The sequence below is a fragment of the Elephas maximus genome, chromosome 2, assembly GCF_024166365.1.
Source record: "Elephas maximus indicus isolate mEleMax1 chromosome 2, mEleMax1 primary haplotype, whole genome shotgun sequence".
NCBI lineage: Eukaryota > Metazoa > Chordata > Mammalia > Proboscidea > Elephantidae > Elephas > Elephas maximus.
Window position 1 is genome coordinate 60192120 of NC_064820.1, and position 72089 is coordinate 60264208.

At 40.7% G+C, this 72089-nt stretch overlaps 1 long non-coding RNA gene across 1 annotated transcript; it reads left to right on the forward strand.

Annotated features, from left to right (window-relative positions):
• The first annotated feature begins 43258 nt into the window (after positions 1 to 43258).
• Positions 43259 to 53303, forward strand: LOC126064697 (uncharacterized). The gene is made up of 3 exons (XR_007514601.1): positions 43259 to 43276; positions 51944 to 52046; positions 53246 to 53303. It is a non-coding gene; the product is annotated as an uncharacterized LOC126064697 (long non-coding RNA).
• Positions 53304 to 72089: the final 18786 nt, after the last annotated feature.

The following is a 72089-nucleotide window of genomic DNA, read 5'->3' on the forward strand; positions in this document are numbered from 1 at the left end:
GTGATGCAGGGACTTCTTAGCTCTAAGTAAAGTTGTCAGTGCTGTCACTGTCAGGAGATCCTGGGAGAGTACTGAGCTGTGAAGGTGGCAGGGTATGTTTTTCTGTTTAACTTTACATTGCTTATTTTTAAGTGCTAATATCTGCATTTAGGAAACTACTGTGAAGCAAGGAAATTCTTGAAAATCTTTCCTATTTATGTCGTATTTTCCTAATTTCCTATCATGAATATTAAAATGCCAGTTAAGCTATTGTTGTTGTTGCTAGGTGCCATTGTTGACTCGGTTCTGACTCATGAAGACCCTGTGTACCACAGAATGAAACACTGCCCGGTCCTGTGCCATCCTCGAACCCATTGCTGCAGCCACGGTGTCAGTCCATCTTGTTGAGGGTCTTCCTCTTTTCTGCTAACCCTGTACTTTACCAAGCATGATGTCCTTCTCCAGGGACTGATCCCTCCTGATGACATGTCCAAAGTATGTAAGATACAGTCTCGCAACCCTTACTTCTAAAGATCATTCTGGTTGTACTTCATCCAAGACAGATTTGTTCATTCTTTTCGCAGTCTACGGTATATTCAATAGTCTTCGCCAACACCACAACTCAAAGGCGTCAATTCTTCTTCGGTCATCCTTATTCATTACCCAGTTTTCACATGCATATGATATGATTGAAAATATCATGACTTGGATCAGGCGCACCTTAGTCTTCAAGGTGATATCTTTGCTTTTCAACACTTTAAAGAGGTCCTTCACAGCAGATTTACCCAGTGCAATGTGTGTTTTGATTTCTTGACTGCTGCTTCCATGGCTGTTTGTGGAACCAAGCAAAATGAAATCCTTGACAACTTCAATCTTTTCACCGTTTATCATGATGTTGCTCATTGGTCCAGCTGTGAGGCTGTTTGTTTTCTTTATGTTGAGGCGCAATCCATACTGAAGGCTGTGGTCTTTGATCTTCATTAATATGTGCTTCAAGTCCTCTTCACTTTCGGCAAGCAAGGTTGAGTCATCTGCATAACGTAGGTTGTTAATGAGTCTTCCTCCAATCCTGATGCCCTGTTCTTCTTCATATAGTCCAGCTTCTCAGATTATTTGCTCAGCATACAGAATGAATAGGTATGATGAAAGGATACAACCCTCACGCACACCTTTCCTGACTTTAAACCACTTAGTATCCCCTTGTTCTGTCCCAACAACTGCCTCTTGATCTACGTGCAGTTTCCTCATGAGCATGATTAAGTGTTCTGGAATTCCCATTCTCCACAATGTTATCCATAATTTGTTATGATCCACACAGTCGAATGCCTTTGCATAGTCAATAAAACACAGGTAAACATCCTTCTGGTATTCTCTGCTTTCAGCCAGGATCCATCTGACATCAGCAATGATATCCCTGGTTCCACGTCCTCTTCTGAATCTGGCCTGAATTTCTGGCAGTTCCCTGTCAATATACTCCTGCAGCCGCTTTTGAATGCTCTTCAGTAAAATTTTACTTGCGTTTGATATTAATGATGTCGTTCGAGGTTTTCCACATTCGGTTGGATCACCTTTCTTGGGAATAGGCATAAAATACAGTTGGCCAGGAAGCTGTCTTCCATATTTCTTGGCATAGGCGAGTGAGCACCTCCAGCGCTGCATCTGTTTGTTGAAACATCTCAATTGATATTCCATCAATTCCTGGAGGCTTGTATTTTGCCAGTGCTTCAGTGCACCATCGGTTCCTGATCATAAGCCACCTCTTGAAATGGTTGAACATTGACTAATTCTTTTTGGTACAATGACTGTGTATTCCTTCCATCTTCTTTTGATGCTTCCTGCATCGTTTAATATATTCCCCATAGAATCTTTCGCTATTGCAACTTGAGGCTTGAATTTTTTCCTCAGTTCTTTCAGCTTGAGAAACGCCAAGCGTGTCTTCCTTTTTGGTTTTCTACCTCCAGGTCTTTGCACATGTCGTTATAATACTTTGTCTTCTCAAGCCGCCCTTTGAAATCTTCTGTTCAGTTCTGTTCCAGTTTAAGCTAGATTAGTAAAAACATGAATTTGCAATTCCTGCTAGTGAATTCCAGACTTTCCTGCTTCTTTCTGTAGGAGATATTAAAAAAAAAAATCCAAACTTTGACAATAGAGAAAAAAAATTACTCTATGTCAGCCTATGCTTGCCTAAGAGTCAGCTAGCACTCTAGGGGGAGATAAAATTGTCTTACAATTATCCATAAATTTGCACAGAAACTTTGTAAAATTAGATGTTATCTTGTAGAAAATTGATACCTTGCAAATGATTTCTATCCAGGAAAAGATAACCCCAATGGTTACAGTTTTATTACCCTGTAGGACATCAGCCAGTTTGGCGTCTCAATTTCCAATTTTATTCCAGAATTTTCCTTCCTACTGGCTATATAATACCAGTTCTCATGATTTTCTTTGGGCCAGCTTTGGTATTCTCATTTGGTTCTCTCATTGATGTGTTAACTAAATCTTTGACATGTGCTCACTATATATTTGTGTGGGAGTTAAGTTTTTAACTTTTTGAAAATTATATCTGGACAAATCTTAGAAGTCTGACGTGGTATCATAGGTTTAATTTACTCATTAACAAACACATTGATTATGAAGTATCTCTGGTAATATTAAGGACCTGAAAATCTTGTAATCTATAATTTTATATAGTGTATTTTATATATTTCTATGCACAGGAACATTGGGAAGAGATAACCAAGAGGAACTGGTGTTTTGTGAAACCATTCAGTAAGTCCTGAATAGGGTTAGCAACAGAACCAAATAATTTTCTAATTTGCAAGAAATGTACTTCCACTATTCTGCAGAACTGGTCTTCTCTGTACCCATACGATTGTGAAATTCTCACAAGGTTTCAAGTCAGTAAGCATTCAAATAGAAAGAGGAACTTTTTTAAAAAATGCATCCCTAGGGAGAGATACTTCTCTTCCCTCCCTCCCCGAAGGGACTCATAATTCATTTTAGCTACTTTGTGTTTTTGTGGCATCATCTTTTTTTTTTTTCTTTAATAACAGTGGAAAATTGAGAGTTTACGGGAGAGACATCAAATATGGAAGGAAATGCCATTTTCTGTTGGTGTGGCCTGAGTAACTACTCTCCAATGTTTATGGTATGCAAGATTTTATTAGCCACCAACATTTTGGGGAAATCTTGAAACATCAGATTTTTTTTTTTAATTAACTTTTATTGAGCTTCAAATGAACGTTTACAAATCAAGTCAGTCTGTCACATATAAGTTTACATACATCTTACTCCGTACTCCCACTTGCTCTCCCCCTAATGAGTCAGCCCTTCCAGTCTCTCCTTTTGTGACAATTTTGCCAGCTTCCCACTCTCTCTATCCTCCCATCCCCCCTCCAGACATGAGATGCCAACACAATTTCAAGTGTCCACCTGATATAATTAGCTCACTCTTCATCAGCATCTCTCTCCCACCCACTGTCCAGTTCCTTTCATGTCTGATGAGTTGTCTTCGGGGATGGTTCCTGTCCTGTGCCAACAGAAGGTCTGGGGAGCATGGCCACCGGGATTCCTCTAGTCTCAGTCAGACCATTAAGTATGGTCTTTTTATGAGAATTTGGGGTCTGCATCCCACTGATCTCCTGCTCCCTCAGGGGTTCTCTGTTGTGCTCCCTGTCAGGGCAGTCATCGGTTGTGGCCGGGCACCAACTAGTTCTTCTGGTCTCAGGATGATGTAGGTCTCTAGTTCATGTGGCCCTTTCTGTCTCTTGGGTTCTTAGTTGTCATGTGACCTTGGTGTTCTTCATTCTCCTTTGCTCCAGGTGGGTTGAGACCAATTGATGCATCTTAGATGGCCGCTTGTTAGCATTTAAGACCCCAAACGCCACATTTCAAAGTGGAATGCAGAATGTTTTCATAATAGAATTATTTTGCCAATTGACTCAGAAGTCCCCTTAAACCATGGTCCCCAAACCCCCGCCCTTGCTCCGCTGACCTTTGAAGCATTCATTTTATCCTGGAAACTTCTTTGCTTTTGGTCCAGTCCAGTTGAGCTGACCTTCCATGTATTGAGTGTTGTCTTTCCCTTCACCTAAAGCAGTTCTTATCTACTAATTAATCAATAAAAAACCCTCTCCCTCCCTCCCTTCCTCCCCCCCTCGTAACCACAAAAGTATGTGTTCTTCTCAGTTTTTACTATTTCTCAAGATCTTATAATAGTGGTCTTATACAATATTTGTCCTTTTGCCTCTGACTAATTTCGCTCAGCATAATGCCGTCCAGGTTCCTCCATGTTATGAATTGTTTCATAGATTCGTCACTGTTCTTTATCGATGCGTAGTATTCCATTGTGTGAATATACCACAGTTTATTTACCCATTCATCCGTTGATGGACACCTTGGTTGCTTCCAGCTTTTCGCTATTGTAAACAGAGCTGCAATAAACATGGGTATGTGGATTTTTTTTTTTTTTTAATTAAAATTAACCTGACATAAGTCAGTGGACCAACCCCAATTACTTTAAGAGATCTATGACAGGATTGACTTGAGCCAGGCTTAGAATTTCTTTTTCCTATTTCCAGTTCATTCATTTCTTCTAGAATATGGTACATCTCTTGTGGTGTGAAATTACTATATAAAACAAATTTGAATCTGTCACATAGACACTGGGGAAAAAAGTTACTAAGTTCTTACTGTGAACAAGGCATCAGATATAAAGGTATAAGATGGTCCCTACCCTAAAAGAACTTAAAATTCAGTTGGAGAGGCAATGATCAAGAGCTTAATGATATTCTTTTATAGACGGACTTAAAGATACACGTTTTGATGTGGTTAGAACTTAGTTGCTGTTTTAGCAGGTCTTGATCATCTTTAAGCTGTAGATAGATAAAGAACTACAGTATGCTTCTCTTACCTAGGGTAAGACATGGCGTGGTAGTGCCTATGGTGTTATTGTTGGTTGCCATTGAGTCAGCTCTGACTCATGTTGACCCCATGTACAACAGAACTAAATGTTGGACAGCCCTGTGCCATCTTCACGATCATTGGCATGGTTGAGTCCATTCTTGCATCCACTGTATATTTTGAGTGACTTCCAGTCTAGGGAGCTCATCTTCCAGCATTATATTGGATGTTTTCATTGGCTAATTTTTGGAAGTAGTTCACCAGGCCTTTCTTCTCAGTCTGGCTTAGTCCGGGAGCTCTGCTAAAACCTGTTCACTATGGGTGACCCTGCTGGTACTTGAAATGTCAGTGGCATAGCTTCCAGTACCATATAAACATGCAAGGCACCACAGTACAACAAAATGACAAACAACTGGTGGAATAGTATATACATACGTGTGGGTGTTCTAGGGTGGGATTGATTTTTCATAGATACCATTTGGAAGACAAACTGAAAAACAGTCAAAGGAAATAGGCTGAAATCAACCAATTATCCCACTTGTTCATTCATTTAGCAACCATATTTCAGAAACTAACTGATGTTGTGAAGGAGGCAGAACACCTAGCAGAGTGCCTGATACATGGTAGGTATTTAATAAACATTAAGTGAATTGAGTCAAAGATGTATGAGAAGGCGATCCAACAGAGAGCTTACATTATAGGAGGGAATCTACATCACACAGTTACTCAAATAGTTATAATAAAAATACAAAGGAGAAAATGGGTTCCCTAAAAGAGAAACAGATGAAAATCTTGAAGGGTATAGGGAAAGCAGAGGTTACTTCCACCTGGTGCACCAGGCTACATGTTGGGTCAAGGTGGTATGTCAGTTAGACATAGAAGGATAGATGGGTTGTTGACTTATGGGAAGAACTTTGTAGGTAGAAGAAGATCATGACCTAAGGCTCAGAAGTAGAACAATATGGGACCTGAATGGGGAAGTTCAGTTTGGGGCTTAAAAGAAGAAGTGAAATCAAGTTTGAAAAGATATACTAGGTTCAAATAGTGATGGCCCCTGACACCATGTAAAGATTTTGGACCCAGAGCTATAGACAAAGAAACAATACTGAAGGTTGTTTCCCACCTTTGAATGGTAGGCTGCTGATCCCAGGTGAGAAAAAGTTTTATTCTATGTCAAATTCTTTTAGAAGTATCGCTTAAAAGATATTATTAGTGTGTTTGATTATATTGGTTTATTTTGGAATAATCATGGCTTAGAATCCTGTGTCTTCTTTGTTCACTAGAAATCGCCTTGAGGCTACAAGATTCCCTGCCACTGGGGACATACCCCTCATTCTTCCAAGAAAGTCGCTGCCTCAAGGTTATAAAGGATAGGGAGGTCAACCATCATTCCCAGTCTCTAAAGATGAGAAACTTTACCTCTTACAGGTCTCCTTGCAATAGGTTCTCTGACCAAAAGCTGTTCTTCAGGAATAAGGGTCAATTGCCTTTCGCCTCAGTGCTAGCTGACCATTGACCTTTACCATTGGTACTGTTGGAGATTCTTGAGTGTTCAACAGTAGCCATACTTCTTTCATCTTGCATGGCTCTGATTTATTCTCCTGTTATTAAAGTTTACCCTCTCCCAAGCTATAGTGATGAAACATTGATTACCAATATATCCAATATATATTGAATTGTAGCCACAGCAACATCAATATTAAATAATTACTCTTTGTTATACACTCACTATTTCCTAGGTTACTGAAACTGTGTTACCTCTCCTAAGACTAGGAAACAGGAACTGTAATCATCCCCATTTTCCAAGGACAAAAGTGAGGCTTTGAGATTGAAGAGACTTGCCTAAGGTAATAAAGGGCGGAGCAGTAATTGGGCCACCCTATTCTGATGTCAGAGTCTAGGCAGGTTTCACAGAGAAGTAGATTGCACAGCTAGAACATTGGTCCAGCTTCTTATCTGGCTAAGTTGCCATCTATTTCTCAGGAAGATCTTTTTAGGCCGTTGTTTGCATTGTTTCAAAACCAGAGAGCTAAGGAGTTTCTGAGGCCTAGGACCTAGAGATCTCAATTCAAGACCAGAATTTGCCTTGGCTGTAGCTGTCAATTCACTTTTCCTTATTATCCACAAGCTTCTAAAAAAAGCTTCTAGAGCCTTTTAAATCTTATGATAGAAATCCTTTTTTCAGATCATTTAACTTTTTCAGATCTTTAGTTTTGTTGCTTCTTTGTTCTTGCTTACCTACCTTTGTATAATTAGAAATGTTTTCTTGGACTTAATTCTTATCCCTCCTGGGATTTCATTGTTTTAATGGCAATTTCGGAATTCTCCATATTTCTGTTGTCTCTAGGATTCAGGAGATTGATGCCCAGAGCTGACTACAACTATTCTAGTGGAGGCTCTAGCAACTATGCCCAAAGAAGGATCTCTGTCTCTACAAATGAATGGCTCAGAGCTGGCAATCACAAGCTAAATCCAACCTTCCTTGAGGCTCCACTTAGCTTCATCATATCTGGGTCTCTTTGTCATTCCACCTTTCTTCCATTGTCAAAGGACTAAGATGATATTCCTTTAGATTTACTTATTAAACTAAGTATCTCTGTGCCTGCAGAGTGCCTATTTAGCCATACATAACTAGAGAAAGCACATTAAATTAGCCACCTAAGACTTCACAAAAAAAAAAAAAAAATAGACTGGAGGGAAGGGAAGGACAAAAAAATTAGAGATATTTTTTCTAAAAGCAGGTCAAATGGAAAAATTATCTTTTACTTGTCCTAGAGGGTTAGCAGGCTCCCACTGTGTATGATAAGTTTTCTGCTTGTACATATTTGGAGCAATCAGAAAGGATTTAGCAGTTCTCATGAGTTTATGGTCCCTCAAAAGCAGGAAAGCCTTTGTCATACATATATACACTCAACAAAATTCAACCCTTTTATATGCCATATCCTGCTTTCCTACATGTTATCCCATCTCAGTTTGTTAGTCAAATCATTTCTTCATTAATTCATTCAACAAAAATTGTTGAGCGTAGATGATGTGCCAGAAATTTTGTACTTGATACATAACACATTTGGAGCAATCAGAATGGCACTACCCTGGCAATCACGCTGGCCATCCCTCCACTGGGTAGAACTTCATAGTATCTCAGGAGTCTGAAATCTCTTTTAGATGTTGTTGTTATTACTGGGTGCTGTCAAGTTGATTTCAACTCATATTAATCCCATTTGACAGAGTAGAACTGTCCCCATCAGGTTTTCTTGGCTGTGATCTTTACAGAAGTGGATCACCAGGTTTTTCTCCCATGGAGCTGCTGGGTGGACTCCAACTGCCAACCTTTTGGTTAGCAGACGAATGCGTAACTCTTGCGCCACCAGGGCTCGTTTCTCTTTTAGATAGTATTGAGGAAAGAAAGACCAAAAGATATGTTGATTAATGAAGAGATTTTTAAATATGTTTCCTGGTTGTTTTGTGTTCATTATAGTGTTTACGATGCCTCAATATTTGTCTAGTACTTTTATAAGTTACAAAAAACTTCCATAAATACTCTATAGTTAAAGGTCTACTTCTAGGGTTTGGTAGTTTATGTAGGTCTTCCTACTATGAACTCCCTGAGTGTAGAAACTGGGTTTTATTAATGTTTTTATCTCTAGAATCTGGTCCAGGGCCAGGTACAGAATGAGATCTCAGTAAATGATTTTTAAGTGAATATTTCATGAATTGTCTTCATACTATATGTTTGTAAGTTATTTTTCCTATTGGTTTGTAATTGGAGGCTATTTCTACTACATCCTTTCCATATGCCCAGTATTGTTTTTATTAGACAAGGCACTGGGCTGAATCTCACACAAGAAAAATGTCAGACTGGGCTTAGAGCCTGAACAGGGATGATGCTATGCTATCTAGCCACATCATTACTCCTTGAAATTATCACCAAGGAGGTTTCATGTCCTCCTTTACAAAATGAGAAGTTTGACAAAGACACAAAGTTGCTAGGTGGTACAAATTAGAGAACTAAAAGAGCTTCATCTTGGTGATGGTAGTTTCATAATGACAATGATTTAGGTTTCAGAAATAGTAAAACATTAAACAAAAACAGTGAGATGGCATCTGAAGCAAGTAATTCATCAACATACCGTCTTCAGCTTGCCCCTTTCATGGAAGACTTAGGAATTGGCTTCCTCTTATATTATGTATGCCAACTGCACAGGCTGCTGGTTAAAAACACTAATGCATTTGATGAGCAGAATATAAGAAATAACAGGAATAATTTTCTGACATTTTGGTCTCTAGAAGAAAGCAAGACATCAAGCCTATAGGTACCCATATTAGAAATAAGGGATAGATGGATTTCAAGAATATAAAAGTCTTAGTGCTGGTCCTGTGGTAAGACTAACCAACCAACCCATTGCCACTGAGTCGATTCCAACTCATAGTGACCCTATAGGACAGAGTAGAACTGCCCCATAAGGTTTCCAAGGAGCACCTGGTGGATTCGAACTGCCGACCTTTTGGTTAGCTGCCGAGCTCTTAACCATTATGCCACCTGGGTTTCTATTTCTTGCTATTTCCATCGTTGCCCTACAGAAATATTTACTAACCTGAATTTCGATTGCCCTATTTACCTTTGCACACAACCTTAGAAGGTAACTCAAACTTTTATTTTGAAAAGGTGTTTTGTCAATGAAATTAATATTGACAAAAAAATGTTAGAAGAAAAGTTTAGGTACTCTGAAATCCGGGTATTTTCTTGTGTGATCTTAGAAAAGTTGCCTAACCTCTCTAAATCTGTTTTCTAACCTTAATAGAAATATTTTAAATTAGACTATTTATCTCTTCATATGGATGCTGCAGGAATAGAGCAAATTAATAGAGAAAAAATTCTTGGAAAAATTAAGAGACCTATTCAAATGTATACTGTTTTATTTAAAGATTTTATTTTTTCCTTTCTTGACCCCAACTCAGCTTTCTAAGTAGAAAAGGGGGGCAATAAGAAAGATCTGAAAAAGTCAGTCACAAATGTCAGCTCCTGATCTAAGAGAAATCTGCATTAGCTAAGGCAGCAAGTTAAATACACACACACACACACACACACACACACAAAACACCGCTCATCCCTTGCTTCCTATTCCCTTTTCTGCTTGCTTTTGGTGGACATCTGTGTTGATGGGGTAACCTTAAGTGTTTGCTGCAGTATTGTGAAAATATTGTGTTCTTTTACCCTGCCAACATGAGTCGCAGAAGGAGGAAGTGCAGATGAGCCAGAAGAGTAAGTTGCATCAATAAATGTGAATTGAGCTGCTCAGAAACTTGGTGGAGCCCAGTAATTCCTGAAGCTTTCATTATTCTTTTTTTTTGGGGGGGTGGTTTGAAGAATTTTTAATATGATATTGACAGCGAATACATAACTAGGTGCAAAAGAAACCAATTCACCTTCAGTGAAACAACTCAAAATCACATGGCTTTTGATATTTTCCTCTATTTGCAACATTTTTCCTAGTCTTAAATATAAACTCTCATGTTTACTAGAAAAGTTTTTTTTTTTTAATTGTACTTTAGCTGAAGGTTTACAGAACAAACTAGCTTATCATTAAACGGTACACATATTGTTTTATGACATTGGGTAACAACCCCATGATATGTCAACACTCTCCCTTCTCGATCTTGGGTTCTCTATTATCAGCTTTCCCATCCCCTCCTGCCTTCTAGTCCTTGCCCTTGGGCTGGTGTGCCCCTTTAGTCTCATTTTGTTTTATAGGCCTCTCTAATCTTTGGATGAAGGGTGAACCTCAGGCGTCACTTTATTATTGAGCTAAAAGGGTGCCCAGTGAGTCATACTCTCAGGGTTTCTCCAGTCTCTGTCATACCAGTAAATCTGGTCTTTTTTTGTGAGTTAGAGTTTTTTCTAAAATTTTCTCCAGCTCTGTCCAGGGCCCTCTGTTGTGATCCCTGTCAGAGCAGTCAGTGGTGGTAGCTGGGCACCATCTAGTTGTACTGGACTCAGTCTGGTGGAGGCCATGGTAGCTGTGGTCCATTAGTCCTTTGGATTAATCTTTCTCTTGTGTCTTTAGTTTTCTTCACTCTCTCTTGCTCATGAAGGGGTGAGACCAGTGGAGTATCTTAGATGGCTGCTCACAAGCTTTTAAGACCCAAGATGCTACTCACCAAAGTAGAATATAGAACATTTTCTTTATAAACTATGTTATGGCAATTGAGCTAGATGTTCTCCGAGACCATGATTCCCACAGCCCTCGGCCCAGTAATTCAGTCTCTCTGGGAGTTTGGATGTGTCTAATGAAGCTTTCATTATTCTTTACACACACACACACACACACACACACACACACACACACACGTTGACCCCCAACTATGTGTCAGACATCTTCCTAATCATTGAGGTTACACTATTGAATGAGAAAGACATGCTCCCTGCTTTCAGTGAGCTTACTTTCTAGTGGCATAAATATGGATCTCTTCCAGTCAATTGGCCAGGAAGCTGTCTTCCATATTTCTTGGCATAGATGAGTGAGCACCTCCAGCGCTGCATCTCTTTGTTGAAACATCTCAATTGATATTCCATCAATTGTTTTTCGCCAGTGCCTTCAGAGCAGCTTGGACTTCTTCCTTCAGTACCATCGGTTCCTGATCATATGCCACCTCTTGAAATGGTTGAATATCGACTAATTCTTTTTGGTATAATGAGACTCTGTGTATTCCTTCCATCTTCTTTTGATGCTTCCTGCATTGTTTAATATTTTCCCCATGGAATCCTTCACTTTTGTAACTTGAGGCTTGAATTTTTTCTTCAGTTCTTTCAGCTTGAGAAACGCCGAGCGTGTTCTTCCCTTTTGGTTTTCCATCTCCAGCTCTTTGCACATGTCATTATAATACTTTACTTTGTCTTCTTGAGAGGCCCTTTGAAATCTTCAGTTCTTTTACATCATCAATTCTTCCTTTTGCTTTAGCTGCTTGACGCTCAAGAGCAAGTTTCAGAGTTGCCTCTGACATCCATCTTGGCCTTTTCTTTGTTTCCTGTCTTGTCAGTGACCTCTTGCTTTCTTCATGGATGATGTCCTTGATGTCATTCCACAACTCGTTTGGTCTTCGGTCATTAGTCTTCAATGCATCAAATCTATCCTTGAGATGGTCTCTAAATTCAGGTGGGATATACTCAAGGTCATATTTTGGCTCTCGTGGACTTGCTCTGATTTTCTTCAGTTTCGGCTTGAACTTCCATATGAGCAATTGATGGTCTGTTCCACAGTCAGCCCCTGGCCTTGTTCTGACTGATGAAATTGAGCTTTTCCATCATCTCTTTCCACAGATGTACTGAATTTGATTTCTGTGTGTTCCATCTGGTGAGGTCCATGTGTATAGTTGCTGTTTATGTTGTTGAAAGAAGGTATTTGCAATGAAGAACTCATTGGTCTTGCAAAATTCTATCATCTGATCTCCGGCATTGTTTCTCATATTTTCCAACTACTGCCTATTCCCAGGAAAGGTGATCCAACCGAATGTGGAAATTATAGAACAATATCATTAATATCACATGCAAGCAAAATTTTGCTGAAGCTTTCAAAAATGGCTGCAGCAGTATATCCACAGGGAACTGCCAGAAATTCAGGCTGGTTTCAGAAGAGGACGTGGAACCAGGGATATCATTGCTGAGGTCAGATGGATCCTGGCTGAAAGCAGAGAATACCAGAAGGATGTTTACCTGTGTTTTATTGACTATGCAAAGGCATTCGACTGTGTGGATCATAACAAACTATAGATAACACTGCGAAGAATGGGAATTCCAGAACACTTTAAAAAAAAATTTTTTTTTTTTTTTTAACTGTGCTCATAAGGAACCATTATGTAGATCAAGAGGCAGTTGTTCGGACAGAACAAGGGGACACTGATTGGTTTAAAGTCAGGACAGGTGTGTGTCAGGGTTGTATTCTTTCACCATACCTATTTAATCTGTATGCTGAACAAATAATACGAGAAGCTGGACTGTATGAAGAAGAATGGGGCATCAGGATTGGAGGAAGAGTCATTAACAACCTGAGTTATGCAGATGACACAACCTTGCTTGCTGAAAGTGAAGAGGACTTGAAGCACTTACTAATGAAGATCAAAGACCACAGCCTTCAGTATGGATTGCGCCTCAACATAAAGAAAACAAAAATCCTCACAACTGGACCAATGAGCAACATCATGATAAACGGAGAAAAGACTGAAGTCGTCAAGGATTTCATTGTACTTGGATCCGCAATCAACAGCCATGGAAGCAGCAGTCAAGAAATCAAAAGACGCATTGCATTGGGTAAATCTGCTGCAAAGGACCTCTTCAAAGTGTTGAAGAGCAAAGATGTCACCCTGAAGACTAAGGTGCGCCTGACACAAGCCATGGTATTTTCAAGCACATCATATGCATGTGAACACTGGACAATGAATAAGGAAGACCGAAGAAGAGTTGACGCCTTTGAATTGTGGTGTTCGCAAAGAATATTGAATATACCATGGACTGCCAAAAGAATGAACAAATCTGTCTTGGAGGAAGTGTGGCCAGAACGCTCCTTAGAGGCAAGGATGGCGAGACTGCATCTTACATACTTTGGACATGTTGTCAGGAGGGATCAGTCCCTGGAGAAGGACATCATGCTGAGCAGAGTACAGGGCAATGGAAAAGAGGTAGGCCTTTAACAAGGCAGATTGACTCAGTGGCTGCAACAGTAAGCTCAAGCATAACAACGATTGTAAGGGTGACACAGGACCAGGCAGTGTTTCGTTCTGTTGCACATGGGGTCGCTATGAGTTGGAATCAACTCGACGGCACCTAACAACAACAACAACTTTCTAGTGAGTGAAGAAAGACAATAGCCAAGTTAACAAATAATTAAGATAAATTCAAATAATGATATATGCTATGAAAAGAATAAAAAAAGTCACTAGAGAGTAACCCAGAGATGAATATGGGGGTTGGTGTTGACAACTTTAGAGACAATAGTTAGACAACGTGTCTTTGAGAAGTTGACATTTGAGCTAGAAGCTGAATAACCAGAGGTATCAGGCATGGAAAAACCTGGAGAAAGAAGTTTCCAGGGAGAGGGAACCGCAACACAAAATTCCTGAGGTAAAAATGAACTTGAAGGATATGAGGAACTGAAAGATTATTGGGATGAATTACATGAGGATGATCTGCAGGAAAATGGAGTTGGAAAGGTAGACAAAAGCCAGATCATATGCAGATTTTTATTCGGAATTTGAGATTTATTTTATGGAGAATAGGAAACTTGTGGAAGGTTTTGAGCTTCTTTTACGTGTGAGTCAATACCTTTTATCAACTTTAAACAATTCCCCACCATTTTCTTTACAAATGCCTCATTCTCTCTCCTTCTGGGACTCCAATTACATGTATATTAGATCATTTGATATTGTCTCATATATCTAAAACATTCTATTCAATGTTTTTTGTTCTTTCATTCTTTTTTCCCTTCGTCCTTCAGTTTGGATAATTTCTGACTAGAAAAAGTGATAGATAAGGAAGGACTAAAAAAGTCAGTCATGAAAATCAGCTCCAGACCTCAAGTTCTTCAGCACTGTCTTCAAGTTCACCGATCCTTTCTTCTTCTGTGTTTAGTCTACTGTTAACTTCATTGAATAACTTTTTTTGTTTCTGATGTTATAGTTTTTAGTTCTATAATTTGTATGATTCTTTTATAAAGTCTTCATTTCTATGCTGAAGTTCCCCTTCTGGCATAATGCAATTTCCTAATAAATGTTTGTTCAATGAATGGGTTGACTTTTACTGCTCTGTCAAGGTGTTTTTGAAATATAGGAAAAATATTAAAATTTGGAAATTTCAGTTTATCACAAATTAGCTGCATTTCATTAAGACTCAATAACTCACTGTACAACCATGTGACAACCACCCACATTTGCATGTTTTACAATTTAACCTTACTTTGGGTATAGTAAATGTTACAAAGCATTTTTATACCCAGTCAGTTCCCTGTGGAAGCTTACAGAGAAATAGATCCACAGGCATATCAGTATTAAAGTCATTTACTGAATGGTGCAGAACAACGTTGTTGCTGTTTGCCACGAGTTTCCAAGGTTGTAATCTTTACAGAAGCAGATTGACACATATTTCTCCCACTGGGTGGCTGGTATGTTTGAACCACCAACCTTTTGATTGGCAGCCGAGAGCCTAACCACCAGGCCATCAGGGCTCCTTAGTGCAGAACAATAGCAACCATGACAAATGCCTCCCTTTGGTAAGTGTCTTGAATAAAACCAGAACATATTTGGGTTCAGTTTTATCCCTGGAAGGAAAAGACAAATCATTCCACTGGTAATAAACGGAATATGCCCCTTGGAGCCAATCATACGTGACTTAAATTCCTCTTCTCTAGAGAATCACTCTGACAAGCCTCTCCATGGATGAGAGGGAGATACGGTTTTTCCCTGGAGAAAAAAGCTCCAGAAGTCTGTCCTGCAAAGAACTGACACTAGGGTCATAAGAAATCAAGAAGTTAATAGTTAAAATTCAAAAGAAAAGCAAAAGTGGAAAAGGGAAGTCTCCAATGGTCCATTAAATGTTTCTGGGACAGACAAAATAATAAGGAAAGGCTGTGGAGTTGTGTAACATGAAAAAACATTAATGCACACTTCCCAGAAAGCACTAGACTCTCACAAAAATGTAAACAGATTGATGCCTCTGGCAAGGGCATACTGTATGTCTAGTTTCAAACATCATTATACTTTTTTATTATGTATTTCTTATTATTGTGATCAAATGCAATGCTACTTGCTGCCTGTGAGTGTATCCCAATTTTAGGCAAAAGTCTAGATTTTCTTAGGGTGAGAGATGCATACTGACATATATTATAACCACTCTCATGAGTACAGACACACACACATATGCACACATGTATGCATGCCCCCCCAACACAGAGGTACTGTTTTTTCTCAGCAGAAAAAAAAAAAAAAAAAAAGACTGTTCCGTATTCATCTGCAGTTAGTTCCTACTCACTTTAAAACCCAAAAAGCCAAACCCGTTGCCGTCGAATCGATTCTGACTCATAGAGACCCTATAGGACAGAGTAGAACTGCCCCATAGAGTTTGCTCACTTTAAGGAGAGAGGGAAATCTGAATTTGTCCTGTGGCGAGGGCTGCCCAGTGATTAATTAGATCCGTGCATGGCCTAGGATATGCTGACCTTTTCTGTCCCCACTAAGCCTAAGGCCTCTGTTTCTGAACGCCTCTCTCTCTGCAAACTGTAACAGGAGCTTTCATTTCAAAGTGCCTTACAAACTTTATTTCTTTTTGCGCTTGAGGATAGGCCTTTATTAGACTCTCCACTTTGCCGACTGGAGTGAAATGCCCTGTGGGAATTAGTGCCCAAACTGGAATTACAACTTTGGTACCTTTGGACTAAGTCCCACACAAGGCTGCCAAAGACAAGTCTATTCCTCATTGTTCTGTTACTACCCGCCCCCTTCCCCTTTCTGTGTCTGCAGTTAACCCACCCCAGCGTTCACTTTATCAATCTGTACATTTTGGTTTTGCCTTCTATAAGCTTTTATGTAGGTTATTTTTGATGTTGCTAAGTGTATTTATTCTATTTATGAAGTTGACAAAGTTCCACTTTTGATCAAAGTTGAGGAACTACTCTGTGCCAGGATTTATACACTGAGGACTTGCAAAGTTAGACAGCTGGGTAATGCTAAGTGTTAGGAGGTCGTGAGAATTAAAAAAATCTTTGTGCACTGCTGATGAGAAAACAGACAGGGTTAGCCATTTTGGAAAACAATGTGACACAATTTGTCAAATAACATATATATGTAATCTTTGACCAGAAATTTTGCTCCTATGTATAGTTAGTGTTAGTTATGTGTCATTGAATCAATTTCAACTCATAGTGACCCTATATACAACAGAACAAAACACTGCCCAGTCCTGCTTCATCCTCACAGTCATTGCTATGTTTGAGCCCATTGTTGCAGCCACTGTGCCAATCCATCTCATCAAGGTCTTCCTCTTTTTCACTGACCCTCTACTTTACCAAACATGATGCCTTCTCCAGAGACTGATCCCTCCTGGTAACATGTTCAAAGTATGTGAGACGAAATCTTGCCATCCTCGCTTCTAAGGAACATTCTGGGTGTTCTTCTTCCAAGACAGATTTGTTTGTCCTTCTGGCAGTCCATGGTATATTCAATATTCTTCACCAACACCATAATTCAAAGGCATCATTTCTTCTTCAGTCTTCCTAATTCGTTGTCCAGCTTTCACATGCATATGAAGCGATTGAGAATACCATGACTTGGGTCAGGCACACCTGACATCTTTGCTTTTCAACACTTTTAAGCAGCTCTTTTGCAGTAGATTTACCCAGTGCAAAGTGTTGTTTGATTTCTTCCATGAACATTGATTGTGGATCCAAGTCAAATGAAATCCTTAACAACTTCAATATTTTCTCTGTTTATCATGATGTTGCTTATCGATCCAGTTGTGAGGATTTTTGTTTTCTTTATGTTGAGGTGTAATCCATGCTGAAGGCTGTGGCCTTTTATCTTCATCAGTAAGTGCTTCAAGTCCTCTTTACTTTCAGCAAGCAAGTTTGTGTCACTGCATGTCACAGGTTGTTAATGAGTCTTCTTCCAATCCTGACACCACATTCTTCTTCATATAGTCCAGTTTCTCGGACTATTTGCTCTGCATACAAACTGAAAAAGTATGGTGAAAGGATACAACTGTGGTGCACATCTTTTCTGATTTTAAGCCTCGCAGCATCCCCTTGTTCTGTTGGAATGACTGTCTCTTGGTCTATGTACAGGTTCTGCATGTATACGATTAAGTGTTCTGGAATTCCCGTTCTTCACAATGTTATCCATAATTTGTTATGACCCACACAATTGAGTGCCTTTTCATAGTCAATAAACTTTTCTTCTGTATATATATCCTTTAGAAATTCTCGTACAGGGGTATGTACAAGGACAGTTTTTTTTTTTTTTTTTTTTTTTAATGGTAGTGTTGAGTTGGATGCAATAGTTTTTTTCTTCATTAGAGAACTCTTCCAGGTCATTCTTTTATTAATTCATTAAAAAAATATTTACTGAGTGCCCATGATATGCTAGGCTCTTAGCAAAACCACCAGTTAACTTGCAGTGTTCACTATTGGAGCTCCACTCATATTCTCTCAGTCTTTACTACTGTAGTGCTTGCTGCCGGACTTTCAACTGTCAGAATTTGAATCTTCTTCATCCAAAGCTTTCTCTGATGGCTGGGGCCCAGATAAAGCTGGGGGGAGTACTGAAGAATTAATACTCATCGCCTCCAGCAGCTTGCATCAGTGACTGCTCCAGCTCCTTCTCCCTTCAGATGGAACAACTCTGAGGTGTGTTCCCTACACTGGCTCCCAGAATTCCCCCATGAGGATAAGCTTCTGTTGCCCACAGTGGTAACTTGCTTGACAACACTTTATCGGTTGCCTTCACTTCACTGTCTCCCTTCCCTACTACTCTAACAACACTTCCTAGGATCACCTTGTAATAATGACTTCAAACATGGAGGCACTAACCTCAGAAGAAGAATGGCTGGATCAACATGCTTTCCCAGTAAGCAAAAAGTCAGGATGTAAACAATTTTTTCCTGGCATGAATGTGTCAGGATGTAAACAATTTGTCCTTAGGAAGAATGTGTATAATTGAACTGGCTGGTGCTACTCACCTAGGGGGTAAAAGTCACTCCCCCCTTGCCAAATGGCTGACCTTTACATTTCAAAGGACTCCAAAGCAAGCAGCTGAATCTATCCCCCTACCTTTCCTTTGTTCTCTATGCATAAAAACCTCTAATTAGGCAGACAGTGGAGTACTTTGTATTTTTACTTAGTGCTGTCCAGCTCGAGTTGTATTATTCCTCAGTAAAACTCCTTTCTTTCATGCTTAACGGAGTACAAGATTTTCTTCTTTGGCATGCTTGAATCCTGCTCTCAGGGACTGCCTCTGAGGCAGCACAAAGTAAGCATAGCTGTCTTAGGATATTATTATTATTTTATTGTGGTGAAATGTATAACACAAAACATTTGCCATTTCAACATTTTTTACTTGTATGATTCAGTGACATGAATTACATTCCCTATATTGTGCGGTCATCACCACTATCTATTTCCAAACTTTTTCATCACCCTTAATGGAAACTCAGCACCTCTTAAGCAATAGCTTCCCCTTTCCTTCTCCCACTCACTCTGGTAACCACTAATAAACTTTGCTTATTTTGAATATTTGCACAAAAGTGGATCATAAAATATTTGTCCTTTCCTGTTTGACTTATTTCACTCATCATAATGTTTTCAAGGTTCATTCATGTCATAACATGTATCAGAACTTCATTCCTCTTTATGGCTGAATAATATTCCATTGTTTGTATATACCATATTCTGTTTATCATTCAGCTACTCAGGTTGTTTCCATCTATTGGCTATTGCGAATAATACTGCAATGAACATTGGTGTACAAGTATCTGTTTGAATTCCCGCTTTCAAGTCTCCTAGGTATATACCCAGAAGTAGAATTGTTGGTTCATATGGTGAGTCTATGTGTAACTTTTTGAGTTACTGCTTAACTGTTTTCCACAACAGCTGTACCATTTTACAATCCCACCAGCAATGGATGAGGTGGGATTTTTCCACATCCTTGTCAACACTTGTTAGTTTCCATTTTTCTGATAATAGCTCTCCTAGTGAGGGTAATATGGTATCTCATTGTGGTTTTGATTTGCATTTCCCTTGTGACTAATGATGTTGAGCATCTTTTCATGTGCTCATTGGACACTTGTATATCTTCTATGGTGAAATGTCTATTCATGTCCTTTGCCCATTTTTTAATTGGGTTGTTTGTGTTTTTGTTGTTGAGACTGGGAATTCTTTATATATTCTGAGGGTGTTATTTTTTATTTATCTGATATTACCACCATCCAGACTCAGAAAGACTGTAAAAAGAGGGAGTTCATGCTCTCAAGAAGCTTCCAATCTAGGAAGACTTTTTCCCAGAAGGAGAGAAAAGTTGAGTACTTTCAACACTTACCGCAAAGTCATTACCATATTAGTTGGCCAATATGAAATTGATGGTATTTGATCATTTTGACTTATGAAAATGATAATTCCATATGGTTCAACCTAGTACATGGCAGTTTTCATTTTTTTAAGCTTTCATTTAATGAGGTAGCAAATACTTACCAACTGACAGCATGACCTACATATTTGGAGGTACGCAAAAAAACTCACTGCCGTCGAGTCCGACTCATAGCGACCGTATAGGATAGGATAGCACTGCCCCATAGAGTTTCCAAGGAGTGCCTGGCAGATTTGAACTGCCAACCTTTTGGTTAGCAGCTGTAGGACTTAACCACTATGCCACCAGGGTATTTGGAGGTGGTTTGCCCATATACACATTTCAGTCAGCAAGGTGGAGGAAGAGAGAACAACGTTCATGCCCCTCCTGTTAAGCACGCGCTTCAGAGTAGGACATATGGTTTCTCTTCTCACCCATTAACCAGAACTTAGTCTCTTGGCCACATTTAGCTACAAGGGGGCCTGAAAATGTCATCTTTATTTCAGATAGCCATAATCCAGCTATAATAAAGGGCACTTTTACTACAGAAGAAGGGGTAAACAGTATTAGGGGGTGTCTAGCAATCACTGCCTCCCAAATAAGAATTTTTTTAAAATCATTACTCATAAAGAAGCAAACAACCAGAGAGGAAAAGGGAGGATCAATAGAACCTGATGTCAAAAATTTCTTCCTTTTTTTTTTTTTCCTGCAGTCCTTAGAATTAAAGGAAATTTTAATATCCTTGTTTCATTATTCTATTCTATCTGTGTTGGACCTCAGATACAGAGGATTGATTCAATCATCAGCCTCATTTCATCATGTGTTATCATCATCATGCACACCATAACCTGCTCTTATTTTATTTTTAAATGTATTCTAGGTAGTCCTCAATAACTGCTCCCGTTTCCATCTCCACCCTAGGTAACATCATGAATGCATTTGATATCTGTGAAATTGTTTGGTTCCTTGTAAATTATCTGATTTTTTTACATGTATGTATTTTTACTTTACATACATTAGACTGTGGTGAGAAAAACTGTTCTTTTTCTTATTTTTTCACCCATCATTATGTTTTTAAGATTTATACAATTTATATGTATATTGTATATACAGTAAAACCTGTGAAAGCCAGAACTTGAATGAGGCGAAAACCTGTCAGAGAAGGAAAACTCAAATATTTTCCACTAATAGTGTTAGAGTGGCCTGGAAAATGTGTGATTTGAGTGAAGACTCTGTGTGCCATAAGTGGCAAGAAAATGGGAAACAAGTAAACCAGGGTTCCCAACAAGTATTTTGAGCCCAAGGGTGATGCCTGTACCCAGCCTTCATGCAGACATGGATTTTTCTCTCTGCTCTTCTATATTTCTTGTTGTTTTTTGTCTATGGATGCACTTTTATTTTGCATATTTGCTCACTCAAACTTGTTTCAAAAAAAGACTTAAGGCGTCTTACAAAAATAGAATTAGTAAAAATAAAATAGTTAAAACCTGCAAAAGCCAGAATCTGTGTAAGGTAGGAACTTGTCAGAGAAGGAAAACTCAAATATTTTCCACTGAAACAAGAGACAGAGAAGTGGTAAGACTGCACCCCATCAATGGTAGAAAACTTGCAAGACCTGGAAAAACAAGGCAGTCCTGTTAAGTTCTGGCATTCACAGCTTTCAATGCAGCACCAAAATAGGTGAGAAAAGCCAATGACAAAATATAAATTGTGCCTTATTTCATCTGGAGCCCAAGTTAGTTTATACCAGTCTCAAGTCACCCTGATCTTTCTTCCATTGGTAGTTTCTCCCTTCCATGGTTTCACAAGGCCTTTCAACTCTTTGGTTTTCTCATTGTGTTACTTAGGAGAGGAAATGAAAATCTCTTTTGAGGCTGTTGGAAAAAGGAGACCTGAGTGTGCAGGGATTTACTAGATCCTATGATATGATTTACCCAATACAAATTGAATTTGGTTGAAAGAGTGGAGCCTGGGACCCACAGGACCAAGCTCTTGTCCCTGCTCTGCTGCTGGCTGGCTGTGTGACCTTGACTTGCACACAAATCTCTCTTGCCTTTGTTGTCCTCAGATGCCAGGGGAGGTGTTGCCCCTGATGGTCTGGAGAATCCATCCAGAGCCAACATTCTCTGTGGGGTTTGTTGTTGTTGTTCTGTTTTTTTGTTTTCCTCCTCTGAAGGCATCAACCACTGGTTCTCTCTGGAGACATTTTACAACTAAACTAATATGAGCACCGGGCCAGCTGTTAGTCCTGTAATTGAGAGGGGCACTCCCAGAGGACTAATTAGCCTCCTCCCCTGGCTCCTCATAATGACTCCACAACATTCACAGCACTTTTTTATGCCAGGAATTCCTATCCTGAGGAAGACCTCACACATGTGAGAAGAAATAGCAAATGCATTCCTAAAAATTCCTTTTTTCTAGCAAATATGCAAACAAGTTAGTAACAATCAAAGAAACCAAATGGTTGTCATCCAGCTGTCTTCTGATCTTCCAGTCTTCTGTGTTGCCTCTTTTTGCAATAACCGAATGGACTAACTCAGGCCCCTGTTCTGTACTGATTCCAGAAATTCAGGTACATCCCAGTTATATATGAGATCCACTGGGGTAGAGATTCTGATTGTCACTTCACACTTACTACTCCAGCTCCTGGCCCTGGCTCCTCAGCCACCCCAGCAATTTCATCTCCCATCCTCCATGTTGCTCTAGCTTCAAGCAAGGCGATGGCAACTGTTGTGGCTAATCACAGAGCTTTCCCAGTGACTTGGGCATGCCAGAGAGGAATTACTGCCCAGCATGCAGGAAATAATTCAAAATTGGTTTTCAGGCCTAGAACTACTCTGAGCATCCACTGGCCAAACACCATCACATTGCATCCCTTTTCTTAGTCCAAGCCTGCTGGACCCATTCTCAGAGACGAGCCCCTTTTCCCATTACTCCAGGTCTTCTCTTTCCCTATGTGTTGCCTCCAAGGCTCTGCAGGATCTGGCCCCTGCTCTCCACTGCATCCTCATCCCTTGCTTCTCTTCTCCTCAATCCTGGCCCTGCAGCCACCCAGGCCTTTTGTAGTTCCTGGAGAAATTCTCAGGAAGCCCTTGTGGTACAGCAGTTAAAGCAATGGACTGCTAACCAAAAGTTTGGTGGTTCAAAACTGCCAATGGCTCTGTAGGAGAAAGATGTGGCAGTCTGCTTCCATAGAGATTTACAGCCTTGGAAACTCTATGGAGTTGCTATGAGCTGGAATCAACTCAATGGCAGTGGGTTTGGGTTTTTGGTGGAGAAACTCTCTGCTTTCTCCCACCACAGGCGTTTTGCACATGCTGTTCAATCTGCCTGCAATGCCCTCCTTCCCCCTCTCCCCTTCCATCTCCTGCTTATCTTCTGTACTGCCTTTAGATCTCATCATGTATCACTTCCTCAAGGAAGCCTTCCTGGCCCTCCATGTCTAGGTCAGTTTTTTCTGTCATGTAATTTTACAAAACCATATTCCTTTCCTTCTACACATTTAGCAACACACAGAACTAGCAAAAAGTATGATTTCCTGGTTGCTACCACAGGTCTTGAGTCAAACTCTAAACCAGATCTTGAGATCAGGATTCCTGTGCTTTTTTCCCCACCCAAGCAAACCAGGAAATACAAACATTTCCCAATTTTCTACCATATGATACATTTCTTTGTCATAACCCAGTATTTCAAAATGATCACATTTTAATCAACTAGTGTTAGGTTGTTAGGTGCCGTCGAGTCAGTTCCGACTCATACTGACCCTATGCACAACAGAGCGAAACACTGCCCGGTCCTGCGCCATCCGTACATTCATTGTTATGCTTGAGCTCATTGTTGCAGCCATTGTGTCAATCCACCTCATTGAGGGTCTTCCTCTTTTCCACTGACTCTGTACTTTGCCAACCATGATGTCCTTCTCCAGAGACTGATCCCTCCTGGCAACATGTCCAAAGTATGTAAGAAGCACCCTCGCCATCCTTGCCTCTAAGGAGCATTCTGGCCGCACTTCTTCCAAGACAGATTTGTTCATTCTTTGGCAGTCCATGGTATATTCAATATTCTTCACCAACCCCACAATTCAAAGGCATCAACTCTTCTTCGGTCTTCCTTATTCATTGTCCAGCTTTCGCATGCATATGATGTGATTGAAAATACCATGGCTTGGGTCATGTGCACCTTAGTCTTCAGGGTGACATCTTTGCTCTTCAACACTTTGCAGCAGATTTGCCCAATGCAATGAGTCTTTTGATTTCTTGACTGCCGCTTCCATGGCTGTTGATTGTGGATCCAAGTAAAATGAAATCCTTGACAACTTCAATCTTTTCTGTTTTTCATGATGTTGCTCATTGGTCCAGTTGTGAGGATTTTTGTTTTCTTTATGTTGAGGCACAATCCATACTGAAGGCTGTGGTCTTTGATCTTCATTAGTAAATGCTTCAAGTCCTCTTCACTTTCAGCAAGCAAGGTTGTGTCATCTGCATAACTCAGGTTGTTAATGACTCTTCCTCCAATCCTGATGCCCCATTCTTCTTCATACAGTCCAGCTTCTCGTATTATTTGTTCAGCGTACAGATTAAATAGGTATGGTGAAAGAATACAACCCTGACGCACACCTTTCCTGACTTTAAACCAATCAGTATCCCCTTGTTCTGTCTGAACAACTGCCTCTTGGTCTATGTACAGGTTCCTCATGAGCACAATTAAGTGTTCTGGAATTCCCATTCTTCACAATGTTATCCATAATTTGTTATAATCCACACAGTCGAATGCCTTTGCATAGTCAATAAAACACAGGGAAACATCCTTCTGGTATTCTCTGCTTTCACCCAGGATCCATCTGACCTCAGCAATGATATCCCTGGTTCCACGTCCTCTTCTGAAACCAGCCTGAATTTCTGGCAGTACCCTGTGGATATACTGCTGCAGCCATTTTTGAATGACCTTCAGCAAAATTTTGCTTGGTGTGATATTAATGATATTGTTCTATAATTTCCACATTCGGTTGGATCACCTTTCTTGGGAATAGGCATATATATGGATCTCTTCCAGTCAGTTGGCCAGGAAGCTGTCTTCCATAATTCTTGGCATAGACAAGTGAGCACCTCCAGTGCCGCATCTCTTTGTTGAAACATCTCAATTGATATTCCATCAATTCCCAGAGCCTTGTTTTCCGCCAGTGCCTTCAGAGCAGCTTGGACTTCTTCCTTCAGTACCATTGGTTCCTGATCATATGCCACCTCTTGAAATGGTTGAATATCGACTAATTCTTTTTGGTATAATGAGACTCTGTGTATTCCTTCCATCTTCTTTTGATGCTTCCTGCATTGTTTAATATTTTCCCCATGGAATCCTTAACTTTTGCAACTTGAGGCTTGAATTTTTTCTTCAGTTCTTTCAGCTTGAGAAACGCCGAGTGTGTTCTTCCCTTTTGGTTTTTCATCTCCAGCTCTTTGCACATGTCATCATAATACTTTACTTTGTCTTCCCGAGACGCCCTTTGAAATCTTCTGTTCAGTTCTTTGACTTCATCAATTCTTCCTTTTGCTTTAGCTGCTTGACGCTCAAGAGCAAGTTTCAGAGTCTCCTCTGACATCCATCTTGGCCTTTTCTTTGTTTCCTGTCTTTTCAGTGACCTCTTGCTTTCTTCATGGATGATGTCCTTGATGTCATTCCACAACTCGTCTGGTCTTCGGTCACTAGTGTTCAATGCATCAAGTCTATTCTTGAGATGGTCTCTAAATTCAGGTGAGATATACTCAAGGTCATATTTTGGCTCTCGTGGACTTGCTCTGATTTTCTTCAGTTTCAGCTTGAACTTGCATATGAGCAATTGATGTCTCTTCCACAGTCGGCCCCTGGCTTTGTTCTGATTGATGATATTGACCTTTTCCATCGTCTCTTTCCACAGATGTAGTCAATATGATTTCTGTGTGTTCCATCTGGTGAAGTCCATGTGTATAGTCACTGTTTATGTTGGTGAAAGAAGGTATTTGCAATGAAGAAGTCGTTGGTCTTACAAAATTCTACCATTCGATCTCTGGCATTGTTTCTATCACCAAGGCCATATTTTCCAACTACTGGTCCTTCTTTGTTTCCAACTTTTGCATTCCAATCGCCAGTAATTATCAATGCATCTTAATTGCATGTTTAATCAATTTCAGACTGCAGCAACTGATAAAAATCTTCTGTTTCTTCATCTTTGGCCCTAGTTGTTGGTGTGTAAATTTGAATAATAGTTGTATTAACTGGTCTTCCCAGTAGGCATATGGATATTATCCTGTCACTGACAGCGTTGTACTTCAGGATAGATCTTGAAACATTCTTTTTGATGATGAATGCAACACCATTCCTCTTTGAGTTGTCATTCCCAGCATAGTAGACTATATGATTGTCCAATCCAAAATGGCCAATACCAGTCCATTTCAGCTCACTAATGCCTAGGATATCGATGTTTATGCATTCCATTTCATTTTTGACAATTTCCAATTTCCCTAGATTCATACTTCGTACATTCCAGATTCTGATTATTAATGGATTTTTGCAGTTGTTTCTTCTCATTTTCCGTCGTGCCACATCAGCAAATGAAGGTCCCGAAAGATTTACTCCATCCACATCATTAAGGTTGACTCTACTTTGAGGAGGCAATAATGTGGACACTGTCCTTTGAGGAAGAGAAAATAACTTTATTGCAATATGAAGAGCAAGGAGCCTGGAGGAAGTTCCTCAGATCCCACTTTCTGAGCTATGGGAAAGCAGGGCTTATATGTGATTTGGGCAGCAAGATGGCAGCCACGCAGGCATACTGGGGAGGGAAAATTCTAGAAGGAATACATAGGGAAGACATTGCCAGAATTATGGTGGCTAGGAAACAGGAGGTGGCATGGCTCTTGTCGGACCTCTTGTTTCAGAATGGGGTCCAGGTGATGATTTTCTTTCTGATTTGTTCCACCTCTTGCTGTATCTTCTTTTGAGGTTAACAAATGGTCACAGCTGGCCCTTCTGTGTATGCAGGGTGGACCAGCTCTGGCTTGGGCTGGTTTAAGGCAGTCTTTTCTGACTAATGAAAATTTACTGGCATTCGTAGGGTCTAGTTACACATATGTCCATTCATTTATAGACAATTGATTGTTGACAAGGAGTCAAAGTTCGTACAATGGGGAAAACAAAATTACGCATAAAAAAAGTTGTTTGTTACATATATTTTATCACAATACAAGAATAAATAAATAATATTACTTTGTGATACAGTAGTTCAATTTTCCTTGTAAATTCTGGAAATATATTGATTAAAAATAATAATGTAGTCTTGCATCTCCTAAAGTCTCCCCCTTTTCTATTAGCTATCTACCTTCAGAAGTAGACAACTTGGATATTTAGCTGTAGGTAGAAAGCCTGAGGAGTCCTTGGGCGGTACAAATGGTTAACAAGCTTGGCTGTTAACTGAAAGGTTAGGTTCAAGTCTACCCAGAGGGTACCTTGAAAGAAAGGCCTGGTGATCTACTTCCAAAAAAAATCAGTCATTGGAAACCTTATGGAGTATAGTTTTACTCTGATACACATGTGGTCACCGTAAGTCAGAGTTGACTCCAAGATAATTTTTTTTTTTAAGCCTCAGAAGACTTGTGCTATGACTGAAATTGAATCTGGACTGACACTCTTGGTTATTTACTTGAGAAGCAATCCACCGCTATCCCATCTGCTCAGGTGTTAGACGCAATGAGATTGGTTAGGGAGGGGCTCTTCCTCCAGGCAAGGGAGGTCTCATGATTGTGGAGGATAATCAGGGTGATCCCATTCCCCTGCACCATTGATTGGTGTAGAACAGACCATGTGATTCACTTTTGACTAATCACGCATAAGAGGAAGTCAGCTGGAGGTTTCTGGGAGAGATTTCCTTTCTGATGAAGGATAGAAAAGAGGAGGGACCACCCTGACCTTTGATTTCTGCCTGGAATGCAGTTACTGAGAGGTGGTGCTTGAAGCTGTGGCAGCCATATTGTGACCACAAGAGTCTATAATTCGGCACAGTGAAATGATAGAGCTTGGGTCTTCAGTGTCCTCACTGGACCTCTAAACAGACCTTGCTTCTGGACTTAACATGTGTGTTATGGGGGGAGGGTGGTGGGGTGGGAAGGGTGTTTTGTTTAAGCCATTTTTAATATGGGATTCTGTAATTCGCACTCAAGGGCAAACTGATACAGAACAAATGCCAGTCCCTTTTGCTTATACAGATTCCCAGCAAATACAGCATGTGTTCTAAACTGAACAACAAAGTCTAGCTATGCTGGTGTATTAAAAAAAAAAAAAAAAGTAGCCATCGAGTCATTTCTAACTCATAGCGACTCTATAGGACAGAGTAGAACTGCTCCATAGGGTTTCCAAGGAGCAGCTAGTGGATTCAAATGGCCAACCTTTTGGTTAGCAGCCAAGCTCTTAACCACTGTGCTACCAGGGCTCTGGTATATAAAGTCACCTCAATTAAATTCACTAAATGTTTACTGTCACCTACTATGTGCCAGACTCTGAGTTAGGTACTAGGAACAGAAGCATAAAAAAGCAACAGTCAGTACTTTCAAAAAACTTAACCCATTAAAACTCATTGCTGTCAATTCAATTCAAAATATAAAGCAGAGGCATGGCAATTTCAGGGAATGTTGCGTTTTCTTGGGGGAAATAGGGCTGCTTTGCCTCAAACTGCTAGACTTAGTGTCCTAGGGTTGGGAAGCATGCTGAAGAACTATCTCACCCAGAAATAATAAAAATTACACATGGGAATATTCTATAAAAAAGGCTGGTTTCAAGAATAGGCAGATCATAGGGCACCTAAACCAGTTGCCATGGAGTTGACCTTAACTCATGGCAACCCCAACTCATGGCAACCCCAACTCATGGTGATCCCATGTGTATCAGAACAGAACTGTACTCCATAGGGTTTTCAGTGGCTGATTTCTCAGAAGTAGATCACCAGACCCTTTTTCCAAGATGTCTTTTGGTAGAGTCAAACCTCCAACCTTTTGGTTAGCAGCCAAATGCATCTTTGAGGTTCATTCCTTTTGCTTAAGGATTTGTCCCTTGCTATTGCAGGAGCCCCTGAGGAGCAACTGATAATGTTCTATCCAACACATAAGAGGAGGCTTAGAGCTATCATGAGGGCTCCTGGAACCTGAAGAAATCTGGGTAGAGAAGGAGGGAGAGGAAGCGTGGCACAGAAAACGAGTTTGGGAACACTGGGGTAATTCAAAGGCTAGCTTAGGGTCAGCTCTGAGCCAGCTGAAGTAAGCCATAAAAGGACAGGTGATCAGTGATTTTTTCCAACCATTCCATCTTTGGCTTGGTTTTTCTTTCAAAGAAAGTTTATGGAAAATTGAGATTCAATCCCAAAGCGTGTGGAAATCTTCAGATAAAGTTCCAATCGGCCACTTCTGTGCAGAAATCAAGTGGGAGGGTCAGGAGAAAGAGACCCTGCCTTGCTATTCATAGCTCTTCCAAATAAACCCCCCAGGGAAACAATGGGAAGGAAGAAGCCCTTTTCATTCCAGCCCATGAAACTAGAAATGCATACTTATGCAAACAAATGTAAACAAAAAGTAGCCAGAGATGGGAACAAGTGCAGACTGTTGGGGGACAGTGAAGAGGCCTGCATGAGAGAATCTCAAGGCTAGCACTGGGTAGCAGTGGGAATAACGTGGCATGGGTAAGTACAGCCTATAAAAAATGCTTCTGATTAATTTGCTTGTAAAAATTATGAGTCTTCTCAAGTAGAAACCTGTCAAGTATTTATGAACCAAAATGTCATGACTGTTGTCTATATGGGTATTTGTTTCTTACTTATTATGACTGTCTAAGAATATTGAATATACTATGAATTGCCAGAAGAACAAGGCTTTTTGAAAGAAGTATAGCCAGAGTGCTTCTTGGAAGCAAGGATGACGAGGAGGGACTGGAGAAGGACATTATGCTTGGTAAAGTAGGGGTCACAAAAAAGAGGAAGACCCCGATAAGGTAGATTGACACAGTGGCTACAACAATGGGCTCCTGCACAAGAACGATTGTGAGAATGGCTCTGGACGGAGCAGTGTTTCATTCTGTTCTGCACAGGATTGCTTTGAGTTGGAACGAACTCCAAGGCACCTAAAAACAACAGGGTTATCAATGATTTCGTTCTTATACTCCATTGTACCTCTTCACCAGGTAAATAGATAAATATTCTCACACTTCCTCTTCCTCCTCTGCGAGAAAACAGAGGCAGAAAGGGATGGAACATTCTGGGAGGAGCAAAGGAAATGCCCTTTCACGGAGTACTATGGCCACTCCCTCCTAGCTCATCCCTGGCTCTAATTAGGGAAGCACTACCTTCTATAGATCTGCCATTTAAAGGAACATAAACAACACTGCCCCGGCCCTCAAACGCCATTAATGCATTTTTTTTAAAGCTGAAAAGCACATGAAATTATCCACATTTCATAAACAAATACTTAGAAAAATGTGCCGAGAACCAGAACTTTCAACAACAAACTCCTCTCCAACCCAGTGCTTAGATGCTTTTCTGAGTGTTCTTGGACTCCAGCCTCTGCATGGGAATGCTTGTGAAGTGCATTTTCCTTCAATACAGTTAGAGGTCCACTCTGCCTGAAAGTGTTCATGTGCTTAAGTGCCTCAGTGGCCAGAGGCAGGGAATGGGGAGCCAGGAAAGAGGGGAAAACTGGCTCTTAAAAAAGAGCAATAAACTTTTTTTTTTTTTTTATGTATCAGTCACGGAGCCCTGGTGGTGCAGTGATTAAGCACTTGGCTGCTAACCAAAATGTCAGCAGTTCGAATCCACCAGCTGTTCCTGAGAAACTCTATAGGGCAGTTCTACTCTGTCCTGTAGGGTCACTATGAGTCGGAATCGACTCAATAAATTATGTATCAGTCACAGAGAATATTTTGCAATTAAGCTAAACAAATTTTACCACTTGGAGTGCTTGGTCTGCAGGCATTTGATTTTGTTTCTACCCAGGGCTTCTTTATGGCCTACGGATTTCCTAGGTGTCTTGCTGTATCGGGTTTTAAGTCAATGGACCTTCTTTAGTAGGTTGTAACTGATTTGGGGCATTGCAGGGGGATCTGGGGCGGTGGTGGTAATGAAGGACTGAGAAAGGATAGGAACCTACCCTTTTCCAGAAAGACTTCTTTCAGACACAGGATACTTTCCATTCCTGGACATTGGACAATAGAGGACACAGCACAAGACAAGGAGTCAGAACAATGAGTTCTGAAGCTTCCTTTTCCAGTAACTAGTTTAGCAACTGTTATGGTTTCAATTGTCCCCTAAAAGGATAGGTTGAAGTCCTAATCTGTCAATGTGACCTTGTTTGGAAATAGAGCCTCCCTCATTTGCCAGGGAGTATGGTTTGTCCTCATCGCATCCGAGTGGTGTCTTAGAGGACAGGCACAGAAAGTTAGACAGAGGAAGAACAGCCATGTGATGACTGAGACAGGCACAGGTGCAAGCCAAGGAGCCCCAAGGATTTCCAGGAGCCACCATAAGTTAGGAAAGAAGCATGGAACCGTTTGTCTTTCAGAGCCTTCAGAAGGAATCAACATGGCCGCTATCTTGATGTGGACTTACAGTCTCCAGAACTGAGTCTGTGAGACATTACATTTCTGTTCTTAAAGCCACCCATTCTGTGTTATTTTGGTACAGGAGCCCTAGGAAACTAAGAAAGCGACCTTGAGAAAGTCATTTTACCTCTCTGGGCCTTGTTTCCTCTTTTGTAAAATTCTTTAGACCAAAGGATGCTAAGCTTCCTTCCAGTTCTAACATGTTTCAATTCTGTGGCCTCAAGCCCAGTCCTGGAGCTACTGGTGAGAAGGGGAAGGTCATTTTCATTGGGAGTGTGCTCATAGGACTCATGGAGGCATTTCAGATGGGGAGGCGTTATCAGGTAGCTGAAGTTAATAGTGCCATGAAGGATTTGTAAAGTATTACTAGCTGGTGAAGGCTTAAAAGGGCATATTACTCCCTTCCCATTAGAATACTGTGATGGTTAAGGTTGTGTGTCAACTTGGCTGGGCCATGATTCTCAGTGTTTTGGCAGTCATATAATGTTGTAATCACTTCCCTGTTGAGATTTGATATGTGATCACCTCCATGATGGAATCTGCTGTGAGCAGCCAATCAGTTGAAAGGGAGTTTCCTTGGGCATGTGGCCTGCATCCAAATATAAGCAGACATTCTGGTAAGGCTCTAGGGCTTTTGCTCATTCTGGATCCTCCAGCTGGCTCCTGTTCTTCTGACCACTGGTTCTTGGGACGTGAGCTAGCAGCTTACAGGTGGTCTTGCCTGCCAATCTTAGGATTCGTCAATCTTCATAGCCTGTGAGCAAGAACCCTGCTCTCTGAACTGCTGACATTAGGTTCGCCAGCCCCTGCAGCTACGTGAATCAGGAGAGGCCTCTAACCTGAACCACAGACTTGGGAGATTCCAGCCTCTACAACTACATAAGCCATTTCCTTGATATAAATCTCTCTCTCTATATATATATTTATATGCTTTACTGGTTTTGCTTCTCTAGAAAACCCAGCCTAAGACAAATATCTACCAGCTGCACTTTGCGTGCTAAGGACTACCTGTGCACATGCAGTGCCCAAAGCAGCCTCCTGGATGAACCAGTCACCAAAGGGCATCTCATACAATGCTGAGGCTTCTTTAGTATCAAGAAAAGGTGCTTCTGTTTCCCACCAGCCTGAAGAGCTGACAACTGCTTTTTTTTTCCAAAGGCTCATGAACATCTTCTACCTCTCACTCCTCAGGCCTGCAATTAATATAATAATAAGGCTTCTTTTTCTTAATTATCTCCCTTTGTCCTCTCTGAAATCCAGGGAAACACGAAAAACCAGGGCCTGAAAGGCCAGCTGTCATTTTGCTGTCACTCCAAGGCCTTACTTCCATTTAATTTAGAGTAGAATAGAGCCGTCATTTTCATCAGTCACCAGCCTGAATGAAAGAGGAGTCCATGTCCCCCTCCCCTCAAATCGCTAAAGGAGCTTGAGGGTAGATGAATTAAATCATAAGCCCTGTGCAAGCTCTTCAGTTTCACTCATTATTCCGTTATTTAACCTTTTTAACCTTCTAACCTGATCAAATGAAGCCTAGGGCCAGGTTCACGCTGTTTAGAGTAGACAAGGCAGTTGCCCTTTCCCTGGATTGTGCATGCCCCTAGTTTGAAAAGTAGCCAGGCATCTCCAGCTAGTGGTACAAAGACAAATTGAACTTCAGTCAAAGGAATACATGCAGACAGGTTGGGGAGTAGCAGAAGAAAGAGTTTTCCTTTGTCCATTTCTCAAAATCATTAGGACATGTTTTTATTTTCTATATGCCTTTGATGATTGGCCCTTAAAGTAGGCAAATATATGGCAGTCTGCAGGACCATAGTCGGTAGATGCTAGGCATACCTTTTTTGAGGTGTAGCAACAAAACCCCAAACCAAAAAAAAACCAATGCCATTGAATTGAGTCTGAATCATGGCGACCCCATGTGTGTATAGTAGAAATACACTCCATAGGGTTTTCAAGGCTGTGATCTTTTGGAAGCAGACTGTCAGGCCTATCTTCCAAGGCACCTCTGGGGGGGTTCAAACCACCAACATTTAGATTAGTAGTCGAGCACAAACCATTTGTGCCACCCAAGGACCTTTTCAAGAAAACCCACTGGTCCCTAAAATACTTCTCAGTGTCTCTGACATTGTCCAGTTAGATCAAGCCCTTCCCTTTCAGTCTGTTCCTTCTTAAAACACATTTATGCTTAGAACAGTGTTGAACAAACTTTTCCACCTAAGGGTCAATTCAGGAAAAATAGAATACTTGGGAGTCGACTTAAGAAATAGCCTTAAGAAAATCAAGAAATGCAATAGGTGCAACTGTATTTAAGCATTTTAGGGTTTCTTCTTTAGCTACAATGTCAAGAACACATGATTAGCCTGCACTGAAGAATCAATTTTCAATATTGTAGTTTTGAATAAATTTGATTGCTGAGGAAGGCATTTTTGGAGCTGGTTTATTTTGCCTTTCCTTGACTGACCTCGTAAGCTACTCTATTTCTCTTTTTGTGTCTCTTAATTGTATTGTATTTACTTGTTAGGTGCAAATGACCTATGTAGCAACAACACTCCAAAGAAGTTCTCATGTCCACCTATTTTGAAATACATAACTTTGATTAGTCTCTTTTCTTGTTTGCAGTCATGGCAGGTATTTAAAAGTTATTCTAAAAAACAGCCCTCCTCATACACATCAATATATATCTTTTTCCTGTTTCTCAGATTAAGTCAATTGGTACTCACAAGACAAACCCACCGACAGGTTCTCTCTGATTTGCCAGGGACCAGGCCAACAGAGTTCTGAAGCAGCTGATCACCCCAAGTCCAAGGTAAAGTAAGCTAAGGCCTGCCATCTCTGGGCCTGTGTTCTCCTCTGTGAGTTGAGGGCAACATCATGGGGGCAAACAGTAGGCTTGTCTCCAGGCCCACAGGTGACTCATCACAGCCCTCAGGAGAGTACACCATATAAGCCTTCTCTGACATTTGTTTATCCATTCATTCATTGAGTCAAAATTCCACAAATATTTGTTGAGCAACTACAAATACTACACTGCCACCTACATGGAGTTTGTAATAGAGTTGCAGATTGGCAGTTCCAAGCCAGAACCCCAGGGTTAAAAACTGATGTTCCTGCTGCCTTCTGCAATCACCAAGAATGAGATGACTTCCTAAGAGTGGGTTTTTTAAGAAGGAAGGGAAGGAAGGGAAAGAGCAAGGGGCCTCTGGGTCCCCGAGGGAGGAAAGAGGGGAGCACCTAGAGAGAAGGTAACAGCATCGAGTGGGTATGCTGGGGGTCCTGAAGTGGTTCACATAAATTTATTTGGAGATTCCTAGTTATGGAAAAGGAAGACAGAAGAAGAATTGATATGATCAAACTGTGGAATTGGTGAAGAATGCTGAATATACTGTGGACTGCCAAAAGGATAGACAAATCAATCTGAGAAGAAGTTTATCCAGAATGTTCCTTAGAATTGAAGCTGGTGAAGCTTCGGCTCACTTACTTTGGACATATCATCAGGAAAGACCAATCACTAGAAAATGACATCATGTTTGGTAGAGGATCAACAAAAATGAGGTAAGTCCTCCGCGAGATGAGTTGACAGAATAGCTGCACCAGTGGTCTCAAACACACCAATGATCATGAAGATAGCACCTTTCATTCTATTATACATAAGGTTGCCATGAGTTGGAGCTGATTCAGTGGCAACAATAACAACAACAATAACAAATTATGGATAATCCCTGAACCTTGGAAAAAGAAGGCTCCTTCTTTGTGCTTTGTTCACTAAGAAGTCTGTACTCTCCTTATAGAAGCAAATAAGAAAATGGCAGGGATTTCACATCTGACAAGGCTCTGAGCACTTGGGAGAGGTCTGCACACAAAGAAGAAGAATCAGGAAGCAGAGAAAGAACTTCACATTTTCCAAGGTTCCTCAAGATAAATAAATATCACATGTGGCTCAGTGAAATCTGACTTAGTGAGACAAAGACAGAACTTCAGGTACAGAAGCCAATATTCTAAATAATTCTGTGACTCTCTCTTTGGCCCATTCTCACCTCTGCTCTTTCCAACTGCCCTTGAGTTAATCGGAGGCCTTCACTGTCTCTCTCATTTTCAAAACCCTGTTGTTGCTACTTAGCGCTCTCCCACACCCACCACACAGTGATCCATCAAAGGACGCAAGATTATTTCCTCTTTCCATTGTACCATCATCAAGACTTTTTTTTTTTTTTTTTTTAATTTAACTTCCCTATGTCCCTGGAAACCCTGGTGGCATAGTAGTTAAGAGATACGGCTGCTAACCAAAAGGTTGGTGGTTCGATTCTACCAGGCGCTCCTTGGAAACTCTATAGGGGCAGTTCTACTCTGTCCTATAGGGTCGCTATGAGTTGGAATCAACTCATTGGCAGTGGGTTTGGTTTTTTTTAGGTATGACCCTAGCTGGCTGCCATCCCTCCAGGCATCCCACATAGGCATGACAGTATCCAGAGGAAAAACAATCACTTCTTCCCGAAAAATTCCTTTTAGGAAAGAGGGAAACATTTCCCTGAAGCCCATCAGGAGACTTCCCCTATGTCTCTTTGATCTAAACTGTGTTACACATCTGTTGTCCAATCCAACTGCCAGCGGGGTGAAAAAGACCACTATCGTGGACTTAGACCCATCATGACTTACCTCTGAGGTTTGGAATGGTGCCTGCCTTCCCTGAAACACATGGAAGATGGATATTTGAATGAAATGAAGGTCGGTAGGCAACCAATAATGTCTTCTCTACTTAAGCAGGTCACAGCTTTCTATGTTCAATGACATTCTTATCTTAGCTTTCTCCATCAACAACACAGTATAAGCTATTTCTTAGGACACTGCACTTCTGCACATCCCTGAGTTTTCCTATTATGTGCTGAATTTGGAGACTCACTATTTTACAGAATGTATATTCTGTGGCCTTCCTTCTTCTCAGAAGCTCGGCCATCTCTGTGAAGCATAATAGCACTGATTATACAAGTCAGTATGAATGCACAACTCAAGTCATGGGAACTTTCAGGTCAGCTTTACCTTTTCAGAGATGGTTGCAAGCTCTCCGTAATTCAGTCCTTACTGTTGGGAATTAATAGGCACTCAGCTACAGCATGTTCTTCCCAACTGATTAGGCAAAGCAACATATGAGAAAACTAGCAGAAGATGTTTTAAAACTCTTTTTAAGTATCTCAGAGCGCTTTAGAATGTTCCATTTTATGTAATAGAAACACCAGTTTAAAGCAATTCCACCTGCTATTAACAGCATTTCTAAGGGCATTTACTAGGTCTTACTAATGTTGAGCAAATGAATAAATAATCTTGACTGACCCAGTTTGACATAAACCTTGACAAAAATAAAACTTTATGCCCCTAAAAAATTTTTTTTTTTTTTAAACTCATAAGTGCGACATGAATTTTAGGTAACTTATTTTTTTTAATTCAGAAACGCTGCTGGCTTAGTGGTTAAGTGCTACAGCTGCTAACCAAACGTTCAGCAGTTTGAATCCACCAGGCACACCTTGGAAACTCTATGGGGCAGTTCTATTCTGTCCTATAGGGTTGCTATGAGTCGGAATCAACTCGACAGCAACTTTTTTTTAATTCAGTCATTTAACTGTTTATGAGCCCAAATTGTTCTGAATAAGAGAAGTGTTTCTGTCCAATCTTAAGAAAAATGTAACATGACCAACATTTGGGTAAAATGGTCTCCAGTACTTAGAATTTATCATTTTTCAGCTTTGACAGTGAAACTGTAAAGGAGTAGCCAAAGCCTGAGAGCCAGAATCAGCGATGGTCAATTTCTTAACCTATAATGACACATGTGGCCCAGTATTGGCCAATTTTTAGTTTAAGTTCAGAAAAATTCCTCTACACAGTAGCTTAGCCTTGCACGTGAGGATGGAGGCAGTTGGACAGAGAAAGTTATATCCTGGATGTCCCCACCAAGATAGAGAAGAAGGGAATCGAAGACACTCAGAGGCAAAAATGTTCAACATCCTGCCTCATTCCTGGCCTGCCACAAGCCCCCAAAGTTGCCAAGCATGCAGGTTTTCTATATTTAACCCAAATTCCCCCTAGACATGAAGCAAATAAGGTATGTGTTTGAAAAGTGTGATACTTTCAGCAAACTGTGGGATTCCAAATATGAGCGAGAGAAATTTAACTTTACAGCTCATACAAGCACATGCACACACACACACACAGGATAAATTGAACCAAGAACTCAATTCTTGCAAAATTGTTGCTGTACCCAGCCTTCCTGCTCTGCTGCTACAAACATGAAGAACTACAGGATAAATTATAACAAATGTTCTTTTAAATGTATAACTGAGCTTAAAAAAGAAAGGGAAGTACTCAAGTTCCAGAAACAGAAAGAGAACTGAAAACAGGCCAGTGAGTGTGGTAGCTTTTGTGGTTCCATAAAGCTTGGGACTCTGAAAGGCCACACCTCAGTGAAAGATTGAACTAGGAAAAAAAAAAAAAAATCCCACCCACGAGCAGAGGAAAGCTAGTCTGCCTCTGCCAGAGCTCTGTGCAGAGGCAAAAGTTTCCCCAGGATAGATAAGTAGAAACTTTGGTGAAGGGTAAAACAGTACACAATACTGAGGAAGCCAGCACAACCGTACAAGGCAAGGCCATGGTAGCTCCATAGACACAACTAAGCTCACTCAGGGACTGAATTGCTGGGCTGAGGGCTGTGGGGACCACGGTCTCAGGGAACATCTAGCTCAATTGGCATAACACAGTTTATAAAGAATATGTTCTACATTCTACTTTGGTGAGTAGCGTCTGGGGTCTTAAATGCCTGTGAGCAGCCATCTAAGATACTCCACTGGTCTCACCCCGTCGGGAGCAGCTAAGAACAAGGAAAACTAAAGATACAAGGGAAAGATTAGTCCAAAGGACTAATGGACCACATCTACCACTGCCTGCACCAGACTGAGTCCAATAAAACTAGATGGTGCCTGGCTAGCATCGCTGACTGCTCTGATAGGGATCACAGTAGAGGGCCCCGGATAGAGCTGAAGAAAAACGTAGAACAAAATTCTAACTTTAAAAGAAAGACCAGACTTGCTGGTCTGACAGAGACTAGAAAAACCCTGAGAGCATGGCCCCCTGAGAGCATGGCCCCCGGACACCCTTTTCCAGCTCAGTAATGAGGTCACTCCTGAGGTTTACCTTCAGCCAAAGATTAAACAGACCCATGGAAAAAAACAAGCCTAAAGGAGTGCACCAGGGACTGGAAGGCAGGAGGGAACAGGAAAGCTGGTAATAGGGAACCTAGGGTTGAGAAGGGGGAGTGATGACATGTGGGGTTGTTAACCAATGTCTTAGAACAATGTGTGTAGTAACTGTTTGATGAGAAAGTAGTTTGTTCTGTAAACGTTCGTCTAAAGTACAATAAAAATAAAATAAAAAAGTTTCCCCGAGAATTTGTACTCACAACCTTCCACTTCATGAGTTTGAGGTTGAATATTTCTACCTATATAGTCTTAGAAACCTCAGCTAAGAAATTATGTTAAAGATTGGAGCTGGGCCTGTGGAACCCCAGGAATGCCTGAGAGAAGCAAAACAAAAACCTTTTCAACCAAATCAACACAAGCCCAGAAATAAAACCCTATTAAAGATGAGCTCACAACCTAAAATTACAAATAGTCAAGGAAAGAGTAGTTCAAGAGATAAAGGAACAACACAAATAACAAGACTAAAAAAACAAAAAACAAAAAACCAAAATGCATTACCGTTGAGTCGATTCTGACTCTTAGCAACTCTATAGGACACAGTAGAACTGCCCCATACAGTTTCCAAGGATCACCTGGTGGATTAAAACTGCCAACCTTTTGGTTAGCAACCATAGCTGTTAACCACTATGCCACCAGGGTTTTCACAAGATTAGAACCTAAGAATTTCAAATAACTTTATAATTTGATTATTAATAATTTAATTAAGTACATAAGAGATAAATCAAAACCACATAAAAAGAAAAAGACACTAAAAAAAGAAAGAGTGAACTGGTTGGAAAAGATAAAATTAGTTCCCTATCTCACTCCAAAAAAAAAAAATTTTTTTTTTTCCTCACTCCATTGACAAAATAAATTCAGATACAGTAAGGATCTAAATGTAAAAAGGCAAACTTGAAAACTTTTAGAAGAAAAGTAGGAGAATATTATTATGGCTTTAGTATAGGAGAAATTTTCTAATACAGAACACAAAAATAAAAAACCATAAAGGAAAAAAACTGATAAATTTGAACTTCATTAAACTGAAAAACTTCTGTGGGGAAAAAAGATACTATAAGCCAAAACAAAAGACGAAATACAGTCTGGGGAAGATACTTACACCCTACATAAGAAATTCCATAAATAAATAAGAAAAAGATAATCTCTTTGAAAAAGCTTACAGAAGAGGAGACAAGAATGGCTAATTAACATATGAAAAGATGTTCAAGAGTTATCAGAGGATAGCAAACAACAACAAAAATGGACAAAGATGTGGGGAAACAAGAACACTTACATATTGTGGGTAGGACTTATGCTGGAACCACCATTGTAGAGAAAAATTTGGCAGGATCTAGCACAGCCGAGGAGCCCTGGTGGCACAGTGGTTAAGAGCTATGGCTGCACACACCCTCTTTCTTACCTATGCACAAAGAGACATGTATGTGGATGATTATTCTATCCCTATAAGGTCTCTAGGAGCCCTGGTGGCACAGTGGTTAAAGTGCTCTGCTGCTAACCATAAAAGGTCAGTGGTTCAAACCCACCAGCCGCTCCGCGAGAGAAAGATATGGCAGTCTGCTTCCATAAAGATTTACAGCCTTGGAAGCCCTATGAAGCAGTTCTACTCTGCTATAAAGTGTCACCATGAGTTGGAATCGACTTGATGGCAATGAGTTCGGTTTGGTTTTTATAAGGTCCCTGTGAGATGCAAATGTTTGTGCTCAACTAGTAACCTCTAAAGGTTGGCAGTTCTAAGCCACCCAGCTATGACACAGAAGAAAGGCATGGCGATCTGCGTCCTTAAAGATTGCAGCCAAGAAAACCCTATGGGGCAGTTTTACTCTGCAGCACATGGGGTTGCCATGACTTAGAATCGACTCAATGGCAATGGCGTGGGTTTTTTTGGTCTATGATAGTTAAATAAAAAAGTGTTGAAATAACTTAAGGTCCATTAGTGAGCAATAAAAATACACAGAACCATATAATATGTTTATGGACACAGATACATGTGTGGGAATAATACCAATCTACTTTAAGGCAGGGATTATTTTAGAAAGGAGGAAGGAATGTGAATGGGGCTTTGGTTGCCTCTGAACAATTTTATCTCTTAAAAGACTGAAGCTCACATGAAAAAATGTTCAACATCATCAGTCATTAAAGAGAAATGTAAATCAAAAACACAATGAGATACCACTTCACACTCACTAGGAAGGTTATTATCAGAAAAATGGAAACAAACAAGTGTTGGCAAAGATGTCAAGAAATTGGAACACTGGTGCATTACCGATGTGAATGTAAAATGGTGCAGCTGCTGTGGGAAAGAGTTTGAAGGTTCCCCAAAAAGTTAAACATAGAATTATCATGTTATTGTTCTTGTTTGGTGCCACCAAGTCAGTTCCGACTCAGTGATCCTGTGCACAACAGACTAAAACGCTGCCCACTCCTGTGTTAGCTTCACAATCATTGCTATGCTTAAGCCACTGTGCCAGTCCATCTTGTTGAAGGTGTTCCTCTCTTTCACTGATCCTCTACCAAGCTACCAGTTATCATAACCCATTTCCGTAGAGTTGATTCTGACTTATAGCGGCCCTATAGGACAGAGCAGAACTGCCCCACAGAGGTTCCAAGGAGTGGCTGGTGGATTCAAACTGCCAACCTCTCAAGAGCCGTAGCTCTTAACCACTGCACCACGAGGGCTCTGCCAATTATCATATGACTTAACAATTCCACTTCTAGGTGTATGCCCAAGAGACTTGAAAGCAGGGAGTCACACAGATACTTGTCACCAGTGTTCACTGCAACTTTTTTCACAATAGCCAAAAGGTGGAAACAATCCAAGAGTCCATCAACAGATGAAAGGATAAACAAAATATGGTATAGACATACAATGAATTATTACTCGGCCATAAAGAGAAATGAAATTCTGATACGTGTTACATGAAGGAACCTTGAAATCATAACGCTAAGTGAAATAAGTCAGACACAAAAGGGTACATATTGCATGGTTCCACTTAAATATCTAGAGTAGCAAATGCATGGAGGTAGAAGTTGCTCAAGGGGCATTTGCAGTGATGTAAAACTTCTGGAAATGGATAGTCGTGCTGTTTGCACAACGTGGGGAACATAATTGTGTCACTGAATTGTACACTTAAGAATGATTAAAATGGAAAAATTTTGTTGTATATGTATTTTACCACAATAAAATAAAATACTCTCTGAAGCTAATTAGGCAATATGTTGAGACGGCATTTGTATAATCTAGATGGTTGGTACATAGAGGTCTGAAAGATTATTGTCTGTAGTTTTCTGTATATTTGAGCTACATCATAATTAACACAGCTTAGAAAATGTCTACACAGGCAATGATTGCTCTACATGAGGCCTTAAACTAACCACGGGGTTTAAACATCATCAAGTGAAATAAGTTCATTGAGTTGATAAATAGATACTGATTGCCTACTATGTGGTAAGGATTGTGATAGGCGTACATGAAGCAATAATTGAACATTATCCTTGGGTTCAACTTGGGACCACATTTTAGCCGGCAGTGATTGAAAAACTCTTTGGAGGTCCAGTTTAGGGTTACCTTATTCTGAATTCTGCATAATTATATTAGACCATTTTTAGGGCCTTTGTAGTTATATTTTATCTCGATATAAGGCAGTAGGAGCACAATTTAATCATTTCATTGCTTGATGCTGTCAACTCAGCTCCAACTCATAGTGAACTTAGATATAACAGAATGAAACATTGCTAGGTCCTGGGCCATTTTCATGATCGTTGCTATGTTTGAGTTTATTGTTGCATCTATTTATAATAACAGCTAATAATACCTAATGTAGCTTATAGAACTCCAGGCACAGTCCTCAGACTTTACTTGAATTACATCTTTTTATCCTCACAACATACAGCTATTGAAACTGAGGCACAGCTAATTAATTTGAGCTAAGTCACTGAATAATAACTGGCAGAGTCAAGATTTCAACATTATGGATTTAACTCCAAAGTACACCACTCTTACGTTCTCTGCTGGCCTATCTTAATGCATTTACAATTGAATGGTTAACTCTAAGAAGCAAAAGGTTCTCTGGGCATGCTGCAGCACACCTGCTCCACGTGTCATGGAAACAAAGGACAGTGGAGCTGGAGGGAGCCTTAAAGATCATCTGGTTCAGTGGGGTAGTAGAGTGTGAGCTCCATGGGGGCAGGAGGTAGCCGCCTGCATCACTGCTGTGTCCCCAGGCCCTACAACAGTGCCAGATACACAGTAGGGGCTCAGTAAATATTTGTTGGATAATTTTCTCTTTGCTTAGGTTTTTTTTTTTTTAATGTTTTTCAGAAAGCCCACCACCAAAGAGATCAAAGCGGAGATGTTTTGGTTAAAGTTTTGAAGTCGGGGTGGGTCCCAGAACTCCACAATCTCGATTCTGCTGCAGGCCCTATGCGCAGCTTACAGACATACAGGTGCCATACAGGTGAGGAATTCTGATGTCCAGGGAGGGCTCCAGAAAACCAAACCAAACCCATTGCTGTCAAGTCAATTCCCGCTCATCAAAAGGCCACCCCACTAGTGCAGAGCTTAGCTGACTCTGCTGATTTTGAGTCCCAGAGTTTTTTTTTCCTGCATCAGAAGATAAGTGGTGTCTGGCTGCCTAGACTACTCACAACCCAGCAGTATTTTCGTAGGAAAAAGGTACCCACTTGGTAAAGGGATGTTCACGTAAATTAAAGATACGTAACCACCAGTTGCCATCAAGTCAATCCTGACTCGTGGTGACTCCATGTGTATCAGAGTAGCACTGCACTCTGTGGGTTGATTTTTCAGAAGTAGATCACCAGACCTTTCTTCCAAGGTGCCTCTGAGGGGACTTTTGGTTAGCTGCTGAGTATGTAAACCATTTGTACAACCCGGGGACTCCAAAGTTAATTCATGTAAGATGAGCTAAACAAAGATTTTTTGCTTCATAATTTAAGAACTAGTAATTACTTTGGCAACTGCCACATCCCATGGAAGTGACTGCCGTTAAAATTCAGAGAACTCTTGTCTGTTGGTTTAAAAAAGATATCAAAATCCATTTTATTGCATGAAAATTATTCTTTTTCATGGTGGAAGGGAGATTTTTGCACTTGTCTGCTATCCTCTAGCCTCTAGCCCCCCAGAAACTGCCCTCTCCTGCTCTTACCACTCTGCGGCCCTCTACCCCTCACCTCTCCTCCACCCCCTTCCCGCTTGGCCCTGATGAAAATGCTGCAGGAAACACTTACCAGGAGGTTGCTTAGGAGAAATCTGTGTGAGTGTGTGCCCTTGTTTGGGTATGAGAAGGTGTACACAAGCAGGGACGCCTATCCAATTAGCTCTTCAGAAGGTGCACTCCCTGTTCTTTTAGGAGCATATTAATCATTTTTACGCTATCCTGACTTCTAATCACAGGCGTTTCCAGTGTTGTCAAAACAGTGCCTGCCTACATCTGTTTTCTGCTATTGGCCTGTGTTCCGGGAGTTTTTGGGAGAGAGGGAAAGAACAAGAGATTGACAATCTTCTGTTGACATTTTGTGGCTGTTTGGAAATGAGAAAGATCCAGGTCTGATATTGTAATTCCTCCTTTTATGGGCATAAAGCAATGCCTCGGCATGAATGAGCATAACTAAACACACTGGGACGCAGCCCCAGACATAGCGTGCACTCCCAGGACACTCACCAGGCTTTTTGTTGTTGCTATGGGAGGAAAAAAATGCAGAAGAGGGGCTCTTGTTTCCCCATTCCCACACTGCTACTCCTAATGGAATTAATAAAACACCAAGCTTAAAGAGACACATTTGCCTTCTCTCTTCTCTTCTCCTTTCTCTTCCTTTCTTTTTCCATCACTGCCCAGTTAGGAGTGTGTTTGGCTACAAGGAACAGAATACCTGACTAAGAGTGGCTCGAAACACTAGGATTCATCCTCCCCATAGAACAAGATTTCTGATGCCATCAGGGGCCCTGACTTTTTGGCTTTCCCCTTTCCATCTATTTTCAACACAACAGCCAGACAGATCTTGTTAAAATCTAAGTCAGATCACGCCACACGTCTACTCACAACCCTCCAATGATTTCCCGTCTTGCTTAAAGGAACAGCCAAAGCCCTTACATGAGCATTCAAGGCCCCAGCCGGGTTGGTCATCTCCTTCACTTTTCTCCAAAGTACTTGTCACCTTGTGACATACTACATATTTCACTTATATATGTTACATATTGTCTTTCTCTACTGTCACCATTGAAATGTAAGCTTTGGGGAGACAGGGAGTTTGTGTTTTGTTTACTGCTGTATCTCTAGCACCTAGAACAGTGCCTGGCACATATAACCCATTGCTGTTCAGTCAATTCTGACTCATAGCAACCCTATAGGATACAGTAGAACTGCCTGATAGGATACAGTAGAACTGCCTGATAGGATTTCCAAGGAGCGGCTAGTGAATTTGAACTGCTGTCTTTTTGGTTAGCAGCCAAGCTCTTAACCACTTCGTCACCAGGGCTCCTGGCACACATAGACACTCAATAAATTAGTTCAATAAATGAATGAATGATCTTTCTGTTCCACCTTTCTTAGCATATTGGCTTTGTCTTCATCTTTGTTGCCTCATAACCACATCATGGCTGCTGCTGCCCAGACATCATGTCCATGTCCAAGACAGCCAGACATCATGTCCATGTCCAAGACAGGAAGGGTGGTGCTGGACTCATGGGTCCCTTTTTATCGGGAAAGCAGAAACTTTTTCAAAAGTTCCAAGCCAACTTCAGTTTACATCTCATTGTTTTGGGTTATGTCACAAGCTACCCCTGGCAGCAAAAGAGTATAGGAAAGCAAGTAGTTAACTGGGCACATTGCTGCCCTGTGCAAAACTGGGAAGAAGAGGGCTAGATATTGGATGAGTAACTAACAGGGTCTGCTGTGAAACTGCTGATGGAAGAACCCAAACCTTGAGAGCAGCGTGGGAAATGCACCATCCTCTCCTCAAATCATCTCTCTTCATCTCACTCCTGGTTTTCCCAGATGACCTGCCCCGGCTGCTGGAGTCAAGCATAGAAGAGGAAAGCAGCTCTGTCTGCAGTTCAGGGAGTTCAACAGAGACATTTAGTGTCTGGTTCCTTACCAGAAAGCCAGCACGTAATCAAAAAAACCAAACCCACTGCCCTCAAGTTGATTCCGACTCATAACAACCCCCTAGGGTTTCCAAGGCTGTAAATCTCTACGGAAACAGACTGCCATATCTTTCTCCAGCTGAGCGCTGGTGGATTCAAACCACCAGCCTTTTGGTTAGCAGCCAAGTGCTTTTAACCACTGTACCACCGGGGCTCCTCAGTTTGTAATAAAAAATAAAAACCATTGCCATCAACCTGACTCCAACTCATAGCGACCTATAGGACAGAGTAGAACTGCCCCATAGGGTTTCCAAGAAGTGGCTGGTGGATTCAAACTGCCGATCTTTTGATTTGCAGCCAAGCTCTTTCGCACTGTGCCACGTAATAGTGTCCCACTAACTACTCACAAGCATGCTCAGCCTTGCTCAGGCAAATACCTCTTTTCTGAGCCTCTGAACTGGATCATCACAGATCATCATTGCCCAGTCTTTGGGTCCCCCAGACTGCACACTAATTAAGAAATATTGTTATTGCTGTCAGGTGCCGTCAGGTCAGTAGAGCTGCTCCACAGGGTTTCCAAAGAGCAGCTGGTGGATTTGAACTGCCGAACTTTTGGTTAGCAGCTGAGCTCTTAACCACTACACCACCAGGGCTCCTAAGAAATATTAAAAAACCAAACCAAACCCATTGCCATTGAGTCAATTCTGACTCATAGCGACATTATAGGACAGAGTTGAACTGCCCCATGGGGTTTCCAAAAAGCAGCTGATGGATTCGAACTGCCGACTTTTTGGATAGCAACCAAGGGCTCCAGAACATTGAAAAAATGAAAAACCAAACCCACTGCTGTCAAGTCGATTCCAACTCATAGCGACCCTATAGGGCAGAGTAGAACTGCCCGATAGAGTTTCCAAGGAGCGCCTGGTGGATTTGAACTCCTGACTTCTTGGTTAGCAGCCATAGCACTTAACTGCTAAGCCACCAAGGTTTCCTTCCAAAACATTAGCAACTGTTAAATCACCTGCAGATGCATTTCGTCACGCAGAGATACCCATGTTGTCCTCCAGGCTGTCTGTGTGTGCTCTCCTCAGACTCCAGAGAGTGGAACCCAGGACACACTCCCCTCTGCCCAGCGGGCCAACAGCTCTACGTCCTCAGGAAAGTGACAGGAGCTCACTTGAACATGGAGGGAAGCATGTGCTGCTGCCTTGGCCTTGGTTTTTGAGACAGCAGGCATTCCAGGGAGGAAAGGCAAGTCATAGAAAGTGCAAAACCCTGAATGTTAAAGCCTGAGGCAAGAGGTCATGAAAAAATTCTCATCAGTGACTTCCAGATCTCACTTTGATAACATCATGACACTTGCCACTTAGTTCTTCAATAAGTTGAGGGGCTCCATGACAGCAGTGATTGTGTCTTTGATCTTTTTGCACCACTAGCACTTAGTGTGTTGCCCAGTACATAATAGGTGCTCAGTAAGTGGACACTGGATGAATAGAAAATTCTCTGAAAACACAATGCGGCAAGAGTGTGAGAGGAGGGGTCAAGGGAGCCCTCTGTATGCTGGGCTTGCCCAGTCCTTCTCCATAGCCATTGCACTGCAATCTAATAGTTCTACCCACTTCAAATATTAAATACCTGCATTGCATCTCTTTTCTACTTTTTTGCCCCAAGCGCATACACTTTCTTCGAATTTTTGTTGTTTTTTTTGTTGTTGTTGCCATTCATGGTGATCCTTAGAAAGAAAGAGGAAAAAATTGTTCACTTATCCATGGAATTTAAAAAATTATCAAATAGTTTAGTACTCAGGTCACTCACAGCTCAAAAATTTCAAGATTCTATGATTCAGGCTTAGAGCCTTGTCTTTTCAATGTGAGAATATTTATTACTAAGGGAGTTCACTTGATCCTCACTGACTACCTTTGAACTTGTGAGTATAATTCTCTAATAACTCTAATCAAATGTGGTCACTTTTCAAAAATAAATATCTTCAGTAGCTAATCATAGTTTCATTTGGTTAAAATGTGTCATCTTCTCAGCTCTTGGAAGTCTCAGATTTTGCTAAAAGAGGAAATGGCATTTTCCCTGTATCATGTCCTGGAGTATTTCCAGGGCTTATAATGGTGGAAAGGAAATCCTTTCCTGTGTCCTATGCCAACCAGTAGCATTCTGTCCAGACTATTCCCACAGCCCCCCATCCAAATGAATTGTGTTAGAAAAGAATGGGTCCTTTACCTGAACACTCTATCTGATTGAGAACTCTGGCTTCTCCTGGGCTTAGAATTCACAAAGAAGGAAGAAAGCAGTTATAGTTATAATATTCCATCGTCATAAGCATCCTTAGCTTTGGGAAGTTTGTCAACGTGGTGGAGGAAGATAGTTGTTTCTCAATTGCTGCCATGTTAGAGATCTATGCGACCACCTTTTCTGCTGTAACAAAAATGGTGCTTATGAAATCGTTGGCCACACATGACTGTTCTAACTATATGATGAGAGGCCGTGATTTGGCTGTCTCTTACAGTACATCTTTTCATTCCAAGATAGCCCATTGTGCTGGCTGTTTTGGATGCAGCTTGGCATGAACACAGAAAGACCATACAACCACCCACAACTTGATCTACTAGTTGTGAATGGAAACTTTTGAACATGTTCCACCAGCTGCACAATGGTACCATTTATTACATTATTCTCAGGGGAAAACGTTTGCTGTGTGAATAATACCGGGGACTTGTGTAAGCCTCTTCATTTTCAGAGAGCTTTACGGGTGTCAGCAAATTCACACAACACCCTGGTAAGGTAGTAAGGCATTGTTACTCCTTCTTTACAGAAAGAGAAACCAGATCACAGCATCAGATTTCCCCAAGGCCAAATGGACAATAAGTGACATGGTCTCTTTTCCAGAGACACATATAGTCTTCTGCTAGAGCCCACAAACGATTTCCCACTGACAAAAATGCTCAACAGGGTTCCAACCTGGACATAACCCTTAGGATAACTACCCTGACCTTTGGCACATTTACCAATGTGGCCTTACCTAGGGTTTTCTTGAGATGGATAAAAAGGGCAAGAGAAGAGGGGGGCACCCATATAGGATAGTGGTCAAGGTTTTAGCATCTCTCAGATTCCTCACCATTGTGGAATTGTCCCATCTATGGTCTCAGGATCATGGCGGGTGTGGGTAAGCAGCCATTAAGTCCCATGAGGGGAAAAAGAAAAGACCCCTGTAATATAGTAGAACAGGTTTGTTGATTTCAATTGCTACTTAAGAGATTAAGAGAGAGCTTTCCTTAACAGCTCCAGGAAAACGTTAAATCCCCTTTGTCCCCTTCTTCCAATTCTCAGAATCACTTTTTTGTTTTGTTTTTAATTTTATTGTAGTAAAATATATATAACAAAATGTTTGCAATTTTACCCATTTTCAAGTGTATAATTCAGTGACATTAATTACACTTCACTGTGTTGTGCTAGAAACCCTGGTGGCATAGTGATTAAGAGCTATGGCTGTTAACCAAAAGGTCAGCAGTTCGAATCCACCAGGTATTCCTCAGAAACCCTATGGGGCAGTTCTACTCTGTCCTGTAAGGTCACTCTGAGTTGGAATCAACTTGATAGCAATGGTTTTTTTTTTTTTTTTAATATTGTGCTACCATCACCACTACCCATTTCCAAAAGTTATTCATCATCCAGAGCAGACCATATGAATTTTAATTCAATTTTATTTAAAATTAAACACATGCCATACCAGATAGTTTACATGTTTTTGTGTTAGAGTATATTATACCTCTAAAACAGTTGAAAATTACTCTCCCAGATAACCAAAATTAGTGAACGGAGAATTGGATTTTCTCGACTTGTCCTACGGAGAAAGCAGAAGGGGAATCATGAAGGGAGGAAAAATCAAGAACTATGGGAGTGAATTCAAATTCTGAATCACAAAACCACAGTTTTAGTGCTTTCTCTTCTCCAGTCTACTGCATCAAGGAGAACACAGTGGAGCACAGTGGACCCTTTAAAAAATGTTATGATTATTATTAAATTAATACAAGTTCATTATGCAAAATGCAATTATTATAGAAATTCACAATGTAGAAAATGAAGACCTCCAATATGCATACGGAACATAGTCCTCTGATTTTTTTTTTCACTCTAAACTTATTAACTCTTTCTCTTTCTCTATACTTTAAAAGATTGGGATGAGAAGTAGGTCTGCAGGACAGCCTGTGTCTACCAATTTTTTAGTCTAATTCACTTTGATGAAAGGAATGTTTGCTGAGTAATACTGGATATAAGTCCTGCTTCTTGCAAGCCTTGCGTCGGACACAAAGCTTTTGTTAAATACATCTGAGGTGAGATGACGTTTTTAGTTAGAGCCTGGGTTTGCAAACCTTTTCTGTACAGTGCCACACTGTAAATATTTTAGACTTTGCAGGCCAAATGGTTTCTGTGACAACTACTTAACTCTGCTGTTGCAGCTCGAAAAGGGTCACAGATGATATGTAAAAGAATGTACATGGTTGTTGTATTTGTATTGCATAACTAATTGCCACAAACTTAGTGGCTATCAAACAGCATGCACGTATTATTTCATAGCTTTATAGGGCAGAAGTCCGACTGGGCTCAACTGAGTTCTCCACTCGGGGACTCACGGGGCTGAAACCAAGGTGTTGGCTGGAAAGGGCTTTATCTGGAAGCCCTGGGGAAGAATCTGCTTCTAAGTTCATCAATCTGCTTCATTCAGGTTTTTAGCAGATCCAGTTCCTTCTGGTTGTAGAACTAAAGTCCCCATTTTCCTCTGGCTCTCAGCTGGGAGCTGCTCTCAGCAACTAGAGGCTTGTCTTAGCTATCTAGTGGTGCTACAACAGAAGTATCGCCAAGTGCATGGCTTTCCCAACAGAAATTTATTTTCTCACAGTTTAGGAGGCTAGTAGTCCGAATTCAGGGAGCCTGCTCTAAGGCAAGTCTTTCTCTGTCCACTCTGGGGGAAGGTCTGTGTCGCTTTTCAGCTTCTGTTCCTCAGTTTCACAGGGATCTTGCAATCTTCATGTAGCATCTATTTTCCTCCACCTCTGGTTGTTTCTTTGTGTCTAATCTGCTCATTTATATCTCAAAGGTGAGTGGCTTAAAACACACCTTACACTGATATGACCTTATTAACATAACGAAGAAAACCCTATTCCCAAATGGGATTACATCCACAAGAATGGAGATTAGGATTTACAGCAAATATTTTGGAGGGACGTAATTCAATCCATAACAACTCATAGGCAGTTCACAACATGGGTGTTTGTTCTCTTCCAGGCCACCCAGAACACATTTCTCTGATCTCCTCTTCTGCTACCAGCCAGAGAAAACTATTTTTAAAGAACTGGTGTGATTAGGAAATCCTAGTGGCATAGTGGTTAAGAGTTCAGCTGCTAACAAAAAGGTCGGCAGTTCAAATCCACCAGACACTCCTTGGAAACTTATGCGGCAGTTCTACTCTGTCCTATAGGGTCGCTATGAGTTGGAATCAACTCAATGGCAATGGGGTTTTGGTGTGATTAGGTTAGGCCCACCTGAATCATCTCCCTTTTAAATAACCCAAAATCAACTGATTAGTAACCTTCATTACATCTGAAAATATCCCTTTTGTAACATAATCACAGGAGTGATATCTCATTGTATTCAGAGGTGTTGCCCACACTCCAGGGAAGGAGAGTACACAAGGGCAAAGGTCATTGGAGGTCATTTTAGAATTCTGCCTACCATGACTGTGTTACAATAAAACTTTATTTAGAGACACTGAATTTTGAATTGAATAGAATTTTCATGTATAAGGAATTATTATTCTCCTTTTGATTTCTTTTCCCACCATTTAAAAATGTAAACACTATTCTTAGCTCTCAACGCCATACAACAACAGGCAGGGGGCCAGGTATGGCCCATGGGCTATAGTTTGCCAACACCGGGGTCAAAGGATCAAGTAAATAGATCTCGAAGGAATACTATAATCATCACAGTACTTCACAATGTGCTTTACCCACAGTAGGTACTCAGTGTATGAATGAACAAACAGATATTGGGTTTAAGAAGAGATCGAGGAGATAAGATGAACCCCAATCTTCTGGATGCTGAGTCAATTGCTGTGGGTGAGTGAAAACCACCAGCCTCTCCTATTGATCATGAGACCAGGCATGACCAAGGGGAAGCCTAGGTGGCCCAGAGCTCAGACTCTAGGACCTGTAACATGTCACTTGGTCTCCAAAGTAAAAGCACTGTAGTTACAAGGGTCATGTTTCAGTGAAGGCTGAGCCCAGCACTTTATCTGATAAATGGACTTGAAAGCCAAGAGAAGCTCCCAGCAGTCTTTCCCTGAGATGCTGGGCTCAGCGTCAGGATTTGGCTCTCCTTAATACCAGGTTGGTTTGTCCAGTTGGACAACAGTGCTATGGTCCAGAAGAATGCTGTCTCATGTCTTACTAGGCAAAATGGATAAGGTGAGAGAAACGTGAACCACACTGAGAATCAAAAGCAGGGTAAACACAGGGCCATGGGAAAAACTTATAACTTCTCAGTTGAGTTCTCTTACCCAGTTACAGGAAGAACCACCCTCTGCATTTTATAATTGGAAGCATTCCTTGGGATAGGAAACATCATGCTATTGGCTGATGCCTTAGCAGAGGAGTAGTATTCTCTCTAGAAAATCTGAGTGATGGGGTTCTGGTCTGTGAATCACCAGGACCCCAGATTCACAGAATGTTAGCCTGAGAGGGCGTCTGAGGAGCCACCTGCTTCAACTCATGTCCTATGTGAGGAGAAACCAAGTCTTAGGGGCATTAAATTACCTTCCTAAATGTCCCCAAGCTTGCAAGTGAGAATGAAGACAAAGCCTGTTTCTCCTGATGCCCAATAAAATGTTATTTGTGCTCTGTATCCTGTCCTCTTCATTTGGTCCCATTTTTGTGCTTTCAGTTTGTTGGTCGAAAGTATGCCAGAGATTAGTGTTCATTCCTGGTCTTCCATGGTTGCAGCACCTCCCTGGCCTGTTTGTCATTTTTCACTTTGTAATCCAGATATTGAAGAAGGTGCTCTCTGTCTATATATTCATATGTCTTTCTCTCCTGGTTGCTATTTTAGACAGCATATTCACGTTATCAGTTTTTAGGTAATTGCCAGCATCGTCAGTGGGAGATTAGGAAGCAGCCTCTGTTCACCCCTCAGCAGCTTCATGTTTCACAACTGGCTGCCACAGCTCATGGCTGCCAGCTATGAAGACCCTGGGCCTCCATTCTGAAGCCTCCCGCTATATTCACTGCCCTCACTCCTCTTTCTCTTTCCACTTTCCTAGGACAACCACATTCTCAAATAAAGGCAGATCCTGTGTTGCTGATGCCGTAGCTGTCTTTGCATGCAACATTTCCCTTCGTCTTTCGAATCCTGGACCACAAGCCTTGAATGTGCTGTTCCTGCCTCATTAGGGGAACTCCTGTCTCAGCTCAGTCACCTGGAGCCCGATCCTACAGAACACGTACCGGCTTTTCCTAGTGTTACCCCTGCCCAGAAGTGTTTCTGAACCTTGAAAAACAAAAAAAAAAACAACTCTTTTCCTATTTGATGTACATAAAATCTCATGCCTGCCCACCCAACCCAAGATTCTGATGTGACCTATCCAGGGAGATGAGACCCCCTTCCCAGGTGCCACCTTTTGAAGATTCACTGGTACACATTCCCTCCAGCAGAGGTTAACTTGCAAACTTTATTTTCTTTGTTTGTATTATGAGAACAGTGAATTTATTTTAGTCTCCAAATGATGAAATTCTATTGTAACGTAAAATAAGTTTTCTCACAGTATACATACTCTTCTGGAAATTAGGATATGCATCCCTGGGAACTTTCCTTCCCTCTATTTGAAAATCAATGCTATAAAATGTTAGAGCAACAAAAGAGACATGGTGGAAGCCACTCAAAGAAAAACAACTTTACGAGATACAGAGAGAAACAGAGGAGGGTCCCATTATAAAACTGCATCTTCAGATGCTTTTCAGGCTAAACGTTCTCAGAAATGGGTGTACGCTTTGTCTCAACATGGACGTCCTGCCCATTATGCTTGAAATAGGACAGCTCTGTGTGACATGCTGTATGTTTCCCACCTGAAAAAGTTTCACCCCAGCCTCTGGAAAAGCTATTTTATAAGTTTCTTGCTTCCCCTGCAATGAGTTCATTATGGTGCTTTCTACCACCACCTGGCCACTTTTATCATTCGCCATTAGTAGGACCTTGAGAAACGATGGGAAAACCCTGCAGTGCGGAGAGCTCAGCTGTGGGCAGCTATATGAACTTAGTCTGCCATAGTGTCAGTTTGCTGCACTGTGGGGGCTTGCATGCTGCTATGCTGCTGGAAGCTATGCCACCCGAATTTCAAATACCAGCAGGGTTACCCATGGGCAACCAGTTTCAGTGGAGCTTCCAGACTAAGACAGACTAGGATGAAAGGCCTGGTGATCTATTTCTGAAAACTAGCCAATGAAACCCGATGGATCACAACAGAATATCGTCCAAAATAGCGCTGAAAGACGAGCCCCCTAGGTTGGAAGGCACTCAAGATACACGGTGGCTGCAACAGTGGACTCAGGCATACCAACGACCATGAAGATGGCACAGGACTGGGCAACAATTAATTCTGTTGTCCACGGGGTCACCATGAGTCAATTTGACGGCAACTAACAGCAACATACGAATTCAGAGCTTCCAACCAAGAATAGGAATGGGCATGTGTGTATGTGCATTTTGCATATGGAGTACGGGGCCCGGTGCAATTCTGCTGAAAAAATAGAGGTCACAGTTTACAGGCCTCTCCTTTGATTATTTTTGTAATCAAAACTCTCTCTGTGGAGAGAGGACTTAAAATAACAGGGCATGTGAACAGACATGAGAGACACTGATTGTTCCAGCTCAGAGGGGCAGGGAAGGAACTTCAATATGGCAACCCCATAGACACGTAGTAACTGGAATTACCCAGGCCTGTCGCCTCTACACGGTTTTGTTCAGTGACTGCCTTGGCCCCTGCGATGCTCTTTGCCCTGAGTACAGCACCATTGTACAGTTCAACACAGCTACGACTGGCTCTTCAGAAACCTGTTCACTGCAGTGGCTAAGGTTATGCTGCCTACGACCGATTTGAAAGAAAAGAAGAAAAGAAAAGAAAAAAAAAAAGATGGTATTAATGGCTCCTTTTCACGACCCTAGGATTCTGTGGAAAAGGAGCAAAAGGCTTAGTTGTTTTTTAATACCCCAAACCTTGCTATGTATCCAGGACATTAGGTGTTCTATTCAGAATTTGAGTTTTAATTATTTTAACAACAAAGTAAAAACTGAGTGAATCACATGCATTAATATCCTGAAAGCCTTTTCCAGCCTAATGATAGCCTACATTTTCTATGAGGAAAAACAAACGTTTCAATGAAGCGTCCCAAATTCTTAGAAGAAGCAGAGATAAGAAGCTCCTGCCAGTGACTTCAGTGTCACTGGACCCATTTAGTGGTTTGTGCCTTGGCAGCACTCCCACTGACAGGACAGAAGACTCTTTGGGAAGACAGAGCCGAGTTGAAAGGCAAGTTTTATTTATAAATTATCTCCAGATGGTCCAGTTCCTACAATTCTTAAGTTGCTTAGATTTTCAGAGTGGAAATTTTAATCATAGACCATTTGAGACTGATTTGCTCTAAGCTGGGGACAATTTCGAAAACTCAAATGACAAAAAGAAGGGCAAAAGAGCATCCTGGGACTGCTCTGGAGACTTGCCCTTGCTTGTGTGTGATGCCTGAGTTAATCACCATTTGCATTCTGCTTTGCAAATTCACAAAGCCCTTTTCTCAGACATTCAGAGGCTTGCTTCTTTGCACCTGGAAGGAAGCACCAAAAAACATCTTCCAGGAAGGGAACTAAACTGAATATTTAATTTACTTTTGTTCAGAATCAACTCGATGGCAATGGGTTTTAATATTAAAAAAAAAAAAAAGGCGTAGCCTGGGTATTACAATTTCAATCTACCTGTCACTTTTAAGCACTTCTCCACATCCGGAGTTGTTGTCTGATCTACATTTGTCCATCTTCTTTCCTTCCTTCCTTCCTGCCTCCTTTCCTTTCTTCTTTCTTTCTTCCCTTCCTTCCTCCCTCTGTCTGTCCCTCCCTCCCTCCTGCCTTTGCTTCATCCTCCCTTCATTATATCTTTCATATATCCATCAATTGTTTATTAAGCCCTTACTATGCATCAGGCATGGGGTTGGGTGTTGATTAGAGGTCAAGTGTACATTTGTGATGGTTGCACAACAAGATTAATGTAATTAGTGTCACTAAATTGTACATGTGAAAAATCTTGAATTGGCAAATGTTATACATACGTTTACAACAACAACAACAAACAAATAAAAGAACACATTTCTTTCAGGTGGCAGTGGAGAAGAAAGGCAGACATGAGTTCTCCCCACCACAGAGCTCTGAAGAACCTCACGAGAGTACACACAGACAACAGAAAAACCCTCATAATCTCTACTTCTACCAATGGTGAAAGCAAGACCCTGGAAAGGACTATCTGCCCAAGGTTATAAAATAGCAAGTGAAGCTCATGGCAGGGACTCTTGTGGGCCTCCGCATACACTACCCATGATTCCTCTGTGTATGTTTTTTGGCTTAGCTGAGGTGGGAAGGAGAGACAGAGAGGGTTCCTGAAGATGCTGTGTTACCCCACCACAATGTTTAATGGGCACAGAGGAAAGGATGGCTTTGAATCACAGACATTGCCTGGTTCAAAGTAGGCATTTTATGATTAGAATAAGTGATCCAGAGGCTCATTAAGATAGAGTGTTCTTTCTTGCCCTTGTTTCTTGACCTACATGCATAAAACTTATAAACATAGGACTAAAAAGTTTAACTAAAGGAGAAAAAGACCGATAGCAAGGAAGTCATGGGAATATACAAGTACGTTATTCATTGGAGGGTCAGTTGCTGGTGTAATATATGCTATAAAATTGATTTACAAATTAATTCTCTAGGAAGAATAGTATAATGGTACTCTAGCAACAATGGTCACCACAGATGTAGAAATGCAGTAATGAAGGAAGTAGGAAAAAAAGAGTTAGCACTGAGCCCTAGAAGGCTTGCTAAAACGAAGCTTAATAGGCCCACCCCCAGAGTTTCTGATTTGGTAGCTCTGGGATGGAATCTGAGAATCTGCATTTCTAACCTGTTCTCAGGTGATGCTGACGCTGCTGGTCTATCTGGGAACCACATGCTGGAAACCAGGGTGTTAGAGAAAGCCTGAGGCATCGCAGGCAGGTGAAGGGCACTCTTGCAGGAAAGCAAGAGATATGTGACTGAGTACAAGGGCCATCAGATACAAGGGAGTTTACATTTAAGCAAGGATTTGGATGAGGTCATGGAGAACTGTGAGTGTCAAAGTATAAAGATTTGAATTAACCTTTTCTAAAGCAATAGACACTAAATGTTTTTGATGAGGAGCATGATCAGTCACACCTCCTGTGTTTCAGAAAGATCTCACATCCTAGGTATCTTTGGAAACAGAAGAATTTTCTAGGTAGGAATCTGTGATTATCCCATGTAATTTCATGATAAAGTAAGCTAAATGAAACAGAGAGAGTAAGTGAAAATGTTACAAAGGACACTTAAATCATTTTTTTTAAATAAACTCTAGTACAATCATCTAGCAATAAATAACGATAATAATAAATATTGCCGTTGAGTAGATTCCTACTCACGGTGACTCCAGGTGACAGAGTAGAAATGCCCAAAGGGGTTTTCTTGGCTGTAATCTTTACAGAACCAGATCACCAGGTCCTTCTTCCAAGGCCCCATTGGGTGGGTCCAAACTACCAATCTTTAGGTCAGTAATCAAAAACCAAACTCATTGCCATCAAGTCAATTCTGACTCATAGGAAACCTATAAGACAGAGTAGAACTGCCCCGTAGGGTCTCCAAGGACTACTGGTGGTTTTGAACTGCTGACCTTTTCGTTAGTAGACAATCTCTTAACCACTTGCCACCAGGGCTCCTTTAGGTTAGTAGTAGAGCACAAACTGCACCACCCAGTGTCTGCTCAACAATATACTACTGATTTATTATCAAAATATTTTATGTACATATACATGTTTTTATAAAAATTTTTGAAAATACAAAAAAGGAGAGAAAACAATATTCCCACCAGTTTAAGAAAATCATAACTCTTTAGTGTATTATTTCCTTTTCTTTTTTTATGTGCAAGAGTTTTTCACTTTCTAACTCTGTGACCATGCTACGTATAAATTTTTTTTCCACTTTTTAAAAAATATTTACTTAAGTCATTGTAAACTTTTTCTAAGCACAATAGTTGCATAAAAGTATGCTATAGGGAACACTGATGTTTGCCAATCAAATAGTCATATCCAGCTTTGTCCTTGCTGGCTGAATTCCAGTGTTTTTATGCCTACTCCTTCCTTATTTAACACAGATAAGTTGTGATTAAGACAATCATGGTTGTTCCCCTTGCCAGCAATTGATTTAATGGTTTTCTATTGCTTCAGAAAATGTCAAAATTTTTTATTTGGACATTTGGAGTTCTCCTGTAATAAGCTGAATAATAGCCCCTAAAGATATCAAGGAGGAGCTCTGGTGGTGCAGTGGTTAAGCACTCAGCTGTGAACTGAAAGGTTGGCAGTTCAAACCCACCAGCTGCTCCACGGGAGAAAGATATGGCAGTCTGCTTCCATACAGATTTACAGCCTTGGAAATCCTATGGGACAGTTTTACTCTGTCCTTTAGGGTCCCTATGAGTCAGAATCAACTCAGTGGTAATGGGTAAAGACATTGAGTCCTAATTCCTAAAACCTGTAAATGTTACCTTATTTGGAAAAAGAGTCTTTGTGGGTGTGACTAAGTTAAGGATTTTAAGATGGGGAGATTATCCTGGATTATCTGGGTGAACCGGAAATGCTATCATAAGTGTCCTCATAAGAGAGGATTTGACACAGACACACAGAGAAGAAGGCTCTGTGAAGACGGAGCAGAGAGAGATTTCAAGATGCTCACCTCGAAGATCTGAGTGATGAGGCCACAAGCCAAAGAATACGAGCAGCCACCAGAAGCGGGAAGAGGCAAGAACCTTTAGACAGAGGTCAGTCCTGCTGACACCTTGATTTAGGTCCAGTGGTACTGATTTCAGACTTCTGGCCTCCAGAACTGTGAGAGAACAAATTTCTGTTGTTTTAAGCCACCCTATTTGTGATAATTTGTTACAGCAGCCACAGGAAACAAATATAATAATGTAGTCCACATCTTCCTTTAAATGTTATGACCCAGTTCTGGTCAGTGAGGGTCTACTGGGAAGGAGGAAGCTTCTTGCAAAGATTATATTGCTTTTAAAATGAAAGGCATGGGAGGAAAGAAATAGACTTATTTCTTCTGATGGGTGTGGTTGCATCTCCATGTAGCATGAGAAGCGTCACAACCATATTGTGACTATAAGGTGTACCAGCCTAAGAATAAGCCAATGACTCAAGGATGGGGCAGTGGAAAGATAGAAAAAGACTTGGGCCTTTGATGATATTATTGAGCTGATGAATTAACAAGCCCTGGAGACTCCTTATTATAAGTCTCTGGGATATATCTGAGATAATAACTTTTCCACCCTTTTTAGGCTATCTTTACTTGGGTTTTCCCTTAGTCATAGCCAAAAGCTACATACCAGATGCGTGTATCAAATGGATTATACCATAATTTGGGGGCTGGCAAACCATGAGCCTGCCTACAGGGCCTGTTTTTGTATGTAAAGTTTTATTGGAACACAGCCTTGCCCATTCTTTTGTGTATTGCCTATGGCTGATTTTACACTACAACAGCAAAGTTGAGTAGTTGGGACAGAGACCATATGACTCGCAAGTCTAAAATTATGCTATCTGGCCCTTTAAGAAAAAGTTGGCAAATCCATGCCAGTTGAACACAGTCATTCTTTTATTTTTGGGTATTATTATTGTTCTAGTTCCTCCAAAGCTATTGTCTACTTTAAGCAAGTTTTAAGCCTGTCAGTTGGCCATATTCCTGCATTTAAGAGCAAGCGCTATACAAAGGGAAAGAGCCTAATAAGAAAATAAATAATGCAAGCATGGAAAAAATTCGCAGTCATCTCCTAGATCATTTGGGATCTTATCGGAGTCTGCCAAAGGGTTTGGCCAGTGCGTGAGGTTGCATTTTCCACATATGAATAATTTAAGGTAATTACAAAAACTAATTCCAAAGTGCAGCCCAATCCAGAAGAAGAACAAGGGGGAAAAAAAAAAAAAACTCTTCTTCACCTATTTTAAGTTGAAATCAGTCAAACTAAACTTCCTCTTGGGCTGAAAGATGTTGGGGGAACTGACTTCACAGTGAATAGTATGACAGCTGAGAGAGAAACGGGCCCCAGAAAGAGGTTTTCAGTAAGCAGGCCTGAAGCATCCTTCTTCAGAACACTGCAAGGGCTGTGTTGGGGAGAGAACTACTGTTTACTAAAAAAGGCAAGATCCAAAGTTTGTCATGTAAATGGAGCCAACTGTATATATTTAATTAATGTTTTGACTTGAGGCCATATTCTCTCCCTCTCTTAAAGAAAAAAAAAATCACATCTTTTTAGAAAGTTCCCCGCTGTGCTCCCAAGTTGTCTTCCTTCACAGGGTCTGTGGGCAGGCAGTCCCCCAGTTAAAATGCGGCTGCACAAAAGCAGGTTGTGGGAGGGAGTCACTGACCAAATAACCTTTTGAACTTTGTAGGGAAGTCATGATACAGTCGCCTCAGCTAAACATATCTACTGGCTTCTTTAGAAGCTGCTTATGACCCTTTCTCTTGGTGCAGAAAGAGCAAGATGTTTGCAACTCAAACGAGTTTTCTGGGGACTTCCAGGTTGCCCCTGTGCAACACTCAGATAAACCTGTGAGGTGTGTGATCTGAACGATCTTTGAGGCTGAGCCACGCTTTGTTCTTCTGTCAGGAGTCATCTAGGACTAGCCTGGCATCCTGGAAAGAGTCCAGAGTAAACAGCCCCCGAAGGCAAGGCTCCATAAGCCCTAGAATCTGGAAACACTCAACACAGACACACTCACAATGCCAAATGCAGCAAAAACCTCACCTCCAAACCCTCAGGGAAACGACTAGAAAGCCATTGACTGCAACGTGGCAGGCTCCAGGACAATCAGAGACAGTTTCAACCTCATGAATATTCAACAAGAATCAATAAAAGTGCTTTTGGAAAGCCCCAGTCTGGAAGTTCCAGCCCATTTCGCAGTCACCTGCTTTCAAAAATATCTGATATGGGAGGCTTCCAATTCCTTTCCCCAAAAAATGCTGGAAGTGTGCTATGTTTTCCATATCAACTGCACAAAACAATGGCTCCCCCCCACCGCCCGTTTGTGAACTAAGACAGCTATTAATATCTGTGATTGAGGGAGACTCATTTTATTGACGATTTTCAACTTCTGAAATTTCAAAATATCATGGCTATTCATAAATACCAAAAAAAAAAAAAAAAAAAGAAAACCCCAAACCTACTGCCTTCGAGTCAATTCCAACTCAGAGCGACCCTATAGGACAGAGCAGAACTGCCTGATAGAGTTTCCAAGGAGTGCCTGGTGAATTCAAACTGCTGGCCTCTTGGTTAGCAGCTGTAGCACTTAACCACTACCCCACCAGGGTTTCCAAATTCATGAATAAGTAAAGTAAATGAATTTTTCCATTTAAGAAGTCGGGAAAGAACAGTTACAACTTGAGCACCTTTCCTTTTAGAACTTCAAAGGGTTTTGATACATTTACATTACTTTAATTTTAATAGACAGTCCTGTAAAATGAGTACCGATAGTACTACATATTCTATAGCAACTGTGCTCAGGGGGATTAAATGGCTGATCAAGGTTGTATTTTTTTTTTTTTTTTTGCTAACGATGTTTATTTTCTTTATTAATCTATGCCACTAAATATCTGCAAAATATAGGAAAATTTAGAAAATAATTCATTGTCTCATACCTTTAAAAAATTAAAAAAAAAAAAAATCACCAAACAAGGAAAATAGCATCATCTGACAGGTAAAAGCAGGTTTTACTTTCAGATTTACATAACTAGCTGGGTGGCTTCAGGAAAGTAACCTGGCCCTTTAAGCCTCGTTTTCTCATCTGTAAAATGGGCACAATAACATCTACCATGTAGGATTGTATGAGAATTAAAGAAAATATACCAAAAAATAAAGTTGCTATCAAGTCTTATCTGACTCGTGATGACCATATGTGTAAAATGAACAGAACGGGGCTCCATAGGATTCTCAATGGCTGATTGCCAGATCTTTCTTCTGAGGTACTTCTCGGTGAATGGTGAATTCAAACTGCCAACCTCGAATTAGAGAAAATGTACAAAGCCTTTGGGATATGTAAAGTTACGATAAACTGTAGTTAGGACACATTCAAACTCCCTGAGGGACCAACTTACTGGGCTGCGGGCTGGAGACCATGGTCATGGGGGACATCTAGCTCAACTGGCCTAACAGTTTATAAAGAAAATATTCTACATCCAACTGTGGTGAGTAGTGTCTGAGATCTTAAAAGCCTTCCAGCAGCCGTCTAAATACATCTACTGGTCCCATCCCAGGTGGCGCGGAGAAAACCAAAGACTCATGGGAAAGATTAGTTCAAAAGACTAATGGACCACAACTAAAACAACCTCCAACAGACTGAGCCCAGAACAACTAGATGGGGCCTGGCTGCCATCACTGACTGCTTTGATAGGGACCACAATAGAGGGTTCCAGACAATTGTTGTTGTTAGGTGCCATCAAGTTGGTTCCGACTCATAGTGAACCTGTGCACAACAGAACAAAACACTGTCCAGTCCTGCACCATCCTCACACTTGTTGCTATGCTTGAGCCCACTGTTGCAGCCACTGTGTCAATCCATCTCGCTCAGGGTCTTCCTCTTTTTCACTGACCCACGCTACCAAGCATGATGTTCTTCTCCAGGGACTGAGCCCTCCTGACAACATGTCCAAAGTATGTAAGATGCATTCTCGCCATCCTTGCTTCCAAGGAGCATTCTGGTTGTACTTCTTCCTAGACAGATTTGTTCGTTCTTTTGGCAGTCCATGGTATATTCGATATTCTTCCCCTACACTGTAATTCAAAGGCGTCAATTCTTCTTCAGTCTTCCTTATTCATTGTCCAGCTTCCGCTTGCATAAGAGGCGATTGAAAACACCAATTGTTGGGTCAGGTGTGCCTTAGTCCTCAAGGTGACATCTTTGCTTTATAACACTTTAAAGAGATCTCTTGCAGCCGATTTGACCATTGCAATGCGTTTTTTGATTTCTTTTTCCTTTTTTATTATACTTTAGATGAAGGTTTATAGAACAAATCAGCTTCTCATTAAACAGCGTGTACATATATGGTTCTATGATGTTGGTTAACAACCCCACGACACGTCAACACTGTCCCTTCTTTATCTTGGTTCTCTATTACCAGCTTTCCTGTCCCTCCCTGCCTTCTAGTCCTTGCCCCTGGGCTGTTGTGCCCCTTTGGTCTTGTTTTGTTTTATGGGCCTGTCTAATGTTTGGCTGAAGGGTGAACCTCAGGAGTGACCTCTTTACTGAGCTAAAATGATGTCCAGGAGCTATAGTCTTGGGATTTCTTCAGTCTCTGTCAGGCCAGTAAGTCTGGTCTTTTTTCTTGAGTTAGAATTTTGTTCTACGTTTTTCTCCAGCTCTGTCTGGGATCCTCTGTTGTGATGCCTGTCAGAGCAGTCAGTGGTGGTAGCCAGGCACCATCTAGCTGTACTGGACTCAGTTTGGTGGATACCATAGTAGATGTGGTCCATTAGTCCTTTGGAATAGTCTTTGCTTCGTGTCTTCAGTTTTCTTCATTCTTCCTCGCTCCCGAAGGGGTGAGACCAGTGGAGCATCTTAGATGGCTGCATATAGGCTTTTAAGCCTCCAGATGCTACTCACCAAAGTAGAATGTAGAACATTTGCTTTATACACTATGTTATGCCAATTGCGCTAGATGTTCCCCAAGACCGTGGTCCCCCTACACCTCAGCCCAACAATTCAGTCCCTCAGGGAGTTTGGATGTGTCTATGGAGCTTCCATGACCTTGCCTTGTACAAGTTGTGCTGGCTTCCCCAGAATTGTGTACTGTCTTACCCTTCACCAAAGTTACCACTTACCTATTGTCTTATTTAGTGTTTTCCCATCCCCACCCCTTCCCTCCCTTGTAACCATCAAAGATTGTTTCTTTTTGCGTATAAACTTTTTCATGTGTTTTTACAATAATGGTCTCATACAGTATATGTCCTTTTGTGGTTAATTTATTTCACTCAGCATAACAACCTCAAAATTCATCCATGTTATGAGACGCTTCACAGATTCATCATTGTTCTTTATCATTGCTTCATACTCCATTGTGTGTATGTACCATATTTTCTTTATCCATTCATCTGTTGATGGGCATCTACGTTGATCCATCTTTTTGCTATTGTGAACAATGCTGCAATAGACATGGGTGTGCATATGTCTATTCATGTGACAACTCTTATTTCTCTCGAGTATATTCCCAGGAGTGGGGTTGCTGAATCATGTGATATTCCATTTCTAGTTTTCTAAGGAAGTGCCATATAATTTTCCAAAATGATTTTATCATTTTGCATTCCTGTCAGCAGTGTTCCAATCTCCCCTCAGCCTCTCCAACATTTGTTATTTTCTGTTTTTTTTGATTCGTGCCGGTAATACCGGACTGAGATGGTATCTCATTGTGGTTTTGATTTGCATTTTTCTAATTGCTAGTGATCGAAAGCATTTCCTCATGTCTGTTAGCCGCTTTAATGTCTTCTTTGGTGAAGCGTGTGTTCCTTTTCCCATTTTTTAATTGGATTATTTGTCTTTCTGTTGTAGAGGTGCTGGATTTTCCTGTAGATTTTAGATATTAGGCATTTGTCTGATTTGTAGTAGCCAAAATTTTTATCCCAGTCTGTAGGTCCTCTTTTTACTCTCTTTTTTTTAATAATTTTTGTTGTGCTTTAAGTGAAAGTTTACAAATCAAGTCAGTATCTCACACAAAAACCCATATACACCTTGCTACATACTCCAAATTACTCCCCCCCTAATTAAAAAAAAAAAAAAATTTTATTTTTTTTTTAATGAGACAGCCTGCTTTCTCCATCCACTCTCTCTTGTCCTTTTTGTCAGCTTCTAACCCCCACCACCCTCTCATCTCCCCTCCAGGCAGGAGATGCCAACATAATCTCAAGTGTCCACCTGATCCAAGAAGCTCACTCCTCACCAGCATCCCTCTCCAACCCATTGTCCAGTCCAATCCATGTCTGAAGAGTTGGCTTCGGGAATGGTTCCTGTCCTGGGCCAACAGAAGGCCTGGGGGCCATGAGCACCGGGGTCCTGCCAGTCTCAGTCAGACCATTAAGTCTCATGGTCTTATGAGAACTTGGGGTCTGCATCCCACTGCTCTCCTGTGCCCTCAGGGGTACTCTGTTGTGTTCCCTGTCCGGGCAGTCATCGGTTGTAGCCAGGCACCATCTAGTTCTTCGGGTCTCAAGATGATGTAGTCACTGGTTCATGTGGCCCTTTCTGTCTCTTGGGCTCATAATCACCTTGTGTCCTTGGTGTTCCTCATTCTCCTTTGATCCAGGTGGGTTGAGACCAACTGATGCATCTTAGATGGCTGCTCGCTAGCGTTTAAGACCCCAGGTGCCATTCTTCAAAGGGGGGTGCAGAATGTTTTCTTAATAGATTTTATTATGCCAATTGACTTAGATGTCCCCGGAAACCATGGTCCCCAGACCCCTACCCCTGCTACGCTGGCCTTCGAAGCATTCAGTTTATCCAGGAAACTTCTTTGCTTTTGGTTTAGTCCAATTGTGCTGACCTCTCCTGTATTGTGTACTGTCTTTCCCTTCACCTAAAGTAGTTCTTATCTACTATCTAATTACTGAATACCCCTCTCCCAGCCTCCCTCCCTCCCCGCTCTCGTAACCACAAAAGAATGTTTTCTTCTCAGTTTAAACTATTACTCAAGTTCTTATAATAGTGGTCTTATACAATATGTGTGCTTTTGCAACTGACTAATTTCACTCAGCATAATGCCTTCCAGGTTCCTCCATGTTATGAAATGTTTCACAGATTCCTCACTGTTCTTTATCGATGCATAGTATTCCATTGTGTGAATACACCATAGTTTATTTATCCATTCATCCGTTGATAGGCACCTTGGTTGCTTCCATCTTTTTGCTATTGTAAACAGTGCTCCAATAAACATGGGTGTGCGTATATCTGTTCTTGTAAAGGCTCTTATTTCTCTAGAATGTATTCCAAGGAGTGGGATTGCTGGATCGTATGGTAGTTCTATTGCTAACTTTTTAAGGAAGCGCCAAATCGATTTCCAAAGTGATTGTACCATTTGATATTCCCACCAGCAGTGCAGAAGTGTTCCAATCTCTCCACAGCCTCTCCAACATTTATTATTTTGTGTTTTTTGGATTAATGCCAGCCTTGTTGGAGTAAAAAACAACAAAAAAAATTTTTTAATTTTTTTTTGTTGGAGTGAGATGAAATCTCATTGTAGTTTTGATCTGCATTTCTCTAATGGCTAATGATAGTGAACATTTCCTCATATATCTGTTAGTTACCTGAATGTCTTCTTCAGTGAAGTGTCTATTCATATCTTTTGCCCATTTTTTAATTGGGTTATTTGTCTTTTTGCAGTTGAGTTTTTGCAGTATCATATAGATTTTAGAGATCAGGTGCTGATCAGAAATGTCATAGCTAAAAACTTTTTCCCAGTCTGTAGGTAGTCTTTTTACTCTTTTGGTGAAGTCTTTGGATGAGCATAAGTGTTTGATTTTTAGGAGCTCCCAGTTATCTAGTTTTTCTTCTACATTCTTTACAATGTTTTGTATACTGTTTATGCCATGTATTAGGGCTCCTAATGCTGTCCCTATTTTTTCTTCCATGATCTTTATCGTTTTAGATTTTATATTTAGGTCTTTGATCCATTTTGAGTTAGTTTTTGTGCATGGAGTGAGGTATGGGTCTTGTTTCGTTGTTTTGTAGATGGATATCCAGTTATGCCAGCACCATTTGTTAAAAAGACTGTCTTTTCCCCATTTAACTGTTTTGGAGCCTTTGTCAAATATCAGCTACTCATATGTGGATGGATTTATGTCTGGATTCTCAATTCTGTTCCATTGGTACATGTATTTGTTGTTGTACCAGTACCGGGCTGTTTTAACTACTGCGGCAGTATAATATGTTCTAAAATCAGGTAAAGTAAGGCCTCCCACTTTGTTCTTCTTTTTCAGTAATGCCTAATTGATTCGGGGCCTCTTTCCCTTCCATGTGAAATTGGTGATTTGTTTCTCCATCTCATTAAAGAATGTCATTGGGATTTTGATTGGAATTGCATTAAATGTATAGATCACTTTTGGTAGAATAGACATTTTTATAATGTTAAGTATTCCTATCCATGAGCAAGGTATGTTCTTCCACTTATGTAAGTCTCTTTTGGTTTCTTGCGGAAGTGTACTGTCGTTTTCTTTGTATAAGTCTTTTACATCTCCGGTAAGACTTATTCCTAAGTATTTTATCTTCTTGGGGGCTACTGTAAATGGCATTGATTTGGTGATTTCCTCTTGGATGCTCCTTTTTGTTGCTGTAGAGGAATCCGACTGATTTTTGTATGTTTATCTTGTATCCTGATACTCTGCTGAACGCTTCTATTAGTTTCAATAGTTTTCTGGAGGATTCCTTAGGGTTTTCTGTGTATAAGGTCATGTCATCTGCAAATAGATATACTTTTACTTCTTCCTTACCAATCTGAATGCGCTTTATTTCGTTATCTAGCCTAATTGGTCTGGCTAGGGCTTCCAGCACAATATTGAATAAGAGTGGTGATAAAGGGCATCCTTGTCTGGTTCCCGATCTCAGTGGGAATGTTTTCAGGCTGTCTCTATTTAGGGTGATGTTGGCTGTTGGCTTTGTATAAATGCCCTTTATTATGTTGAGAAATTTTCCTTCTATTCCTATTTTGCTGAGAGTTTTTATCATGAATGAGCGTTGAACTTTGTCAAATACTTTTTCTGCATCAATTGATAAAATCATGTGATTCTTGTCTTTTGTTTTATTTATGTGGTGGATTACATTAATTGTTTTTCTAATGTTGAACCATCCCTGCATACCTGGTATGAATCCCACTTGGTCATGGTGAATTATTTTTTTGATACGTTGTTGAATTCTATTGGCTAGAATTTTGTTGAGGATTTTTGCACCTACATTCATGAGGGATATAAGTCTATAATTTTCTTTTCTTGTGGTGTCTTTATCTGGTTTTGGTATCAGGGATATGGTGGCTTCATAGAATGAGTTTGGTAGTATTCCATCCTTTTCTATGCTCTGAAATACCTTTAGTAGTAGTGGCGTTAACTCTTCTCTGAAAGTTTGGTAGAACTCTGCAGTGAAGCCATCCGGACCAGGGCTTTTTTTTGTTGGGAGTTTTTTGATTACCTTTTCAATGTCTTCTTTTGTTATGGGTCTATTTAGTTGTTCTACCTCTGTTTGTGTTAGTTTAGGTAGGTAGTGTGTTTCTAGGAATTCATCCATTTCTTCCAGGTTTTCAAATTTGTTTGAGTATAGTTTTTCATAGTAATCTGATATGATTCTTTTAATTTCAGTTGGGTCTGTTGTAATATTGCCCATCTCATTTCTTATTCGGGTTATTTGCTTCCTGTCCTGTTTTTCTTTTGTCAGTTTGGCCAGTGGTTTATCAATTTTGTCGAGTTTTTCAAAAAATCAGCTTTTGGTCTTATTAATTCTTTCATTTGCTTTTCTATTTTCTATTTCATTTAGTTCAGCTCTAATTTTTATTATTTGTTTTCTTCTGGTGCCTGTGGGTTTCGTTTGTTGCTCTCTTTCTATTTGTCCAATTCGTTGGGATAGTTCTTTGATTTTGGCCCTTTCCTTCTTTTTGGTTGTATGCATTTATTGCTATAAATTGGCCTCTGAGCACTGCTTTTGCTGTCTCCCAAAGGTTCTGATAGGAAGTGTTTTCATTCTCATTGGATTCTATGAATTTTTTTATTCCATCCTTAATGTCTTCTATAATCCAGTCTTTTTTGAGCAGGGTATTGTTCAGTTGCAAGTGTTTGATTTCTTTTCCCTGCTTTTCCTGTTATTGATTTCCACTTTTATGGCCTTATGGTCAGAGAAGATGCTTTGTAATATTTCAGTGTTTTGGATTCTGCTAAGGCTTGCTTTATGACCTAATATGTGGTCTATTCTAGAGAATGTTCCATGTGTACTAGAAAAGAAAGTATAGTTGGTTGCTGTTGGATGGAGTGTTCTGTATATGTCTACAAGGTCAAGTTGGTTGATTGTGGCATTTAGATCTTCCGTGTCTTTATTGAGCTTCTTTCTGGATGTCCTGTCCTTCACCGAAAGTGGTGTGTTGAAGTCTCCTACTATTATTGTGGAGCTGTCTATCTCACTTTTCAGTGCTGATAGAGTTTATGTATCTTGCAGCTCTGTCACTGGGTGCATAAATATTTAATATGGTTGTATCTTCTTGGTGTATTGTCCCTTTAATCATTGTATAGTGCCCTTCCTTATCCTTTATGATGGATTTAACTTTAAAGTCTCTTTTGTCAGAAATTAGTATTGCCATTCCTGCTCTTTTTCTGATTGTTGTTTACTTGATAGATTTTTTTCCATCCTTTGAGTTTTAGTTTGTTTGTGTCTCTAAGTCTAAGGTGTATCTCTTGTAGGCAGCATAGAGATGGATCTTGTTTTTTAATCCATTCTGCCACTCTCTGTCTCTTTATTGGTGCATTTAGTCCATTTACATTCAGGGTAATTATGGATAGGTATGAATTTAGTGCTATCATTTTGATGTCTTTTTTTGGGTGTTGACAGCTTCTTTTTCCCACTTGATTTTATGTACTGAGTAGATTTTCTTTGTATATTGTCCTTTCGTCATATTTGTTGTTGTTGATTTTGTTTCTGCTGAGTCTGTATTTTTCCCTCGTATTTTATTTTGATGAGTAGGATAGTTTGTCTCCTTTGTGGTTACCTTATTATCTACTCCTATTTTTCTAAATTTATAACTAACTTTTATTTCTTTGTATCACCTTATCTTCCTCTCCATATGGAAGGTGATTGATTACATTTCTTAGTCCCTTTTTATTATTTTAGTGCTGTCTTCTTTTGTATAATAACATCGCCGTTACCCTGTGTTGGGCTTTTTTTTAAATCTTGCTTTGTTTTTTGGGGTTTTTTTTGGATTTCCCTGTCTGGGTTGACTTCTGGTTGCTCTGCCCAGTGTTCTAGTCTTGGGTCGATACCTCATATTATTAATTTTCCAACCAAAGAACTCCCTTTAGTATATCTTGTAGTTTTGGTTTGGTTTTTACAAATTCCCTCAACTTGTATTTACCTGGAAATGTCTTCATTTCACCTTCATATTTAAGAGACAGTTTTGATAGATATATGATTCTTGGCAGGCAATTTTTTTCCTTCAATTTTTTAAAATATGTCATCCCATTGCCTTCTTGCCTGCATGGTTTCTGCCGAGTAGTCTGAGCTTATTCTTATTGGCTCTCCCTTGTAGGTGACTTTTCTTTTATCCCTCGCTGCTCTTATAATTGTCTCTTTATCTTTGGTTTTGGCAAGCTCGATTATAATATGTCTTGGTGACTTTATTTTACAATCCACCTTATGTGGAGTCGATGAACATCTTGGATAGATATCTTTTCATCTTTCACAATATCAGGGAAGTTTTCTGCCAACAAATCCTCAACATTTTTCTCTGTATTTTCTATTATCCCTCCCTGTTCTGGTATTCCAATCGCTCGTAGGTTATTTCTTTTGATAGAGTCCCACATGATTCTTAAGTTTTCTTCATTTTTTTAAATTCTTTTTTCTGATTTTTCTTCAGATATATTAGTGCCAAGTGATTTATCTTCGAGTTCGGAAATTCCAGCTTCTACTTACTCAATTCTGCTCCTCCGACTTTCTATTGAATTATCTAATTCTGTAATTTTATTGTTAATCTTCTGAATTTTTGATTCCTGTCTGTCTATGGATTTTTCCAGCTTATTAAACTTTTCATTATGTTCCTGAATAATCTTTCTGATTTCTTCAGTTGCTTTATCTGTGTGTTCCTTGGCTTGTTCTGCGTATTGCCTCATTTCTTTCCTGATGTCTTCAAGGGTTCTGTATATTAAACTTTTGTATTCTGCATCTGGTAATTCCAGGAATGCACTTCCATCTAAAAGATCCCTGGATTCTTTGTTTTGAGAGCCTGTTGAGGTGATCATGGCCTGTTTCTTTATGTGACTTGATATTGACTGTTGTCTCCAAGCCATCTATAAGTTATTGTATTAGTTTATGCTTGCTTACTGTGTTGTAGCTGCTTGCTTTGTTTTGTTTTGGTATACCCCTATGGGTTGCTTGAGTGAGCTAGCTTCATTATTTTTGCCTTAGGATCTCTGGTGTCCTGTCCCCAGCTGGTTAGAGCTGTTATCAGGTATATCAGTCTAGGAGTCCATTCAGTTTTCTTGTATAAATTCAGCTCAGGTTTCCAGGTAGCTGATATCAAGTGTGTGGCACAGGCTCTGTCCTACAGTCTTAGAGGGGCAGGGGTGATTGGCATATATACCGGTATCTGACTGCAGCAGGGGGTTGTGCTCTGAACAAGGCAGGGGGCTGAGAACCGATCCCCAAGTGTCTCTGAGGAGAACGCATCTCTGTTCCCTAGAGCGTGCTGGTGGGTGGGCTCTGCAGAGGGACCATGGGCACCCAAAGTTTTTGTTGTAAGTACTGGGAGGTACCAGTTATCCCTGGACTCCTGTCGTGGGTGGCTGGGCGACGCATGGAGTCACCAGTCCTCAGGTCCCTGTTGTGGGTAGGTGAGGACCTTGTTCAATAGGCAAAACATTGTCAAATGTCAAATACCCCCCTCTCCACTGCACCACTGAAATGGTTGGAGTTTGCCAACAAGGGTCTATTCTCCTGAAATAGGCCCACACAGGTCCATGCAGAAGGGAAAGTTGCGCAAGGTCCACGGACAGTTTATGCCTAGACAGGAGCCGCTTCTGTCCTGAGCTCCCCCAGTTAATGGAGCTAGCAAATTATCTT